A 72,089-nucleotide genomic window follows, 5' to 3' on the forward strand; every position below is an offset into this window, starting at 1 on the left:
TTATGTTCTTATGATTTGGGCACTCAGTGGAAGAATGGAGTCCTGATTTGTAATCCCTGCTAATAGGACTGCTTACACATTGTGGAAGAAATCAAACTTCGCTTTGTGGTGAATCAGAACTGACAGAGTCAGCTTTTCTTTATTTAGAGCTATACTGTGATCACAGGGAGAATTCCATACGGCAAGGGGAATCACCCTTGTCTGTTTCAAAGGATTTCTCAGACTCTCTAAGTTTACAAGTGTATTTATACTAAAGACAGAGAAAGAGATAAAAAAAACATCTTGGAGAAAGAAAAACAATAGTAAATTACACAGAAACTTAGAACATTTACTTAAACAACTATCTATGCATAGGGCTATCCCAAGGCATGCAGGAATACACAGGGCAAGATATCAAGATAACCCAAGGAATGCAGGAATGCGGATTCCTTATCTCAGAACATTTGAATTAAGCAGTATCAGCATGTCTGGTCTTTGTCTGTTTTTTCTAGTCAAGTAAGCCAATTACTTCTACAACATCTTGCATTAGTTTGGCATTTGCGGACAGGAAATAGACAATGTTCCACCTCACAGAGCAATAAAGTTGTCACTGGAAAATAGGAAAAACCAAAAAAGCATATCTTGGTAGCATGGCTCAGAACACAATTTTCTCCTCATCTAGGTGAATGCCTGTAACAGGGAGCCCTAGCCCTGTTACCAAAAAGCAGGTGGGTCCCTTTAAGACCAGAACTCTCTGGGCACATCCAGCTGGTAGGGTAGGGGTAGCTCAGCCCTGCCGGCCAGTCAGGTGACAGGAAGGGGGAAGGCCAGAACTATAAAAATCCTGGGCTGAGCTGGAAAAAGGGGCTGAATTTCTGATGACTCCCAGAGAAGCTACAGCAGCCTTACAAGAAGGAGCATAGCAGATGGTAGAAAGCAGAAGCATAGAGCCATGGAAAAAATGTGAGCTGGCATACTGCCTTTCTTAATTTGATTTTTGCGATTATAGCCCATGGACTTGCTGTTTGTGTTTGACAGGTAAACTGATGGTTTGTGGTCAAGGCTGTAGGGGAGGAGGCCTCATTAACTCCTTGGGGCACAGTCATAAAAGGCCAAAGGGCCCAGTGTACCAATGAGTGCAGCTGTATAGGGCCAGTAGCCCAGAGCTGGCTGCAGAACTTTGAAGCTGGGTCTCAGTGGGTGGATCTTGGCTAGTAGCCCCAGCTAGAAGGAAGGGCCAAGCCTGAAGAGGCAGAAGACCCAACAACTTGGCACCAAGGGGCACAGTGTGAAAGGGGACCAGAAGGCCTGGCACCATAGTGAGTGCAAAACGAGGGCCACAGGCCCAGAGAGTATTAAGGAGCTGGAGCCTCAGAGTCAAACCCTACCTGGTGGGTTTAGGCTGGTAGGCCTAGCTAGAGAAAGATGGGGTTCTCAGCCACCACAGGCTTTGCCCCCAACACAGAAGTACAGTAGGCAGTCTCCTGCTTGTAAGAACATCTAAACAATATTTACATCAAGATGTGACAGGCAAGTAAAGGCAGGATACAAGACAAGACAGAAGTGACTATTAAGGGACTTCAAGGGTGCCTTTCATAAGCCACTAGAATGCTGCTGTGGAGGGCAACCTGTTAGTCCCCCATCTCCCAATGAGTTTAACATTTCCAGTTTGAGCAACCACAGCAACTTCCTCCTCATTTTTTCCAAAACAGAAAATGAGGTTTGAGGTTCTTTTCTATGCCAATGCTCCTGCATCTCAAAACAAGAGAAGGATTCTGAAGATGCTCAGGTCAGAGCTGTCAAACCTGCAGAGGCCCCATGGTACAGTGTATATAAGCCGATGTGGCCCTGATCCAAATCCATGTCTAGTCATATTGCGTAAGCCAGGAAAAATACAGGACTACATTTGAACAGGCATAGTTGAAATTTACACTCAAATCCAATTTTGCAGACAAATATATGGCAGGCTTGCTGCTTTTCCCTGGCAAGCCAGGCTTGGAGAAGGATACTTTGGATTGGTGGAACATTTCCATCAATCATGTCTGTCAGAATTCAGGACAGGGCCTCTGCTGTAAATAAAAGCCCAGCATGTAGATGCAGCAAGGGATGGTGAGGAGAGCAGAACTCCAGAGAAGACCATCATCAGGACCCCCCATCTGCGCCCCGATGGTGTGTGGATTGGCGCATGGAGAGTTGGCCCTGTGAGCAGTTCGAGGTTGCTCGGGCCCCACATGTTGTGCAGGTCAGCACATAAAGAGTTGACTTTGAGAGCAGCCCAAGGCTACTCAAATTAGCCCCGGCTCTAGGCTGGGTAGCTGGAGCCTTGCAGTGTGGCTCAGCATTAAAGTAAAAGAGCCCTGGTGCCCAGAACAGGGCCCGGGAAGAGGAAAGACCCTTGGTGTGAGGCCGGGGAACCGGAGCCAGTAAGGGCTTGGCTCCTGTAGGATCTCCCTGGATGCCCAGTGTGGAGCACAGGGTCATTGGGGGAGCCCTGGTGGGAGGCTGGGTGGGTCTAGAGTGGGGCATCAGGCCATCAAGAGGAGCCAGAGTTACCGTCAGAGAGAGGCCCTTGGGGGACTGGCCCTTACTTCAGAGTGGGAGTGGGAGTTGCTGGGGAAGTGAGTCCCACAGGAGAGGCAGGCTTGGGAGAGGTGGATCTGCAGCCTCCACCGTCCTCCATTGGGGCAGGGGGACATGTCCACATCCTAGGCCCTAAAGTGGAGGGGTTCCAGGGAATACCACGTGGCGTACTGAGTACACCTAGTTTCGTAGTTTCATAGTATCACAGTAACTAGGGTCAGGAGAGACCTGAACAGATCATCTAGCCTGACCCCCTGCCACAGGCAGGAATGAATGCTGGGTTCACAAGACCCCAGACAGGTGATCATCCAACCTCTTCTTGAAGTTGCCCAAGGTAAGGGTGAGGACCACTTCTCGGGGAAGATGGTTCCAGATTTTGGCCACCCTAACTGTAAAATATTGCCTTCTGATCTCTAACCTAAATCTATTCTCCATCAGCTTATTACCATTGTTCGTTGTCACCCCAGGTGGTGCTGGGGAGAAAAGGGCTCTATCTGTTTGCTCTTGTTCTCCCCTGATGAGTTTGTAGGCAGCCACCACGTCCCCCCTCAGCTTCCTCTTGCTGAGGCTGAACAGGTTCAGGTCCCTCAGTCTCTCCTCGTAGGGCCTGTCCTGTTGCCCTCTTGCCAAGCACGTGGCCCTCCTCTGAACCCTCTCCAGGCTGGCCACATCCCTCTTGGAGTACTGTGTCCAGTACTGGGCGCTGCATTTCAACTGCGGCCTGACCAAAGTCGCATAGAGGGGGAGTATCACCTCTCTGGACTGGCTTCAGATGTACCTTTGGATGCATGACAAGGTATGGTTGGCCTTGCTGGCTGCAGTCTGGAATTGGCGGCTCATGGTCATCTCGGAGTCAGTAATGACTCCAAGATCCCATTCTGCCTCTGTGCTTTCAAGAGGGGAACTCCCCACCCTGTATGTATGCTGTGGATTCCTTTTCCCACGGTGCAGCACCCTGCGTTTGTCTACGTTGAACCCCATTCTATTCTCATCACCTTGTATTTTGTGATTGAGGTTTGCTTCATATTGTTGATGTTAATATAATTATGGGTAAGGGGGTTTATATTGGTTTACTTGTTTTCATTACCGATATACGTTTACTTTCTATTATCTTGTTTTCATTACTTATATATGTTTACTTTCTATTATCTGAGCTTTCCTGTATTGTTGCCTGTGTATATTTATTGCATTGCTATCTCAACTTACCTGGGTTTATCGGAGCTGATGCTTATATGAGTCTACTGTGTTGATGCCTTGACTTAACTGTTCCAGGGTGTTAATGTTCTGTGAAGTAGGATTAATTATTGCCTGCACTGTGGATCACCTGTACTGAGTTCCCGGTTACCTGTTCTATGTTTTGCAGTTCCTTGAAGTGGTGCAATGTGCTGATTGCAGGTTATCGTATATGGTGTCACATATCAATTCTACTGTAAATATTTAACATCTTTCATATTTATTTAAAATAAATAATTGCTTTGTCCCAGCCTGGATCAATAGAAAAAAGAAAAAACTACTGCCCGGTGGCAGACCCCTCTCATAGCACTCTTGCCTGACCACCCCATCCCTTCCACTTGTGGACAGGGGATACCCCTGGATGTACCTGGGCTACAAATGCAGAATGGCATGAGATCCCACGCTCATGTTGAATGTGTGAAGTCTAGCTTAGGTTACAAATTCTATGAAATAAACCTATTTATTTCTAAATTGTGGAAGATTTTAGGATCCATTTGGTATATGATAGCACCAGCGTCCATTTTATTCCACTCTGCAGGCCTAAAGCAGCTAAAGCTTTTCCTCATAACTTCCTTCTGTGAATCTCAGAGGGAGGGAACAAGTGAATTAATTCAGCTAAATGGAAATAAAATTACATCTTTCATGACACAGATACATTTTGAGACTTGTCACAGTTGGCTGTAGAAGGTAATGCAAAGATGAACACAATGAGCAGCTGCATGAGATACATTGTACATAAAAAATACCTACCTTTTTAGAATGCATCTTTAAAAGCATGCACCTTTTTTTTTTTTAAGTCTTCCCTATATGACTATGGAGTTTCTTTTAACTGGAACGGAGGCTTGGGGAGTTTTCTCTGAACCTTTATCTCTTGTGTTGTCTGCTGGACTGCATGATGTAACCTGCATGGCATGCTGTCTGGAGGATAATTGTGTGACTTGTACTGTCATAAAGGATCATAGTATGCAGTCAGATTGTTGATCCCACTTGAAAAGATAAGTGTAAAGTGTTCTTTGAAGTATCTTAGCTGGGTTTGTCCCAGTTAACATCACACACTAGACAAAAATTTCACAGAATAAGGCAAGTAAACCAAAATTTACTGACTTTGGCAAATGAATTTTAGTTCATGTGGAATGTGTTTGAAGTAGTCCCTAGATGGTGTCACTTTCCCTGAACTTTGCTTTCAACCTGTTTGCTTTCCAAAGTAATTTCCATCAGGATATTCGGATTACATAGCATAAATCTATAAATGCCATTTAACATTAAATTTTACCCTGGTAACATCATAATCAGGAAAGAAGACACTAGTTTGTCATTCTCAGGTTGTCTATAAGACAAATGATAGTGCTGACTATAACTTACCATTATCTAGTCACTAAGTAAACATTTCAATGATTTGAACAAGAGATACATTAAGGACATGAATGTCTTTTAAATCGATAATGAAAAAATAGGAAATTCTACCAATTAAGTACAATAACAACTAACTATGGAAAGATTTTTTTTAATTCTAGGTAAAGCATACAGTACCATATTTCTTTGACAGTTTTAGTAAATGAGTTAACAGTTTCAGCTTCATACAATTTTCATTGCTCACACTATTCACATTATATTCTAAAATTACATGAATGTTGAAACATGAGTCAGTGGTATCCCTGGTCTCACAACACATTTAAAATGGTTGGATACTTGTCATGGTTACAACCCATGACGGGTATGTAACAGCCCATGAAAGCCATTCTTTAGATCCCTTTGGCCACATTCAGGTGAGCAGGGGCATGCACTTGCAACAACACAAACAGTAGTGGCACAAATATGTGCCACTACTTTGTGCCACAGCACATGTCCCTGCACTGCACTTTGTTGTGGGACATGTCCCGCTGTTGGCCAACTACCAACAGCGTTGGCTCTGTTGCCAGGCTCCATGTGCTGTGGGGGCGGAGGCAGGCTGTCTGCTGCACCCTGTGCACCAGCCATCCAGGGAGCAGCACATAGAGAAATGGGAACAGGCAGCCCAGGTCTGCCTGCTTCCCCATCTCCACATGCTGCAGAGTCCCTGAGCTGAGACACACTGTGCCCCATCCAGCCAAGGAACAGCCAGCGCAGGGCTGCCTACTCTCCTGTCTCCACATTTGTCCTGGCACATACTATTTTTGCATTCTTTGCACTGCTTTTTTCCAAGGGGTGGGGGGAAGGGGAGGGGTTGCAACTCCCAGTAGCAAATTTTGGCCCCATACTGCAAATTAGCAGTACTGCGCGTAGTTTAATGTGCATTGTGTGTGATTTGAGGTGCCACAAGGAGATGCCTGCATGTGTGGACACAGCCTTTAAGTCCATTGTTGGAGGTTTCAACCTCCCTCCTTTTCTTGCTATATAATAGCTGTCTTAATACAACAGACTCAACCATGTTTGACACCTATATGTCCTTTTCCGTCAGACTGTGGCTAGTCGCTGATTGAAGTGCTTAAAAACTAAATAGAATTTTTTCATCTCAAGGTACATAGAAGTAAGAGATAAGGTTCAAATAACAGAGGCCCACAAACATATTTGCTGTTAACTTAATCTTAGTCTGTTCTTTGCTGTTAACTTAACCCAATTATTCTCATCACTGGCAGGAATAGACAGCCTGCTTGCTACAGCTTTTCCTGCTCCAAGTGTATTTCTGTCAGCATCCCTGTTCCAGCATCTCCTAACAACCCACTCTCTCCTTCCTTGCTTGACAGCATCTTTTTAACTGTTTCTGTTGGAACGAAGGCTTTTAGCCTTGGCCACAAAACTGTGGTTTTGCCAGGTGCCGGGAGTAGGCAGACCATTATCTTAACTTTTTTGAAGCCGTTTTATTTCGGTTATTGTTTTGCTTACTCATTCTTCCCCCAAGAGCCTGTTTTGATTTAGCTTCATGCAGATACCAAGCAGGTATATACATAAACCCACACAAAATAATACAGGAATTTCCTTCAACATCTTCCAATTAGCTACTTGTCCTAACTGCAAAAAGATATTATTGGGACAACTAACCTGATGTATTTAAGGCCTAATTCTGCCTATATTATATTGAAAAATACAGCCACTTGCAGTGTAGGGAACTAATCAGGGTAAGTGGCAAAATGTGGCATATGTGCTTTAATGTGAATTTTAACAACAGTATCCATATTTATACTAGTTAAGAAAGAAATGTAGAAAGGAACCAATCATGACTCTGCGGCTAAACATACCACTACCAAGTAAACCAATTTATATTTGATTATATCCTTATCCATTATGGTGCATATATATCTTTCTCTGAACCCTATAACAGTGTACCATTATTAGAAACAAGATAATGGACTGGATAAAACATTGGCTTCATCTGATATGACAATCCACTGCTGCAAAGACATGTGGGAAGTTTCTTTAAACTGCAGTGCATTAAACAACTGTTTCAAGTACTATTCCTGAATCTGAAAAAAAATTATGAAACATATTAGGATAGGAGTGACTGGCTCAGCTTAAATTTAGCAAGAATAGACTATTTAATTGTACCTGATTTGGATGAAACAGAAAATCATTTAATTGTTCTAATTTCTTTGTACACAACATACAGTTGCTTTCTTGTTCATAAAATAAATTTGAAGCCTCATTTTCCATTTGTTTATGTCACTGCTTAGCAAATTCTGTCTGTTTCACGGACCCATACTTTTTCAAATCTGTACAAGCACTTCTGTACAAACTCTTCTCTCAGCTTCGCAGAATTGGGATAGGAACAAGCAGTTTTGAGCAAAGTTATAAAGCAGGGCAACTATTTAGGAGTCTTGCTAATCTCAAACCTACAAGTGAAAACAGAAGAAACTACAACACTGTAGAAGGTTAGTTCTTACCTATAGGAAGTGGAGACTAGGTAACCACTTTCCCTGGAAATCAACATAGATCAACATGGATCCTGGCAGATCTGAAGGTTTAGGGAACAAGAATATTTATTTAGTTACTCTTCCTAAGCTTCTTCTCAGGCAGTCCCTCACAATTGAGGAGGATTGTCTTCCAGGATTGTTTTATCTGTGGGCCTGAAGATAGCTGAGGAGGCCAATCTGGGATTGACAGGCTCTGTTGCAATTTGGCCATGCATTTCCATGAGGGATGGGTGGCTTTGGATTCTTGATTTGATCCATGACACGCTGTTCCTGCTGCTCCTTCTTTTCCATCTCCTGTTGTCATAAAGTTTCAAAGCACTAAGATCCTGGCAGCAGACTCTTCCTGCATTTGGGGTGGTCCTGGGTGATAGGTTCCAATTAATTGATGTCTATATTGCACTTTTTCAAGTTGCTCTTGAGGATGTCCTTGAAACGCTTTCTATGTCCTCCTCTTGAATGTATGCCTTGACCGAGCTGGGAGAATAAAACATGCTTTGGGAGCCTGGAGTCAGACATCCAGATGACATGGCAAGTTCAGTGAAGTTGATGTCAAATCGTCATCACCTTGATGCTCATGGTGTTTGCTTGCAAGAGGATGCTAATATTGGTGCATCTATCTTCCCACTGGATTCAAAGGATCTTCTGCAGGTAGCAGTGATGGTACTTATCCAGTGACTTGAGGTGTCTCCTGTATGTTATCCATGTCTCAGCTCTGTACAATAAGGTAGAGATTGCAACTGCTTGATAAATCATGAGCTTGGTTTCAGTTTTGATGTGGCAATCTTTGAACACCCATTTTTTCAGTTGTCCAAAGGCTGCACTTGCACCTTTCAGGTGTTGTTGAATTTCTTCATTGACATCGGCCTTCTGTGGGAGATGGTTTCCAAGGTACGGGAAATACTCAACATTTCTCAGAGTCTCACTATGAAGCTGAATTACTGGAGCTGGGGACTGCTCATTAAGACTTTGTTGATAGAGGACCTTTGTCTTTTGAGTATTAAACATCAATCCCATTCTCTTGTATGCCTTAGTAAAGACATCAACGATTGACTGAAGGTCTGCTTCCAAGTGAGCACATACTACATCATCAGTGTACTAGAGCTCGATTATTGAGGTCAGGGTGGCATTGGTTTTGGCTCAGAGTCAGTTGAGAATAAACATTTTACCATCCATTTAGTAATTAACTCAACTGTGACTGGAAGCTTGTTGGTGGTCAGATGTAGCATCATGGTTATGAATATTGAGAAGAGTGTTGGAGCGATGACGTAGCCTTGCTTAACTACTATCTTAACCTCAAAAGGATCTGTGATAGATCTGTTATTGAGAACCACTGCTCACATATTATCATGGAGCAGGCAAAGAATTGTGATTAATTTTGGTGGGCACCCATACTTCAGAAGGATCCATCACAGCACATCTTGGTTGACAAAAGTTGAAGGCTTTTGTGAGGTCAAAGAAAGCCATGTAGAGAGGTTTATGTTGCTCCTGATAATTTTCCTGCAGCTGGCAAGCTGTGAAGATCGTGTCAGTTGTGCCTCTTGATACCCTAAGCACACGCTGAGATTCCAGGAGGACCTCTTCAGCAAGTGGGAGGATATGGTTCAGGAGGGTTCTTGGAGTGATCTTTCCTGTGGTGAACAGCAAGGCGATCCCTCTATAATTTCCACAGTAATATTTATCCTCTTTCTTGAAGACTGTCACAATCATGGCATTTCTGAGGTCATCTGGGATTTCCTTATCATTCCAGATCCTTACGATGAGAGGAGCTGTCATGAGCTCCTCTCTCCTTGCTTGAAAATTTTGCTGGGGATTCCATCAACTCCAGATGCCTTGTTGTTCTTCAACTCTTGGATCTTCCAGTTATTCTTATCAAATAAGTCTTGATGTTTCCCGGTAAATAATCTAAATATCTCTTTTCAGGCAGTGACAATGGTGGACTTGAAGGCACCCCAAGTGCTACTGACATTCTCCCATTGTTGTTGATTGCAATTTGCCAGTTTTTCTTAAGGCACTGATGTGAGAGGTCTCACTTGATTAAGTATTTAAGTCCTTTGATGTTGATCTTCCATCAGCATTGTTTCTGCTGCAACTGTTGTTTGGGAGCCAAATGAGTGAAGTAACTGAATGGATGAGTTGGGGCTGGTTCAGCAATTATCAGCTCCTAACATAATACTAGTGATGTGGACATCTTTGCAATCCCAGACACAAACAATGACATAATCAATCAGGTGCCAGTGCTCAGATTTCAGGTGTTACCATGATTTCTTGTACCTGTTTTTCTGGCAAAACAGGATGTTGGTGATGGTGAGTCCATGTTCCATGCATTTGGTCAAGAGGAGGATACTGCTGGAGTTGACCTTTTCTACTCCTTTCTTCCCAATGGTTCCGTTCCAGAGGTTTGAGTCCCTTCTGATTCTGGCATTCAAATTGCCAAGAAGAATAAAATTGTCTTCCTTCAGAATGTCTGAAAGGATTTGGCCAATGTTGGCATAGAAGCCTTTGTTGGTTTAACTGGCAGCATCAAGAGCTGGGGCATACATGCTGATGACAGTGGCATATTGGCTCTGTAGCCTAATAATACTGGACAGTAGTGTGTTAAATTAGCACTGCCCATGCTGTGATGCACTACTGCACAGCATATTATCAGGCTACTGCTTAGTAAGCATCCCATGTAGATGCACCCACTGAGTCTTACCCAGTGCAGTGACATCTATGTTGTGTCACTTGAGTTTTTGAGCCATGATTGCAGTACAGCATTCTGGGCATTCACTATTAGGATTGTCTATGAGGGTCCTGATGTTCCAGGTCCCACAACTGATTGATTGTGCATCTTCACTGGTTACAACCACAGTAAAGATGATCCTACTGGGTACAGTTATCCAGTCAGGAAAAAGGTAGGCAGACTATGGTTAGGGCACCTTTTCTAGCCCTCTCCCCATATGGGATGAACACAGCAGATTCTAGAGGATTGCTAAGTCACAGCTACAGCTTCCAAATCACACTCCTGCCTTGCCCAAGTACTAGACTACCTCTTGTAACTGTCACCTTCTTGTCAGCTCATGACTAGACCTTACACTTCTGCCCCCATCATCATTAACTGGCTCAAAGGGTTTGAAAAATGTGCTGGAAAAGCTATTTTCATGGAAGATAGCTGTACATAATTTCATAGTATCATAGTTGGTAGGGTCAGAAGGGACCTGAGCAGATCATCAAGTCCGACCCCCTGCCATGGACAGGAAAGAATGCTGGGGTCAAATGACTCTGGCTAGATGTCTATCTAGCCTCCTTTTGAAGACCCCCAGGGTAGGAGTGAGCACCACTTCCCTTGGAAGTTGGTTCCAGACCCCAGCCGCCCTGACTGTGAAGTAGTGCCTCCTGATATCTAGCCTGAATCTACACCCTGTCAACTTATGGTGGTTATTCCTTGTTACTCCTGGTAGTGTTCAGGGGAACAGGGACTCTCCCATTCCCTGCTGGTCTCCCTTGGCCAGTTTACAGATGGCCACCAGATCCCCTCTCAGCCTTCCCTTGTGGAGGCTAAACAGGTTCAGGTCCTGTAGCCTCCCCTCATAGGACCTGCCCTGCTGCCCCCTGATCAGGTGAGTGGCCCTCCTCTGGCCCCTCTCCATGTTGTCCACATCCCTTCTGAAGTGTGGCACCCAGAACTGAACACAGTACTCCAACTGTGGCCTGGCCAATGTCACATAGAGGGGGAGGATCACCTCCTTGGACCTACTTGTGATACATCTGTGGATGCATGACAAGGTACGGTTAGCCTTCCTGACCGCATCCTCACATTGTCAGCCCATGTTCATCTTGGAGTCAATAATGACTCCACAATCCTTTTCTGCTTCTGTGCTGATGAGAAGAGAGTTCCCCAGCCTGTAGGTATGTTGCTGGTTCTTCCTCTCCAGGTGCATAACTTTGTCAGTGTTGAAACTGATCCTGTTCTCATCCGCCCACCCCTGTAACCTGTCCAGATCTAATTGCAGCCTGTCCCTCTCTTCTAGTATGCCCATTTCTCCCCACATCTTAGTGTCATCCACTAATTTGAATAAGGTGCTTTTCACCCCCTCATCCAAGTTACTGATGAAGAAGTTGAACAGTGCGGGCCTGAGGACCAAGCCTTGGGGAACCCCACTGCCCACATCCCTTCAGGTCAAAAATGACCCGTCCGCCACCACTCTCTGGGTGTATCCCTCCAGCCAATTAGCAACCCATCTGACTGTATAGGCATTGAAACCACAGTTACCTAATTTTTTAATGAGAATGGGGTGAGAGAGTGTCGAAGGCCTTCCCAAAGTCCAGAAAGACTATGTCCACCGTGACATCTGCATCTAAGGATTTTGTGACCTGGTTGTAGAAGGCCACCAAATTGGTCTGACAGGACCTGCTCCTAATGAACCCATGTTGGTTCCCCCTATGCATAATCTTCCCTGCTGGTCCCTCACAGATGTGCACCTGGATAATTTTCTCAAACAGCTTCCCCAGGATCAAGGTGAGACTAACGGACCTATAGTTTCCTGGGTCCTCCTTCCTCCTTTTTTTGAAAATGGGGACCACATTGGCCCTTTTCCAGTCCTCTGGCACCTCGCCAGAACACCACGTGTGCTTGTAAAGCTGTGCCAGGGGTCCCACAGTGATTTCTGCTAGTTCCCTCAGCACTCTGGGGTGGAGATCATCAGGACCTGCTGCTTTGAACACATCTAGTCCCACCAGAAGTTCCCTGACTAGGTCCTCACTGACCCTGGGCCTGACTGTGTCTCCCCTGGGACCGTTAGGAATCCCAGGGGGGGGGATGACCTGGTCCCTGCTCAGAAAAATGGAGGCAAAGAAATTGTTAAAGAGAATAGCTCTGTCATCTGGTGCGACCACCAGATTTTCTAGCATGTCCTGCAGAGGCCCGACGTTACCTGGTACCTTCTTTTTACCTGCTATTATTCAAAAAAAGGACTGCTTGTTGCCCTTGATTTGGGTTGCTAGCTCCAGTTCCATCTCCACTTCAGCCTTCCTAACAGCCCCCCTACAATCTCAAGCCAAGGAGGTATAATCCTTCCTGGTGATGGCTCCTCCCTTCCATTGGATGTATACCTCCTTTTTAGCTTTGAGACATTCCTGGATGCTTTTGGTGAGCCATGGGGGCTTTTGAGCACCCTTGTCCCCTTTGATCCATCTTGGGATTGTCACCCTTTGGGCTTGGAGGATCGTTTCCTTAAAGAATGACCACTCTTCTTGGACTCCCAACTCCCCTTCCTTCCGGGAACTCGGAGCCCCCCCGACTAGTCTCCTTACCTCATTGAAATACACCTTCCTGAATTCCAGGGCTGCTACCTTGCTGCAGGCCTTTGACACCCTATGCTGGATGGTGAATTCCAGCAGGCGATGATCACTTTTGCCCTGGTAGTCAAGAACCCACAGTCCCTTCACCAGGTCATTGCCCATGGCCAGGATCAGGTCCAACAAGGTATTTCTCCTGGTGGGACTGTGCACCTCCTGGGTTAGATGGAGGTCCTGTAACTCGGCTACGAACTTACGTGAGTGGTCAGACCTGGCTGACTACTCTTTCCAGCAGAAGTCCAGCAGTTTAGGTCACCCATAATCACCACGTCCTTTGACTTAACTGCCTCCACAAGCTGACCTGAGAATTCCCAGTCTAGCTCTTCTCCCTGGTTTGGTGGCCTGTAGTAGACACCCACCATTAAGTCCCTTTCCCTTTGACCCCTTTGTATTCTAACCCAGAGCACTTCAGTCTGCCCCTCCTCTGACTCAGTGTTGTTTGTTGAGGGTGTGTATTGCATTTTGACGTAGAGCGCCATACCCCACCTTTTCTTCCTGTTCTAGCCCTCCTGTACAGTCTATACCCCTTGATGTTCACCGCCCAGTCATGCGTTGGATCCCACCAAGTTTCAGTGAGCCCACTATTTCTCTATTTCATCATAAAGAAACTTCTTCACATCATCCTCCACACGGTTCTTAATCCAATGGCAAGGTAGCTAAGACATCTGCTGCCCCCACGACAGCTGTCTGGGTGGTGCTCACAGTACTTGGTGTGCAACTGTTTGTTTGTCAGAATTATCCCTGCATATTCCACTGATAACCTTTTCTACAGCTCTGCCACCTCCTAGGCATTCAGCAAATAAATGATTGGGAAACTTGAAGTGTTGGATTTATCAAGCTTCCTCTTCTCATTTTAATTATATAGATGTATTAAAATTATACAATAACCCCTAGATTTGTCATTTTAAGGTAAGAGTATATAAATAACTGACTATGTTGTGTCTTAGCCTGATCAATTAGCCAAGATCTGAGGCCCTGTACAATTGTTTTCATTAGCAGAAAAGATTGATGATGAGTCATACATATTTTTTGATGTAATCTTATTTATTTACCCAAAACACTATCCCATTTGGGGTCCACACTCCAAAATACTACTTACACTGACTGTTCATTTCTAATTGCTTTTGCTTCTGATATAGATACCCAAAATCAATGTCCCAGCCCATGCACTTGCCATCACACTCAAGGAAAAGCTTTCATCCCATACAGCCTTGCCCAAACCCCTGCTTTGAATAGTAACCATTTCTTTCTCATTTATTCCTTCCCAAAGGGGCATTTATTTGCTCTCCCATTTAGCGTGAATGAGGGTGAAGGCCTATCAGCTCTAATGAGGTTTGTAATTACCTGTAGAACAAAGCCAGGATTGATGGCTGCCATTAAAAAATTCTGTCATAACAATTCATTAATTTCTGGGCTGGACACCACAAATTATCTGACTTCAAGGAATTTTGATCTAATCCAGATTTTTCAGTTTACCCATCTTCTGTGTTTTTGAGGCTGCTTCTCAATTTCCTATAACACAAATCTTACTGTATATTTTTCATACATTTTCTGTGCCTGTGAATACATGTAATAAAATATGATTAATTTAACTATTTACATTGTGAAGTAATGTGCTCTGTGCCTTTCAAAAGAACGATTTATATTAATTTCTTATGAATGCCTGCTTAGATATTGTCATATTATACAAGGAAAACCTCCTTAAACTCCCTTTTTATTTCTGGCATTTATTTCTGGAAATACTGATGTTTACACTTTGGTAAACAAGACACTCAAAAGGTTTGCAATTGATTTTGTGTTCTAATAAGCAACCTTTTTAAATGTCTTCTCCTGTCTAACTTCAGCAGTCATTAAAGTTAGGATTCAAACTTATCTATACATTTAAGTATTAAATGCTTTAATATTAGAGTCTTTATTCCTGAGGGCAATTCAGTTTAACTAGGTTAGGTGCCTATGTTTTCTGAACACACAATTGGAGGGAATCTGGAGGCATGTAAGAACTATTCAGGTTTAAGTGCCATAGAGAATGGAGAGTGACAGTTTTCAAAGAATGGTAACAAAGCACCTAGAGCAAGCCAATAGGAAATGTTATTGAACTCTGGCCCCTCTCAGGAACTTAGGCTCCTGAATCATATTGTCAACCAAGCGCCTCCATTTACTTGTGATTTACAATGATTCACAATACTTATTTCCCCTTCTGGAGATAGCCACATAATGGTTTCTAAAGAGGAGGTAAGGAATAGATAGATGCCTAGTTTGTGCATCCCAATACAGCTAAGGCTCCTAGCTGACCAGGAAGTAGGCAGTCATGGGTATGTTGAGAAGTATATAAATGTTTAGGGAACTTTATAACTTAAAATTTAGTCACCCCCAGAGTTAAGCAGAAGCTGAAAAGGGTTTTGGAGGACTTAGGCTGTCTATGTACATGCTTATAAGCGTTGGGGGGAACATAGGTGAATTAACAGATGGGCCAGCTCTGCCCAGGCCCAGGGGCCACTACCAATTTGGGCCTCTGGGATCCTCATCAGCAGAGAGGTGAAAGCCACCTAGCCAGGCTGTGCCAGGAGCACCATACCATGCTGTGTCTCTGTGCGGCAGCTGCCCCCCCCCACCAATTCATCTTAGCCCCAGCTGTAGCCATCCCTCCCAATGCTGCCACTCACCCACAGAGGTGCAATGTAGTGCTCCCAGCCCGACCTGGCCCTATGAATCTGAGCAGCCATGCGGGACACAACCAGGAAGCAGCTCCCTGCATGTAAGTCTAATAGGGGCCAGGAAGGAAGCTACACAGAGCCTCAGGCAGCTGGGCAGGGGGGGCTGCCTCAGAGTGATCAAGAGTGGGAGAAGTGGGAGATCCTATGAGGGGAAAGTGTGTGCCTGGGTGTGTGTGTGTGTCTGAGTAAGTATGTGTCTCTGTGTCTCTGTCTGTGCCTGTGTGTGTATACATGTCTGTGTGCATCTGTATGCCTGTGTATGTGTGTCTGTGCGTGTACCCCTATGTTCATGGCAGGGAGAGTATGTTTGTGTCTGTGTGTCCATGGTCAGAGAGTGAGAGTAGAGTGTGTGCCCATCTGTGCGTGAGTGCCTGTGCACACGTGCACATGCTTATACATTCAGCTATAGTGGGAGAGGCAGGGAGAAGAGGCAGGCATGTGACCCCCTCCCCCTCAACCTCCAGCCCAGCAGAGTTCCCCCAGCCTCCTCCTGCCAGCATCAGGAGGGGAATGGGCCCTTTTCACCACCTCAGGCCTAGCATTTCAAAATGACTGTGGAACACTTTATCTAAAGCTCTTTCAATTAGATTTACATAAAGTTCCCCATGGCCATTTTGAAATGCTTGGGGGCTTATTACATGTTACAGTGAGGCAACGCTGGAACATTCTGATTTGACTGCACAGCAGACTTGATTAATTGAGTCTCCTCTAACATGTTCTAATTAGAATGTGAATGAGCACATCTATAGGCCGCCCTTATTTTAGTTACCGACAATAGTCATTAGATGGAGATTTGGTGCTTAACTCCTTTTTCAATCAAACCCAGGGGTGCTGAACCCTTCAGCTCCACCTGTGGGCTGAATGGTGAGGGTTATCTACCAGCTAGGCCAAGGCCAGCTTGGAAATTTGGAAGCAGGGGAGTGATGCCAGTGTTAATTTTTGCTACTCTGCCACCACATTTCCAGATCGATGGGGAGCCCTGCAGGCCGAATGACGTGGGTCCATGGGCTGAACGTGGCTTGCAAGCCAGAGATTGAGCATCACTGATCTAGCCTTTTGTTCCTGACACTGTTAACACTCATCCTCACAAGTGGCCAATAGGAAAACCCAAGTGGATAAAGACATCTCTAGTGACACTGGGCTTTCAGGAGTATGACCTAGATTTATTTTGACCTAAGAGTATGACCTAACTTTCTATTATGTCTACAATTTAGGTTTAACTCTTTATTTGACACCCCAAAAATGGAACTGCAAAGGGATTAAGTGTGGTCTGGCTCAGTGGACTCCACCATCTCAATGGTGCTGGAAGGGCCCCTTTTGCAAAACACTCTGGCTGTTTGTAGACGTTGGGGGGAAAAAATGAAGCAGTATGAAGGGTAGGTGCTATATGGCCTAGGCCCTCTCCAGCATGATGTCTTACTGAAGAAGGACATCAGAATAAGGATTAATGTTATCACAGCTGCTCTCCAGTGTTATCTTTCTCATCTGACATGTCTTTGATATTTTTAAGGTTAAGAGCTGGTTATGCTAGCTGATTGGTCCAGGCCTGTCCCTTGGAGGAATTTATTTGTGGGACTCTGCCTGTCCTTACACCCCACCCATACCACATCCTAGATGTTATCTGATTTTTTTATTTTGGATCATGACCCCTTGTTACAAGTATGGTAGCCCTTCCTATGCCACCATGGTCCTGGTCAAGCCCTTCTAATCAGTTCAGTAGAAGTCTACCAGTGGCCCCACCCTATTCAGTTCACTGCTCAATCGGGGTTCATCCCCTTCTATTAATTGTCTAACAGCCTTCAAAACTAAATCAACTTAAATCAATTCCCCTGATTCCTTCACTGTCTCAGAAGGTGAACCTGAAGTCCCTTCATTCATTCAGGGTTTACCCCCCGTCCCTCCCAACCAATTCATTAGCAGTCCCAAACAGATGTCACCTTAAGTCCAAATATCCATTCAGGGTTTATCCCCTTCTATCAATTAAATAGTAGACCAAAACAGAAATCAGCTTAAGAGATGAATTCACACCCAGCTGCTCTACTACCCTGCTTACGGAAAGCTTGAGCTGCTGTGCCACACCTGGCCCATCTCTTCGGGTACCGACTTCAGCCCTGGGCTTCAATCCTCTTTCAGGAGAGCTGCTCTGGTGTTCTGTCTGTGATTCCAGTGTTTGTTGGTGGACCTCTGACCACTCATGCCTAATGCCATGTGCCCCTTCATAGCAGCTTGCTGCAGCCTGGAACAGACAGGAGAGTCCTCTGGCATCTTCTCTCCTTGGACACTGCAGTCTCTCCCCATCTGTCCCTTGCTGGAGCTGGAAGTACTGCTCCCTTACCACCAATCCAGAAGGAGCACTCACTTCAAAAATGTGGAAGGCTGTTTCTGGCTCCAGCTGTGCTTCTTCTCTCACTTGAGGTAAGTATGGGGTGATTGTGGTCTCCAGGATCTCCTTCATGCCTGGCACTTCTCTCTTCACAAGCAGAAAAACCAAAAAGTGCATGTGTACATGCATGCCTGTTTAAGTGTCTGCCAGTGTGCAGCCTTCTGAAGTCCATTAAAGCCCCACAAAATGAAAATTAAAAAAGTCTGCCACATAGAAACTGTGGCTAAAAAGGCTAAAGCAGTAGGGAAAAGGCAATCTTCTGAGGGCCAGCAAGAAAACCAAAATCTCCAGAAATAAAAGAAAGTTTCACTGCAGAAACAGTAACAGTTCCTGCCGGCTACAACTGCAACCAGGCAGAAACTAAAAAGTAAGCACTGGCCAGGTGTAAAAGTAAAAGTAAAAAGTTTTACAAGTTAGCTTGTTTTAAACATTTATTTTATGTTCCGTGTTCCCCGCTTATGTGACAATGTTCTTTTCCCTCCCAATTATTAAAGTTAGGTTTTTTAAATATCTAAATTTAGCTGTCCTTTAATTGGGGATTTCACCTCATGAAGTTTGCACTGCCACACCTTTGGCCAACTCAAGGTCCCATCAGAGTGTCCATCTGAGAAATGTGGGTTTGTCAGATGCCCTGAGACTCCTAGTCCACCAGGAATGTAGGAAGAGGGAACGAGATTCCAAACCTGCTTCCCCCTATAAACACTGCATCCTTTGCTCATGGACCATTTTTAAATATAATTTATTTAAAAATAGTGATATATTAATGCATTGTCTGATGTTTAATTAATCTTTTTTAAAAATTGGAAGTAAAACAAAACCAAAAACTACCAACTAGACAAGACAAAATGATCATTATTAGGGAAGATGAAGGTGAATCAACAGTGTGTTTGATCAGCCCCATCTGATGTAATACAGTGTATTACATGTATTTGATGACTCCTTCTGGGTTTTTTTTCTTTAAGCAAAGATTATTCTTTTAACCAAAACTGATTAAGAGTATGGAATAATACAGCAGGCATTTTTAAAGTTTTCAACACTAGTACTAGTTTGTAATCTCTCAGCACTCAAAGGCAAACAGAACCATATGAAGTATAGAAGATACTAAAGTGTACTTTGTTAGGTTAAAAACATGTCTTTTGAGATCCAGATTGCCTTAAAGAGAGCTATAATTACAACAGGAAAGAAAAAAGTTTTATATCAAAATTCTGTTCTCAGAGGAACTCTAATTAACCTCAGTTTTCCAGTATGTTGTGTGTTACCCAAGTCATCCACTTATATTTATAACTGCTTTCACACAGACTAGTGAGGGTGGCATGAAAACATTTTTGGGAAAACTAAACCAAATGAAATTTACTTGGACTGGGGTACCCACACACATACACGTAAATAGAATCAACTGGAATGCAAATCTTTCAACAAATTGAAGAGTAAAATATGCTATACTCTCTGGATCAAAGTGAGTCTTCAGAGGCCCTGTTCCTCTTGAACATTTTCACATTGATATATCCTAAGTTTTATAGAATCCCAAATGGTTTAAAAAGTTTCCCAAAATGTATGAACCAAAGGACCACTAACAACAACATTTCTCATAAAGAGCATAGCCTTTATCATCGAACTATTGAAAACACTCTATAGAAATGCCCAAAAAATTGAAGTCCTAGAATGTGGGCACATCTACATGAGCCACCCACTGCACAGTTGTTACTGCACAGTCATTTAGTACTTGCATAATTAAGTACTAAATGACTGCTCAGTAAGTGGTGTTACTGCACAGTAGTGTGCCGGCATGGTTGTCCAGTGATGCTTACTGTGTAGTAGCTCATTACTATTGCCCAGTAACATCACATTACAGTTTACGCCTGGTGATGCTACTGGGCAGTAGTAATGAGCTACTGCACACTAAGTGTCTCATGTAGATGTGCCCTGTGAGAGGGAGATTATACTTTCCTGAAGGCAGGTACAAGATTGACTTGCCTACATCCCTGTCACCACACTATCAGAGAGAGGCGGATTTCCTTAAATAACTTCTTTAGATACTCCATTTCATCCAGGAAGACACCTGGAAGACACTCTACTTCATCCCTTCCAAGTACCCCATGCAAACAAGGAGTTTTACCTTTCTGTTCAACCTTCACACCCACCCACCCACCTACCTGAAGTGACCATTCACACAAATACTTGAAAGAAGGAGCTTCTGTCTTCCCAAATATTTCCCCAAACCTCCCCCAAAAGCATGCATGACTCCAATCACATATGCTGCCCAGAAAAGAGGCCTGCCACCAGTAGTTCATGCACGTGCTGCCCAAGAAAAGATCCGTTTCCTCCGAACATACCAGGAGAATGACAAGTCAAGTTCCCAAGATTATGCCAGCCAGAAGTTTCTGCTCCCAAAACCACTAAGAGGAGAGGAGTGATTCACAAAGGGCATGCACTGGCCACCATGAAGGAAAAAGCATACATCCTGAAGTTTTAAATAGTTCTGTTACTAATGAAAAGACTCTTAAGGCAGGGGTAGGCAAAATGGCAGATTCAACTGGTGGACGGACTCCATTTCCCAGAAGCCCCTGCCCATATCACTGTGGCTGGTTTCCAGAAGACCCCAGCAGTGGTGGTGCTGTGACAGCACAGGGTCAGGGTTTCCACAGAGACCAGCCCCAGGAGTGGTCCCAGGGTGTATGGCTGGGAAGTAAGCTACTTCACAGCTGGAGCTGGGATCTTGCAGTGGTGACAGCATGGTCTGGAGCCAGGGCAGACCTGCAATCTGATGCCCACAGCCCCAGCCTGGGGCTCTCTGTTCCTTTAAGAGAGGAAGCAGCTCAGAAAGGGAACAGGGCAAGCCAAGCAGGGTGCAGCAGCTGTAGGTCATTGTGGCAATGGGGCAACGAGGCCCATTAGCAGGGACTTGCAGGCAGCCCAGAGTAGTCGGCTGACTGCGAGGAGGCAGGGCTCCAGGATGATATAAGCCTAAGGCTCAGGCTAACAAGCTAGTCTAGCCCTGCAAGCTGCAGGGGCAGGAGCTCCAGCCCAGGAGGGCTACCAGAGAAAGCTAGAGGGACAGCGGTGCTGCATGTGGACTGTGGTGAGGCTTGAGGAGCTCAGACCTTTTACCTCAAAGCTAGGTCCAATACAGTGGACCTAGGCTAAAAGGTCTGTCTGAGATGAAAGGAGTGATGGCTGAGGAGGCTGAAGCCTCAAAAGGGGAAGAGCATTACAGTATACCTGTGAGGCTTGGGGTGTGGTTTAGGGGACATATGCCACTATGAAGCAGTGAGGTGCCTAGTTCATGCCTAATCTCAGTGGGATCCATAAAACATATTTCCTTTTATCTCACCTGGAGGGTGGATGCAGTAGATGTTCTCAGGGCACAACAATCCCCACATCCTTTTTAGAAAAAGACAATTGCAAATTTCTAACGGGGTAAAAAAAAATTCCAGTTGCATAATAAGCAGGGTTTGTGCCCTGGGCGAAACGTGAAATAGAGCAAGGGCAGGGACAGGTTCCAAGAACGGGGGAAGGTAGAAGTCTTACCAAAAGCAGTCCCTAGCTGCTGTTGCAGTCCCCACGCACTCTGCCTGCCTCAGCTCTTGCTCTTAAAGCAGCAGCAAAGTGTCTGTATACCAGTTGCTGATGCAGGAGGAATGCTGTGGGGCTGCACTTGCTGCTGTGGTACAGACTATGTGGAGACGGGACAATTTTGGGGCCAAGGCTCGTACCCCCCATCCACCCCAAATTAAGCTGCTGAAAATTCCAACCCGTTAGCAGAAACCAAGCCTGAAAATTTACCTCTGTATTTGGAAAGTTATGAGCTGCTGAACATTTTCTTATTTTTAGCTTATTTTGAAAATTAATGAAGTTGAGTGTCTAGAAAAGCCTCTCTTGATTTGTTTTTTTCTAAAATGTCAACATGATTCTTGGATCATATGAGAATGCAAACAATAAGAGGGCAGCCCCATCTCTATAATTCTCTTAGTTCCAAAGACAAGGAGTCTGACAGATACTCCATCAAATTTTTAAATTACCAGGAGCAACAGTGAAGGAAGTGACTCCCAATGTAGCAGCAGCAGTCTGCCTTTCTGATGACATTGCCAAAGCACACTGTGAGCAATGTGACTATTTTTCTGGGGAGGGGGGGAAAAACTGTCTGAAAATAAAGTTTTCTAAGCATGTTCCACCCCTAAACATTTAGTACATTTGCTTTTTCTTTTTGCTTAGTGAAAACCTGGATAAATCCTTCTTAAGTTCTTAGTACAGAATCTTCCTGCTGGAAGATTGCAAGTAATATTCCCCATTGCCTGATTAGCACATATATTAGCACATAAATATGGAAACCAATTTTATTTTTAAACTTTTTCTCCATGTTATTTGGACATAGATGCTGCTTTAATTGGAATGAGAGGGTTTTCCAGATTTACTGTGAGTTTTCAGTCCATGATTATGGAGAGAATGTATCTTTGTTAGCAGGGTTGGAACTCTGTAGGACAGGGGTCAAGAACAACCTGTGTCCCACGGGCCAGATCCAGCATGTAAAAAGACTGGATCTGGCCCACAGCAACTTAGAGACTCAGCACTCCCGCTGCAGCAGCAGAACAGGGGCCCCCAGGGTCTTAATGCCAACTTATTCTATTTGTTTTTTCTGCAGCAGTAGAGGAGGAATCACCAGGGTCCTAGCACCTGTATTTTTCTATCTATTCCTGTCGGAGCATTTACTGATTGCCAGAGGGTGCAGACAGGGACATGGGTATGCGATTCACAGCAGGGCTAGTATGCAAGTAGTGGTTTGCTAGAGCAAAAGTTTGCCAGGGCACTGGAGCAAACCTGATGCTTTAAGGCAACAAGCAGCTGGAGAAGAGAGCTAATGAGAGATTCACCTGACTGGAAGAGGGCTCAGGCTTGAGCTATATAAGCCCAAAGACTACACCAGTCAGGGAGTCTTGCCTTGGCAGCTATGAAGGGAGGATCTCCTAACAGCAGAGCAGTAGGACTCCTGAACTGACAGTGGAGCTGAATGAGAAACTAGGTAGAGTAGGAAACAAAGAAAGGTACCTGGTGCACAGAGGGGCTTCTATCTATAGGCAGGTATAGGGTTACCATATTTCCAGTTTCAAAAAAGAGGGCACCTTTTGCGAAGGTGGGGCATAATGTGAATGTGGCGGGGTGCAATGAGATGCCCTGCTGCCGCCCCTCACTCCCAAGTCACACTTTTCATGTCCCTGTTGATACCCCTCACTCCCAACCTACTGCCCCCTGGCACTGCCTGTGCACCATGTTCCTGACCCACAGTCCCCAGCTGGTGCCCCTCACTCCTAAGCCAAAGGCCCCCAAGCTCTGCTGGTGCCCCTCACCCCAACCTGCAGCTCCGTGCTCCCCCTAGCCCTGCAGTATCTCTTGGCTTCCCCACCTCTGTGAGCATGGGCACAAGCCCTGGTGGCACCAGCCCAGCCACACAGCTTCCTGCTGCCCCTGAAAGGCCCCCCTCCCTCCTTCACCCACTGGAGGGCAGGTGCCTCCTCCAGCTCCCCACCCTGCTGCAGTCCCAGTGCCTGGAAAGCTTCTCTCTGTGCTGTCAGGCACCCATCCCCTCCAGCCACCACTGGCATGTGCATGCACATGCACACAGGTGCATGAACAGTCCCCAAGCCCTGGACCTCTAGCTCCCACCCTCATAGACTTACCTGTATGCAGTGCCTGGCTGCATGCCAGCCACATGTGTGTATGTACGTGGTGTCTCCTGCCTCCGGGCACCCTTCCCCTGCTCCACCAGCTCCTTGCTAAGGCAAACCAGGAAGTGCCGGGAGACATCAATCCCGAGTAAAGCAAAATCCCAGGTATTTTTTCCTATTTCAGAAAACAATGCCTGGATGGAGAATGGCAGTCCCAAAAAGAGGATACGTCTGAGAAAACCCGGACATATGGTCACCCTAGGCAGGTAGCCTTGGTTTTAGGCTAAGCCCAAAGAGGGCTTAGGTACCAGCTAAAGGATGCAAGTGCTTTGATTTAGTTGCATCAGGGTTCAGTCTGGAGCTCTGCTGGGGTAGGCTCAAGGCCCATTTAGAGGTCTGGACCGGAGGATCTATGAGCCTGGGGAGGGCTGAACCAGACCAGAGGGTCCACAGGCCCAGAGGAAGCTGAACTGGACTAGAGGGTCCCCAAGCCCAGAGGGGAGACTGGACTGAGAAGGCCGAGAGCTCAGAGATGGGGCTCTGTGTGGGACCTGGGGTCTGCAAGTAGGGACTGTGTCTGAGACCCAGAGTTTATTGTTCTTGGGAAGGTCCCAGGTGCACCATTTATATGTGGAACCAGACCACAGCACGTTGAGCCAGGTCACAGCAGCCCCAGCTGACAAGGAGCCAGGAACCTAGCCTGGGACTGCTCCAACCAAGCTCACTGTGCTGCAGAAGGGCTGGCTGGGGCATGTGAGTGCTTCAGTGCAGGGTTAGTCAGCAGACAGTCCCTGCACTGAAACACCCCCATGCCCCAGTCAGCTGGGTCAGTGCCTACACGTTCACTGTTGTGCATAAAAAGCTCCACAGCAGGGTGGTACAAGTAAATACAAGTACTACTCTGCTCCAGAGTTTATTGGCTTCCTGCACCCTAATAGAAGCATATGTGTAGATGCTGAGATGTTTACTGCAGAGCTAATTAGTCAGATACCCAGTAAACATTGCATAGATGCTTGCAGAGAGAGGAGACAAGCGTCTTTCTCCAGTATCTTGATACTCCTATGACAGAAGGACAGTAGGATCCCAGCAACAGTGGAAAGTGGCCTTATGTTTGTGATGAAGGAATAGGTTATCAGCAGTTCATTTTATGATGGATTGGCCCAAAAAATCCTTTCCCCCCACCTCCAGAAGCATTTTGGACTTTGGCTAGTTATGACCAGCTTGAATTAGATTGTTTTTTTTCTTACTGTAAAATAGGCAAAACCAATGCTTGTCATTATATGAATGCGAAGTGCCAGAACTCTTTCTGGGAAGTTTTTATTTGAATCTACACAGCAATAGAAAGAACAGATAGTTGATACTTGTGTAGGAAGATCTATTTCCCACAGATATATGAAAGATACCAGGAACAAGACTGGTGCCATGTCTGCACTGCCTCTGTGCCATGCCTAAGCTTGAGCCTTCTAAGCACAACCTGCTAGATTGCTCACCATGCACATACATTCAGAAATAAAGTTGTAGCCAGCTTAGAGTATCCCTGAACATGTCCCAAGAAGCATGCCCCAGAGAGAGAGTCTGAGACAGGCACTGGGACCCACAATTACAGCTGCACTGTAGATGGCTACACTGCCTGAATTCTGAGATTTGGCACACTGAGCAGTGACAAGTGGGCAAGGCATGCAGTGGTCCCAAGCTCAGCATGAAGGAAGTGAAGATAAGTGCTAAAACATAGAAGAAATATTTGAAAATCAGAAAAGAAGTGGAGAGAGAATTAATTGCTACAGTAGCACCCAAAGAAACCTAGCCAATAATAGGGTAGAATCCTATTTTACTTTGGGTAGCCACATGGTTATTACACAGCCATGAAACTAATTTTTTTGGCACTTACACCAGTAGTGTAAGTATGTGGCCAGGGTGTCAGCCTCAGGCACTGACTGCAAGGGGGTGCAAGGTCAGCAGTTGCTGTTGCTGCTGCTCTGGTCACCTAAGCTCTTGTTACACCTCTGCTGAGACTCAGATTTCAGAGCTTAGGCATGTACCTAGGTTAGCATGCAGAGCCGCATATGTGTCCAACCAGAGTGGATCTGTCCTAAGTATACTCAGCGGGCACTTGAATGCTTGCAGGATGAGAACTGGCATTGTGTGTTGCCACTGTGTTTGGCCACTTGAGGTACATGAGAGAGACAGCCAACAGGTACCAAGATGATCTTTCATATGATGTATAACAACAGTTCCCAAAATGCTCAGTTCTCATTCTGCAAGTGTTCAAACACGCACTGAGTATACTTAGGAGAGATCCACTCTGGTAGACAAGTATGCAGCTCTGAATGTTAACCCAGGTACATGCCTAAGCTCTGAAATTCCATCCAGTGAAAGCCTTTAACTAGTGGGTATCAGATACCAACGGAGCAGGGTGCCCTCCCATGTTCTCTTTCACTAGCTTAGGGGCACATGCCCAAGGAGCAGGAGACCAAGGTTCCAAGTCTCCCCAAGAGAGAGCTTGAACCTACATCTCTTACTTCATAGGCCTGTGCTCTAACCAGCAAACCACAGGTTATGAAAATGCCTGACTGAAGGCTATTGGCCTAAAGGCTGCAAGGGTCCTCCTCCGTTTTTCAACTGTGTGACAAGGCAATTCCATTCTGCTATAGGGCAGCATAGAATCTGAAACTCCGCATAAGTGTCAGGAATCGGGGTTACATTGTGGCAGAAGTGCTATTTAGGTTTGTAAACTAAATAGAATTTTGCTCTAAGTGTGCAGCTCCTTGCCATCATCACCTTACAGAACCAGGGCTTTAGATATCAAACAACTTGACGGCCTCACAGAATGGAAAATGTTACTGGTAGAAAATGTTTATAAAACAGACAATAGCGAGACAAATTCATGAGTGATTTAATATCGTTGTTTCCTCAATAACAGATTAATACCTTTCCAAAATTTATCAATGGTAAAACAATCTTAGAACATTTTTTAAATACCATCGATGCCAAAATTTTGTCTGCGAAGGCAACCATAAATGTAACTAATTATAAAAGTCACCTCCAGCTTTGGAAATCTCATGTTTGCTCTCTGAATCCGATTTCCATTGTTACACACTTGTTCAACCGAGACTCTGCTGATTCCAACAATGACATTATACCTAGCAGCTACATAGAAACAGATTCCATCACTTTAAATTAACTTCCAGAAAGTAATTATTTGATAACTGCAAACCAGAAGAAATTAAGTTTTTATCTTTTGTTACTTTGGATCTGAACACATTGTAAAAATCATAATCCTTGACTATTGTTCATTACTACTTCCATCCGTACTTAAAACTGGAATTTCAACTTTTTAGTGCTCTCTACTTGGGGCCTACAATGAAAATAATATGATACAGCTAAAAAAAATACAAACCTCCTATAACAATCCATGACTGAATACACCAGAGTTGCCTATTCATCTCATAGTATGTGCAGCATGGCAAAAATGACTGTCTTATATACATTTCAGCTAAAAAAGACTCTTCATTACACTAGACAGTAGGTTAGTATTTCTGGGTAAAATGTCTCGTTGACTTAAAATTAGCAGAACTGAACCAGACCTACTGATACCAGCAGATAATTTGGTCATATATTATCTCTCTTGTCCTGCCAATAAATGCCACCATAATTACAAACTATAAAGACTTGTGGAGTTTGTGTTCTGTACAGTAGCTGGCACTGGAGGTGCGTGTGTGTGTGTGTTTTTGTGTAAATAGGGACAGACTTCCATCTTCAGCTCCCTCTGTGCAAAAATGAAGTTTATTTCCTACCTATGGGGACTTTTTACCACCTTGTACCATCTACACTTTTCCCAGAGCCTGCCAAAGGAACTTTGATCCTAAAAGCTTGCAGAAAAGGACAATTTTCTTGCCATTTTCCAGTTGGTCTAATAAAAGGTATCATTTTGGAACTAAGAGTTCTAGTATGTCTTGTATGTAAATAGGATACTTGCACTACTGTTATTTCAGAGACAAGTATATCTTCAGTTATATGTAGGCTGAGTCAAGCATCAAGATTTCCTTGGTATGCATTCTCAGGCTATTGCACTGACTCTTGTTGTTCATTTTTTTCCAATGTAATAAATCAGCTCTAAAATATTTTTTATAAAAAATCTGCTTTGTTTCTCTAATATAGAAGTAATTTATTCATGCTACTTTTTTAGTAGTTTGTCTTTTGCTGTGTGATAACGTCACTGAATAATTTATAAACTAATTATCCCTCCATATGACTATTTTACCAAGGTTTTTTTTCCTTTCTTTTGTTGTTTTACACATATTTTTTACCATAGATTAGTAATTCCACATTCACTGTATATCTCATGGGTAAGCAGCCTTCAGCTGTTGATACTGCTGGTGGGGCTACTTATTGTCAGATGACTTAAAAAGCCATCCTTCTTAGCATGCATAATTCCTGTTTGGACCTTTCAGTATGTTTGGCTTTGTTTTTTGATTATTTTTCTTTCCAGGGATTGGAAAGTTTACAGTTGTATATATGGCACTTAAGCAAGGCATTTAAGCAGCTGCCTAATTTTAGATATGTAAAAATATTTTTGATTTCTGCAGTACTTCTCATATACTAAAATAGGTATTTTACTATCTAAGGGCTTTATGAAGACTCACAGAGAAATTTCATTTTTCTTGTGACTTTGATTGAGGTTTAAAAATTAAGTTGAAAAATATATACATTTTTTGTTTTAGTTGTGTTTGTTTGTTTTTTACAACTTCTCTTATACCTGTATAATGACATATACAGGTCAAACAATGACATTATACCTTATCTTTTACAACTTATCTTTCCATGGGATATCCAATCCTAAGGATTAGAGGTTAAGGAGGGCTGAGTACACAATAAAGACTTAGAAGAGGAGGTGAACATTAAAGCACGTAAGTTTCAGGCATCTGGCCCTTTAATGAAATTCACTGGGCTGTTATTGAGTGCCTGGATTTCAGGAAGCCTCTCCTAAAGGTAAATACCTTCACTATTTTCTTCAAAGAACAGTGAGGCTTATACTTTACTTTTACAGTACTGAATAAAGGAAGAACCCTATTTTATATAACAGATTTTACATAATTATGATTCTCAACCAGGGTGCCTTGGCACCCAGGGGTGCAGTGAGACCCTTTTCAGGTTGCCAGCGTGTATTCTGCAATATTAGCACTGGTAGGTATGCAAACACCTGCACACGAGTCACAAGATAAACTCAGAGATTTCAAATATGAATCTGTAATGTCAAAAACATTTTGACCTTTTTGTGGTCTTTCTGAGTTCTTTGCAATAGAATAATCATTCTATTCTTCTGTAGTTAAAAAAAAAATGTGAAAGTTAAGAGCTTGTATTTTCTAAGAGGTATCTTGGATCTAAAAAAGTTGATACCCACAGTTATGTAGTAACCTAGTGGTTAGAGCACTCTAGGGCATGTGTAGATGAAATGGGGGTCCTAAATTGAAGCAGTAGCTTTTTAAAAACACCACTTCAATTTAGGGCAAAGTAAAGCCCAGTGTCGAGTCCACCTGTGTCTTACCTGTCTCTCCAGCAGCAGGGAGAGAAGGGCCAGCTGCTGGCTGGTGGAATGGTCCCTAAGCTGTAGGGAGTGGGAGGGGAGCTGGTGCTTCCCTTGGCAGCACCCCCCCCCACACACACACACACCCCCAGGTGGTACCCAGATCAGATGGACCTGGGGGCGCACCACAGCCAAGGAGGAAAAGACTGGGTCCCTGTGAAGCTCATGCAGGCAGGCAGACTCCAGGGATAAACAAAAAAGAAAGAAAGATCAGACTCACTGCTACTTCCTTCAGTGGATCCTGCCTTCCCAGGCTGCTGCCAGGGTGCCTGCAGAGGCTGCCTGCACAGTCCCTGAGCCACATGGAGCCTGGTGTTTCACTCTGCAGCTGTAGGGTAGCAAACTAAAAGTCCTTAGAGGTATTTTAGTTCGCTGCACCCCAAAGTCATTTAAGGTTTATTAAGCTGCCAAATGTGCTAAAATGGCTGGAATTAATGTGCAATATGCCACCGATGCGTGAAAACACCAGCACCATTAAAGCAGTGCAAAAGCATTTAACCGGCTTTAAAGTCTCGTGCACTCATGACCCTCGTTTCATCTGCACACACCCCTAGTTGTGGGAAGCTGGATTTGGTTGGGGCTCAGTACAGAATAACTGGAATTATAGAAAGAAGTAGAGAAACTGCAAAGGATCCAGACATGAGTAACAAAGGATGATTAAAGGGTTGGAAAGCAAGGCATATGAGGAGGGTTGAAGGAACCAGTTATGTTTAATTTGGAGAAAAACAAAGATCAAGTGTAGCTATGATAACAGCTTCCAAATATTTGAGAGGCTGCTATAAAAAAGGAGAACTGGCAGTGGAAAAACACATAGCAGTGGGCTTAAAGTGGAGAAAAACAAATTTGTATCACATCTTAGGGGAAAAAAATCTTCACTCCTAAAAAGACACAAAGCAAAAATATGGTTTCTTAAATCTATGCATTTTCCTTTAAAAGCTTATGACATGTAAGAAGCCAATACAGACTTCACCTATGATTTCTCTCATGGCACGGCTTCCTATTCAGTCCATCTCACAGAGGGAACAAAATCCTGGTTTCCTGTGGAAAAGAAATGTTATTGTGGCATTAGAATTGAAGTACTTCAAGCTACATATTTCAATTAGTAGAACTTCCCAGTTGGTATTTAGGTAGAAATGGGGAAGAAAGTGTTGGGAGGGAAATAAAACATTTTTCTGCAATAGAAGAAAATACAACCTTCACTTGGCTTATCCTCCCTTTCTTGCTTAACTAATCCTGAAAGCCTTGCTGTTGCTGAACATTGGTCTCCATAGGTGGGTCTATGATTTTGAAAAGAGGTAAAGAATTTCTAGGGCTGTGAAATATGAAAAAAAGAAACCAGCTGCAGATAGGAGACAGCAAAATTGCCCTAAAAGGGAGTAGTTTGATTAGCAGAACATCAAAAGCATTAAAAAAAGAGAGACAATTGTTTAACACCTGTGGAATAAATAATAGTGACTCATTAAATCAGCTGAATTATTAATCTGCCTGAATAGTAATATTATAGCTGCTGCACTGTGGAGCAGGAATGGAAACAGTATGCTTCTGTCCCAGGCAGAAAATTAGCTTCCCTGCTTAATACAAACGTCCCAGTTTTGGAAGCTGATTTTTGGGAGGACATGTATGTTTCATGCAAGAAAATATACTATATCTGCTCAAACCCATAGTTTCTTTTGACACCTCTACTGATCAAGAGTGTCTGGAAAATGAAAGGCAATCTTCTTTATAAAGAGCAAAAGATAAACTAATTTTCCGATGTAGTTAAAGCTAAAATTTCCAAGCTTACTGAAAGAAGTTATTTTCCTTTGTTTACTGATCTGCTCTCCTTCGACTTTCTCACATTTGTTTTACTTCTTGTAAAATTGCAACTCTGCAGGAAAACACAAAGAGTTTATACTGTCTCATGTTGAGAATACAGAGGCCTTCATGGCCCCTTAGATTCACGGACTACAGCAACTAAGATGCATCTTTGGTAGTGACTTATTTTCTATTGTAGTGCAATATTTCTAGTGTAATGCATCTTTGGTAGTGACTTAGCCTAACCTTTGAAATGTTACCTTCACCCAGGTTTTGGAAGCATTATTAAAGACTTAATAATTTATAACAATTTGACTTCAAACGTCAATAACCAGTTTGTGTTTGACAACAAATATTGCCTAAGATCTATAGATGACTTCTTCCCTATTCCTGCTGCCCCATTTGAGGATGGGGGAGGCAGTGGAGAACAAAAATGTCAAGACTTTCTAATGTAATTGCTGGCATTTCTTTACTATGTTTGCCATTCTTATGGTTTGTAATATGAATAATCCATTATAAACCTATGCTGTTAGTGTATTGGGATGTAGTCCACCCACCAATGGCTCAGTTCCCCTCAGGACACCCAAATGGTCCACCCGTTCAAAATCCTTTGACTTTGTCTTCCTTACTCAATAGCATTAAGAATGATCAGCACAAGCACCGATCAGTCACCACATCATCTCTGACCCTACAGTCAGTCAACCAGAATTTAACTGGCCGTGCCATTACTGCGCACTTCTCAACCCTTTTTTGACTGGGCAGGGTCATTGTGCCTCAGACCTATACTAATGGGGCCTTTGCAGTGACAACAAATGCCCTTGTGGACAAGTTCAAACCATGTCCCACATTGTTGACATACATCCATTTACAATGCTACCTGGTGGTCTTCAAGCTCTTCACACTGGTAATGACATCACTTTAAGATGGCTGAAACAATATGTCAAAACCGTATATGGTAAATAAATCAATAAAAACAAACTTGAACATATTAGCACCAGCAGAGATGCTGAAAGAAATAACTTTAAACTGGACTCTGGGCTTCAGTTATACAGCTGGCAGGAAGCTGCTAAGGTGGCTTTAAGCTACCTTTGTAACCTCCCAGTCCCAGGGCTCAAATAATCCCCAACATCGGGTGACCATATATTCCAGAGTGGCCAGAACAGTTCCAGATTTCTAAGGCAGTCAGCATCCTGGCCATTGGATAAAATTAGAGCAAAAGTCCCGGATTGGTAGAAGCCTGCCTGAACACGCCCAGCTTGAGTCAGGAGCTGGGCATGTGCAAGTGGTTTGCCACCAATCCTGGACTTCAGTTTCACTTTTCCCCAGGGAGACCAGCCAATGGGCTGCTTCCTTGGTTTAGTCATGAATGGAGTCACTTGCCCAGAAGACTGGGGGGGCGGGAGGGGGGGGAGCCTCAGGGATGTTGCCCAGCCCTGCTCCTGGGAGCCGTGTCTGTGTCTGTCTTTGGGTCTGTGTCCTATCTGACCTTGCTCTTAGGAGCTGCAGGGTTGGGGGGCGGGGGGAGGAGAGCAGGGAGAGGAAGAGAGGGTGTGCCCTGCCTAGGCCCACTCCTGGGAGCTGCAGGATCAGAGCTTTGTGTGGGCATATGCCCTGACCAAACTCTGCTCCCGGGAGCCATGGAGTCAGGGCTGTGCGTGCGCACGCACGTGTGTGTGTGTATCTCTTACCAGCCCTGCTCTGGGGAACTTTGGGATCAGAGGTGGGTATGTGGGTATGTGTGTCTCTTGCCCCAACCCACTCGTGGGAGCCACAGGATGTGTGTAGTAGGGGCAGTGTGTGCGTGTGTGTGTGTGTGTGTGTATGTGTGTATCCTCGAATGCATACTGCACTGACCTGTCCAGCCCTGCCCACTGGTGCCCCATCCTTTCTGGATTTTTCTCAGATTATTGTCACCCTGCTCCAATGTAGACAATTCAGGTGTATCTACATGTGCATTTAATGTGGGAATAGTTTATTTGTGAGTAAACTACTGGTGAGTAAACACTTCTGGGCAGGCATCTACATGTACAGAGAAGCGGGAACAGATTTGCTGCTAATGACTGTTCCTGCTCCACACACACACACACACGCATGCACAGCCCTGACTCCATGGCTCCCAGGAGCAGAGTTTGGTCAGGGCATGGAGCAATCTCCCACCCCCTGGTGGCTGGCTGACCAAGAGCAGATTTGCTCCTAGTCAGGCATCTACATGAACACTACTGCACAGTTAGTAAACTTGCTACTTGCATTTGGAGGTAGCAAATTTACTCACAATTAGTGAGGTTTAGTGCACAGTAAGCATGCACACGTGCAGATGCACACACTAAGTAGTGAACTACGCTACTGCCCAATAAGGCATCTCATGTAGATGCACCATCAGAACAGCTTCTGGCTAATAGCGCTGTCCATAACCTCTGTTACACTTAGCATGACTCTTTCCTCCCTAGTTCCTCCAGCAAATCATAACAGGATTTCTAAAGGCATCCTGGGAACAGCTGTAGTTTCTGCACCGAATAAGTTATCTTTTAACCTGGTCTGTGGCCTTTAAGTCTCCTTTAAGCCTCTTCATCCTTTTTCTCTGGCATAAATAGGCAGCAGCGGGAGGGGAAAGATGAACATTTCTTCTTCTATTTTTACAGTAAGAAGAGAGAACAAATGAAGGAAAGCTGATGAAAGGAAGAAAAATATCTGTTTTCTCCTTAAACATTTTTATCTTTTGGAAGTGAAAAGGAAAGTTTTCTAGCTCTGTCATGCTTCCAAGTTTTATTCTGAATGTGCCAATAGTAAGTTTTCACACTTAAAGTTCCCGGATGCAATTCAGAGTGGCTTATCTAGGAACACCATTTGTGCACAAAGTCATATTACAACAGAGATTGTGAGCTCAGATACTGCACATGACTGATTTACACCAATTAAAAAGGGCCCTATTGATCTGTGATAACAGCTAATAGAAGTTGTTGTAGTTCTGGAACTAGAATTTCTAAACCATACTAGAAAATTTAACACTGAAAAGAAAGACTATGGACACCAAAGGCTGAAGACTCCAAGTGAAATTCACCTTTGTCTCTTTCTTTCTGTTTTGATAGACATTTAGCTATATCATAGTAATTTTTATAGTATATTTAAACAGCAGTGTAACTTCATTGCGTATGTACATTTGTATTGGGCACTAGATTGTTTGGTTTCACCAAAGATGGGGTTTATTTGTTTTTTTAAATGAAATACATCTCAGTATTAAAATTATAGGACATTTGGCAATATGTGATATAATTGATATTATATAAATTTTGCTTGTTGAAAGCTCACTATGATAAGAAACATAATAGTGAGGTAAAATAGTAATACAAGCAATGCATTCATCTGAGATTTAAAATGAGCTGGAGAGTCCATGGATGAAGAGATTGGGAGAATTGGTTCTAGAGTGCAGAAACTACATAAAAGGCCTTCTATTAACAATGATAAGACTGTGTAAAACTGATGAAGGTCTTAGAAGAACAGACCAATCAAAAGAGAGAAATAAAGCCTACCAACTGGATTTCTCTAACAAAAAGAGGTTACATTATAGCACTAGAATATTTAACAATACAAAACTTCTTACAATAGTTGTTTGTCTTTGGTATGCAGTTAATATTCTCTTTTGCTCATGGAAATATCAGAAATTAAAATTTTAAAAAGAAGTTTTATAGGGGCAGCAAAGTTTGATGTTGCCCAGAGTATGTTTCTTGCTCGATACTGTTGCCTCTACAGCAGCAGTTTCTGGACCACTGATCTAGAAAGATTTAAAGAGCATCATAGAGTAGTCATCACCATAGCAATTATGTTGTCTGCATACATTAAACACATTTTGGGTATGTCTATTCTTCAGTCCCAATAGACCAAGGAGTGGACAGGCAACACACCAGTAGGTAAGACAAGAAACAATAAAATAGAGCAGCAAATCAGGCAAGGGGTTCAGGGCAGGGGGCAGAGCAGCAGATTGGACAGAAGAAGGGGATGAGAGTAGCCCTTACAGAGGTTGTGGGGCTAATTTGTGGTATGCTTCCCAAAATGGTTGGCCTCCACTGAGCTAAGGGGTCATGTGGCTCAGCGAGATGGCTGCTGTTCTGAAAAAGAACAGGTGGGACAGAAGTGTCATCCAATGCATGCTCAGCTCCAAAAGGAGTCCTGTAAACAGGGAAGTGGATAGTGCCTAAACTTCCCACCCATCTGTGCCAGAATTCTGTGCACCTGCCCAGCCAGAGTGCTGTCTGCTGTGCAAACTCTGGAGGAAGAGGATTGTAAACTGTGCAAAAGTGGCCAACAACAAGATGTCAGTTATGTGTTTGGGTACATATCAGTTGGGTATACTGTATAAAGTGAAATAGGATGCTGCTCTTAGTTTCTGTATCATAAGTAAACTTTCCCATGAGATAAATACTGAATTGCACAAACTGGAGAAATGAGTGCAAGGAGAACTTTAAAAATCAAGAAGTAATTTGTCTATAGTCTTTAAGAGTTTCCAGGGTGAGGAGGCAATTGTAGTGGAGGGGAGCTGTTGGTTCACAGTTTTGGACTAGAAAACTAAATTCCACATAATACCGTTAGGTGCCTAAACTCTTTGCTTGCTGTCTAAAAAAGAGCGTGTAGTACAAAGAAGCTGTCTGAAGAAAACTTCAATCATATATAACAATATACAATTTTTTTATTTGGGCTTTGCTTAGTGAATGTTTATATAGTTCTGGATTCTATAGATTTCAACTATAGGTGTTATTTACCTAATATAACTGGTATATCTAGAGATTTAATTTTGCAAAATTCATAGGATCATTCTCATCCCTAGCAAAAATTTAACTGGCTTTAATGGTCTCATACCAAGGATAAACTGGTTTTTAATAATAGCTTAATTAATCTGTGGTGAGATTGCTATTTCTTTGTTTTAGCATGTGATGGTAAATAATGTTGATGCTAGTCTTTATTCCAGTATTTTAGCTGTCAAAACATTGTGTTCTTTACCAATAAAATGCAAAATACATTATTCCATTTCAGGTACCTGCTGCCTAAATTACTTCATTTTTAAAAAGTAAATCATTCTGATAATAGCTCTGTCAAAAGTATTTGAAACAATCCAGAATAATATTATTCTTCAACTGCAGCAGCAGCTGAACAGGTTTTTTGTTTATTTGTTTGTTTAAAAAAATAACCCATCTGAAAATGTTTATACTAATTTTTAGCTGTGAAGTATAACAAATGATCTAATGTATCTCCTTAAGACACTTAATAAAGAAAGTATCTATTTCATTTTTAATACAGTGATAAGTTATAAAGTTATAAGTACCCATCGTGACCATCTAGTTCAATCCGCTGCATAAAACAGACCATAGGACTACACTGAATTAATAATACCCATATGAACTGGAGTAGATTCTTCAGCAAAAATACCAGATCTTGATTTTAAAATATGTGGATGATGGAAATTCACTACAACACTTAGTAAGTTATACTTATGGTTAAATTACTCCTACATTTGCACCTTATTTCAAATCTGAATTTTGTCTTGCTACAGATTCCTGCCACTGGATCTTATTCTATCTTTTTCTGCTAGACTTGTGATCCCTTTATAATCAACCTTCTGTATCCTATATAGATGCATAGCAAACATTATCAAGTCAACCCTTACTTTTTTCTTCAATAAACTAAATAGATTCAGGTCCTTGCATCTTGCACTGTAAGACTAGCTTACTAGTGTTTAATTATTCTTATGGCTCTTGCTTGCCTGAATACTCTCCATTTTTTTCAGCATTGTTCTTGAATTGTTGATATTAGAATTTGACAAAGTAAGCCATTAGTGGTTGAATCAGTGTCAGATACAGAAGTAATGTTACCTGCCTATTCCTATTCCATTATTCCTTCTCTATACATCGAAGGATCACCTTTTTTGTTTGCTTTGACTCAGCATCATCCTGAGAGCTTATAATCAACTGTGTATCCTATATGAGGATTAAACCTTTACTACTTCCCAGGAAATGGATCCCAGTCCTCTAATATAGCTTGTGTTCCTCATTTCTAGATGAATTGCTCAATGTTTGACTATATTTAAAAGATTAATATGAGCCCAATTTATCAGATAATGAGTTTTAATATAAGTTTGGCAACTAACTTGCTTAGATGGTTTTGAAAATAGATGGTTGCATTTTGTAGGGTAACTAACATATATAGACTTGTACTATATAAAAGGTTTTCTAAGTGGCTTGGTTGATCTACAATATTTTATCAAATATATATGTATCTATATATCTATACAGATCTATATAGATATCTATATAGATAATTATATAGATAACATCAAGAATGGTTGTCTCTCAGGTCAGATGAGCTAATTCATAAGAATTTTATATGCAAATTCAAATTACATTTCCTGGAACTTAGAATGAGAACCCATTTATCCTTTTTTTTTTTTTATTGCTATTTAGATGTACTCATGTGTTTCTCTAGCTACAGGTTACTAGGATTTTGTTGAGATGTTACAATCTGATAGAGATGGACAAACTCATTCAGTACTAAAAGATGTTATTTCAAACAGTGTCCATTAGAATCAATCATTCATAAAAAATTAACAATTATAAAAAACAAAATAGCTATCCAAAAAAAGTTTTTTAATCATTAAGATAAAGGAACAGCAAATTATGCATGAGTTACTGATTGTATAAACTTTTAAGTGCATCTGATGGCATTGTAAAATATTGATAATACTATAGATTTAGGTTGTATATTTGAGAAGTCTTACAGGAACAGAACCATTTAAAATTCACTGTTTCTTTTGTGGTGGCTCAGCTAATGGACTGGAAGAAACGAGGTTTGCATTTTTAAACTTGTTTCAGGATAGGTAAGCATGTATTGCAGGGAGCATATATTTCATGAGTTTATTCCAATCTTCTCTACTAAAGTTTGAACTCTTGGAGCATTCAAGTACTCTGCAATGGAATCCCCAAATATAGCACGTTATTATGTTTCATTTTGGAAGCAACCAAGCCACAAGTGGGCTATTCTTGAGAGATCTGTATCAGCAACCTACAAGCTTACCTACAGATTGAAAAATAAAAATGAAAAAAGCCACTGCTATTCTTTCAGAGTCCAGAAACCATTAGGCTTCCAAAAGTATGCCCAACAGAAGAAAGGTATGGCAATACCTTCTCATCTGTGCAATATCACTGAAAATAAAGTCATCTAAGAGTTATTGTACTTTATCACTAATATTATTGAATTCTTATGTCTACAGTAGTAGCATTCATGAAGAAAAGCCATAGAGATGATACAGGTATGATACAGGTACATATTTGTTTTTTCAATTAAAGCATATATATATATAGGGAGGCGGGAGGGGGAGACAAAACACTTGGAGCTATTTTAATTATTTCTTCATTTTTTTGAAAAGATACAAGTAGAAAAATTAGTCTTAGAACCTTAACAGAAAAACAGTTCTTCTATAAAAATACTTTCATGCTATTTCATTTGTGAAATATGTTTACTTAGGTTTGAATTCTATAAAAGAAATTAAGACATGGCTGGATCCCTGCTGGCAAGGGATACCCAGGGGGACCAAGCAGGGAGCAGATGAGAAAAAGAAGGTCCTGCCTGCCATAGCCACTATCCACAGCTGAGCATGGAAACCCTCTTAGCCACAGTGACAGCAGCAGCAAGTCCTACTTCCTTTGCCAGAGGCAACTCCTGCTGGAAAGGGGGAGCCACAGAGCACTAGAGCGGGGAAAGCATCCCAAACAGTGTGGAGGAGTAAGGGGATGGACAGTTGCACTTGTTTCAGGGATTCAAAAAAGTTTCCAATAAGCTGGTGAGAGCTGCTTATAGAGGGGTGTGGGAGCAGGGTGGCTGCAACCACTCCTGAATCACAGATGCACCTTCTGTACCCCTGTTTTCAAAACCCTAGATCTGCCCAAAAACAACACCAAGGTATGTCTTGTTTCTGTGAATTGTTTCAAAAGACTCCATGGCTAGGGACAGACATTACACATAAACCAGTTTAAGTGATCAGAATCTGGTTTAAACCTATAACAGAACAGATGTTCAGTGCACATAAGCCAGTTTGAAAATGGCTACAACCAGTTTGAGATAAACCTGGTTGAATGTACTGTCAGACTTAAATGATTTGGCTCAAACCAGTTTATACAATGTCTGTCCAAGACCCCTTGCTAATTTAAGATAAACCAGACTCCCCCAGCATCCTGGTATGCTCTCTTGGCAGGGCAGGTCTCTCTGTGCCACAGCAGGGCTGGTCTCTCCCCTCTGCTTCCTGGCCAAAGCTTCAGCAGAGACTCCAGGTATAGCAGGGTCTTCTTGGCTTCCCCCCTGCCCTAATCCCCCTCTCACTGCTTGCTGGACAAGCAGGGACCACCCCCCATCTCCCACTTCATGGACTGTAGCCCCACAGACCCTAGGCATGTGCTGTCCTAGCTAATGCTGAGAGGTGTCTCTATGTGCATGTGTCTCCAATTTCACTGGGACAGGCAGACAGAACAGTGATATGGAGCTAATCAACAGGTCAGCCAGTAAGCTGTATAAGAAGAGTTTGAATTAATGGAGAGAGGCTTTTTGAATGTCTATCCCTAGCCCATAAGGAGATCTTTGGTCTCTCAAGGCCTCACAGCCCAGCTGCATGTGGTAAAGAGCTTATAGTCTGCCTGGCTAGGAAACTGAGAATCAGCAGAAAGTAATGCTGGTTAATGAAGACTGCTTAATACTCCAGGAGTAGCACACAAAGGGAGTGGGGAAAAGAAGAGACTAGGCTGAGCTGGGCTGGACTCTTGGCAGAAGGCTCAAGAGTGTGGGTTGCTCCTCTTAACATGTGAATGAATATAACAAGTATTTTGGTTTTGTGGGCTTGCTTGATTTCTTCTGTTTCGCTGTGGGGACAAAGTTGTGCCTGTGTAAGATAAACTGGTTTGAAACCGTGGAGTCAGAACTGACTCCTCCATATCTGGATCTGAATGATCCACTTACTACCTCATTTTATATCCCAGTGTAGAAAAGGAAAATTCAAAAGTAAGGAAATCACAAAAGTATTCATGGGATGGGAAAAAAACTCCTTTCCTTTCCCCTCTCAGATCTAAACCTTGTTTGAGATGGAAAGAAATTTCTCAGAAATATATCCTCTATCTCAGGGAATTCAATGTACCAACCAGTAAGGGACTGGATTTATATGTTTTCCCCTCAAATTCCACTATTTTAGTTGTAATGTCAAGTTTACTCAGACTTACTCAGAACTCTGTCAGATGGGACAAAGCCAAATAAAATAAATTATCATGTTGTTAATGCATGTTCAATATAGACCTATTGAATGAACATCTAGTCTTCGTTCAAATGCTGTGCAAACCACACCGCCTTTGATTTTGTGTAATATAACATTTAATAGTGTTTATTAAATAAAAGTTAGGGGTCAGATTGTCAAAAGACATTGGCAATTAAGAGCTTGGCAACATAGGTGAAAGGATTTACAGAGAGGTTCAGTTGCCATTTAGACCCACAAATGAATTTGGTTTTCATAAGTATTCAGCACTTGAAGATCCCATACAGAATAATTGTAGCTGCCGAATGCTGAACACTCTTGATAATTAGGGCACTTTATTAAGGTACCTAAATGTGATTTTAGTTGGGTTGACAATGGGGTCTTATAAGAAAAACCAGAAGTCAGAAAACTGCCCAAATATAAAAGACTATTTCTAGTATAGACGTTCCCCTGTTAACTGAACAGTAGTGGTAGCTATTTGTAACTTGTTGTATGGATGCAGGTCCCATAAATATTTGGTGTGGTATATAAAATAAGGAATCAAATATTCCCAGAAAATGGCATTTCTTTTTAACTTTACAGTTCATCAGCTGAATATATGAAAACTCTTCCAGCAAAGATGGAAATACTGGTGGCAAGAAAAATGTATTTTTATGTTGTAGGTTACATCTTTTTAGGTTACTGAATCAATCTAATTGTTTTGAAACCTGTATTTGCATTCCTAACCTTATTCCTAAAGACAATAAGGCTGGAAGAACCAATATGAATATCTGAACTCCAGTATAATCTCAGATGGAAGAATTTTACCAAGATTCTTGCATTTAATACCATGCATTTTATGTACTTCACCATGTATAAGATGGCAAAGGATCATAGGACCTGTACAGAAAGCTTAGTTAGCCTTAGACTGTATTTGGCTTTTAAAATAGGTTGTTGTATTCCCATATAGATGATAAGGAAACTACAAGTATGGGATCTAAAGGAAGTTATATAGAAAGCTCCTTGTTTGATAGGCAGTGGTAGCAAAAGAAAAGGTCAGGAGTATGTTCTTAACAGCAGCCAAGAAAATCATTGTTAAGATTCTTGTCAAACTGGGAAAGTCTCTATCGCATCTAAGTCATTGAGACCCTTTAGTCTCTTCTGTTACTTAATTAAACCAGGAATCTAGAATTTAACTTAAATGTCTAGACTTAATTTATATTGCCTTCACTAACAAATCTGCCCAACCAACTTGCAAAGTGTAATAAATGCCGTACATATCTATTTGAGTTCTTACACTGTACCTATCAGCACCTGTCAGCATTGCTACTACGACACTTACAGCTAGCTAGATTTATCCCTGGAGTGAGTAAGAAGATAGACAAGGAAGAAATACTGTTATGATAGTTGTAGTTTGTTCTGGACACTTTTAACAGAGTTCAGAGAGAAACTTCCCAAGAAGTACTCTATTTACCCAGAACATCTCCTACTTAGCTTCCTCAAGCATAAATCTCTTTGGGTCCAATTTTCTGTTTTTAAATCACAGTGAGTTACTCAAACCTCTCTAAGAAATTAAACATGAACCACAGTGACCAAAACATCATTATGAAAGTTAAGGTTACTCATATACATTTTTAGAAAAGCATAAAAAAAGAATGAGACTGATGGGCAATATTTCCAGCTGTGTGGTATCCAGCAAAATCCCACACAGTATGGAATTTGCTTGACAGTTATTATCTCTGTCTTCCTGGGCTTGTATCATTAAACAGAAAAATAGCAGAGGAAATGCACACCTCAGATTGTGTTTTAATGGGTATAACAGAGTATGGAATTTGGTCCATGGTATTTGATTTTAATTAGTTTTTTACCTGCACTTTAACCTACAGTGTTATGAATCCCAATACATTGAAATAAACATGGTCCATGAGATAAAATTTAAGAATCCACAAGATTTTAAAATATTATATATTTGTTTTCTTTTCATTTGCTTTCCCTTCTTATTTTTTTTTTTTAGATTTCCATTGGGATAATTTTTAAAATATTGTTTAGAAACAGCAGGGCCAGACATTTACTTTTGTTTGGAAAAAAAACAAACAAGATTCTTACAAGAGCCATTTATTTCCAGGACCTATGCCTTCAGATAAAACACTAAATATCAAGACAGCCATAATAAATGCATAGAACTATTTGCAGCAGACAGGATTCCTAAAGTCATTCTCATTAATTGGTTTTGGAAACCACCACTTACCTATTTCATCTGCTGGCTGACTGCTAAGAGCCTTTTCACTCACTCACTTTTGGCTACTTGCATTCTTGCTACTTACAGCTGGTCCCTTTTTTTAAAATTCATCCATAAGAAGAATAATCACATAGAAGAGCACCAACGGTCCCAATAGCTTTGAGGCATCTTATCTGTTTAGTTGGAAGCCTCACTAGCAAGTCTCTGGATTAGCACTCCAAGCAGTACAGGTGGTCTCTCAAAGGACAAATCTCTGGTTTTACCTCTCTATCCAGCAGCACCTCAATGCCTCCTTGGTCAATCTGCCTACTTTAGTTTAGCTTTAAAAGGTACTTTTGGTCAGCGGTTCCTTGGCCCCTCCTCCACTCCTCCTGGCCTTACATGGTCAGCTTTTCTAGACAAATATAGTGAGGGTGCCCAAATGTCAAAATATCTAATGTCATTTGGCTACTGTGGGGAGGAAAAAAGTTAAAGGATGTTTTTTGTCTTTTTTAAGAACTCTGAATTTTAAAATTCTTATTTTTACTGATCCAGTGGCTGACTATTGCACAATTCTTTGGCTTTTTCTGTGCAAGCAACCACATCAGCAAATGGGAACTCTTGCTCTCTCCAAGGGAAAAGAAATAATTTTAAGAAGTTTCTCTTAAAAATATAAGAACAAGGAAAAAACAAAACAAAACAGGAAATAAATCCTTTTTTTGCCTTTTTTGGGGGGGTTCTTCCTAGCTGGTGAAGTGGGCATAATTTTGCAAGAAGTTGCTTCAGCTTCACACCTCTAAACTGTCCATGTAACAAATGATAAACAATGCAAATCATGAACAAAAGTCAGCTCAAGAGCTGTAAGTAAACTCTTTTTATTGTTTAACATTCTAGTGCTCTTTGGAAGAGATGAAGAAAAATACTCTCTCTTAGAGCCAATTACAAATATAATATGTATATAGCATGGAATAATAATTAATACAAATGATTATCCATTAAAGGGCATGATATAAAACTCCTTGAAGTAAATGAGATTTTTCCACTGACTGCAATGGATTATGTATCAGATTCATGTAGTAATTTTCACAAGGATCTCAAATGGATAAACTTGTCAGTGAAGTACCAAATAAATTAGATTAGACATGTGGAAGAAATCAAACTTTGCGTTGTGGTTGAATCAGAACTGACAGAGCCAGCTTTTCTCTATTTAGGGCTATACTGTGATCACAGGGAGAATTCCAGACAGCAAGGGGAATCACCCTTGTCTGTTTCAAAGGATTTCTCGGACTCTCTAAGTTTACAAGCGTATTTATACTAAAGACAGAGAAAGAGATAAAAAAAACACCTTGGAGAAAGAAAAACAATAGTAAATGACACAGAAACTTAGAACATTTACTTAAACAACTATCTATGCATAGGGCTATCCCAAGGCATGTAGGAATACACAGGGCAAGATATCAAGATAACCCAAGGAACGGAGGAATGTGGATTCCTTATCTCAGAACATTTGAATTAAGCAGTATCAGCACGTCTGGTCTTTGTCTGTTTTTTCTAGTCAAGTAAGCCAATTACATCTACATTCTCTAATTTTTATTTATTTATTTATTTATTTATTTATTTATTTTTTTACAAGTTAGATATTTATAGCCATTAGCCTTTCAACTTCTAGTTTCTCTCTCTCTTTACTTTCTGCTATTTCAACATACAAATTATATACCTCATTTCTGGTTGATGGTCTATTCTTCATTAGCTTATTAGCATGGTTTATGCAACATTGTATTATCATAAACACTAGGTATACTCCAATAAAAACAACAAACAATATCAACAAAGTAGGAATGACAGTAGAGCCTAAGGAACTAAAAATAGAGCTAAACCAAGAATTCAAATTCCAGTTATCTGACTCATGCAATTTAGCTGCTTCTTTTCGAATATGTCTACTTAAATCCTGGATTTCTTTTGAATTATTGGGAATATAAGTACAGCATTCTTTACCTATTAAAGCACACACTCCTCCTTTGCTGGCTAGTATATAATCTAATGCAAGTCGGTTTTGCAATGTCATTTGCCTTATTTCCTTCATTTCTGTATTTATTTTATCAAAACTATCAGCAGTAGCATTAGCAATCTTTTCCAGAGATGCTGCAACTTTCTTTATCTCAGACATAGCTAAGCCTGCACCATAGCTGGGGAACATTATACCCCAAAATCTTTGATTTTCTGTAATTTCACAAACATTGTGAATTTTCCCTTTAGGTAAACGAGATCTCATAGTAAAAGCAGGATACGCTGTGGAGACATAGCACGTTCCTCTCCAACCAGAGGGAAGATTTTTATAGGCCTTATCTCCACATACAAAATAGTGACCAGCTAATGCAGTATATCCACCTGTATTACAGCGTGGGGACATCATCCATTGCGAATAATAGCCTGAAAATTGACCTGCAGAGGAGTAGTTAGATAGATATCCAGGAATTATTAGAAAACCAAGCACCATTTATTTTAAGTTCTACCTTGCACTTACTGACTCCTACTGCAACACGAGATCCATTACAGGTCCAACAGAACTTTCCAGGGGTGGCATAAGCTAATCGTACATCTTCAGACCAGTTGCAACTTACATTCTGCCAGGTTTCGTTCCCATGAAAATTTGAATAGTAAGGGGATAACATTTGAGTTGCATTCAAGGGTACCGGTATCATGGGTATTCCTCCAGTAGAATAGATAGGGACATGACTACATATCCAACAACAAGAGACATTTAAATCTATTCCAATTTGATTATCTAAAGACAAGAACACATTTTTATGAGGTGATCTTATTTGTCAGCGCAGAAGTGTAGTTTGGTTTACAGAGTGTCTTATAACTGATGAGTCAAGTTCATATAAGCTGGCCCCCCCAAAAAATACTGAGAACTATCCAAATCACGACTAACCAACTCCACCTTGGGAACCAGGAACTAGGTAGAGGCCTTTTTCCTGTCCTGAAGGGCATAGTGGTGTCGTGGGGGAACATCCTCTTCGCTCTGTAGTGGCAAATCCTCTTCGCCAGTAGGCGCTTAGCTCACTACTGGTCTTGAGCTCTCCTGCTGGCAAGCACTAGACTCACTGCCAGTCTGTGGAGGCTGATTATAAGATTGATATGGAGGAGACTCTAGGTCTAATGGGGCTGATGTTTTCTCACTGTGTGAAGCATGGATCCATGTCTGGAGTCCTTGACACTTTATTGCAGTGTTGGTGGTCAGGAGTACCCGGAATGGGCCTTTCCAGCGAAGTTCCAGCGATGACTTTCGTTGATGGACTTTTAAATGGACCCAATCTCCAGGCAGGATGGAATGGCACAGCTCACCTGGTTCTTTGGGGAGAGCTGCCTGTACCTGCGAATGAAAAGCCTTAACACACTTCATTAGTGCTTTACAATAATCTAGAATGGTATCAACAAGTGAATGTATATCGCAAAAGTGGGAAGCAACAGGTGGCAAGGCAGGGAGCCTCATGGGTCTTCCCATTAGAATTTCATGTGGGCTAAGCTCAGTTTTTCAGTTGGCAGTAGATCTCATACTCATAAGGGTTATGGGAAGTGCATCTGGCCATTTTAGGAGAGTCTCAGCACAAATTTTGGCCAATTTATTTTTCAGAATGCCATTTTGGCGTTCTACTTGACCTGAGGCCCGTGGATGGTATGGGCAATGAAAGTTCTGTTGGATCTGCAGGACTTTGTAGACTCCTTTCATTATCTGTCCAGTAAAATGAGTTCCTCTATCAGAGTTTAGGGATAAAGGAATACCAAACCTTGGAATAAAGTCTCTGAGAAACTTTTTGCTTACAGTTATGGTGTCAGCTTTTGCACATGGGTAGGCTTCTAAACATACATACAATAACAAGAACATATTCATAAGAACAACATTTCTGCATTGGAATAAAATCTAATTGTAAATTTACAAACGTGGGGGATGTGCTGCCTTCTTTGTTTTTACAGGCTTTAAGGAGGTAGATGCCAAGAGCAAATCATCAACATATTGCACAAGCACAGAATTTTCTTTAAATATTATGTCATCTATATCTTTTTCAGAATTTGAGAAAAAAGAGAAGGGGATTCAGTATAGCCCTGGGGCAATCATGTCTAGGTATACTGAAGTCCTTGAAAGGTAAATGCAAAGAGAAAGTGGCTATCAGGGTATATAGGGATAGAGAAAAATGTAGAACACAAGTTAACAAGCATTAGGAAGATAGTAGCTGGATTTGGTGCAACAGGAAAAGTAGGTAAAACTGCAGAATTTACTGCACGGAGGTCTTATACAAAGTGATAGGTATTCTTTCCAGGTTTTTACAGGAAGAATAGGCATATTATAAGGGCTCTTAGTTTGAGACAATGATACCTTGCTTTAAAAGGGCAGTTATAACAGGGTGTATCCCTTCTTCAGCTTCTGGACGTAAAAGGTATTGAGCAACTTTGGGTAAAGGCTTAGCTGGGTTTAATCTAATTTTTACAGGCTGGGCAGTATGGATTTGTCCTACTTCATTAGCATGCTGGGACCAGAGAAACGGAGGGACAGCTTTCATGATTTCTTCTTGCAACACAGGAAGATCAGGGAACTCAGATTCAGGAGGTGAGCTAGCTAAAGCAGCAGGTACTGCTATCTTGTTATCACAAGGGACATCTAAATAAACACCATTAGGAGAACAATAGATAGTACAGCTAAGTTTACAAAGCAAATCTCTACCTAACAAATTAACAGGAGAACAAGGACTAAGGAGAAAGGCATGTTGATCAGAAGCAGGACCAAGAGAAACATGTAATGGTTGGGAAACAGGATGAGCAACTATTTGATTTGAAATTCCCACAGCATTTACAACAGCAGAGGAGAAGGGAGTTGTGGAAAATTCTTCAGCTCGAAGAGTAGAGTGGCTTGCATCGGTGTCTACTAAACATTTTGTAGAGATGCCATTTATCACGCAGGAAACAAAGGGATCATCTTGATTAAGTGGGAGAAGCAGGGCTGTGATGATGTTACTATTCCTCAGTCTGGCCTAACAGGAGGCTCCCTGATTCGGGACAGAAAATTGAGTGAGAGGAGGTGGTGGCGGGTTAAACATCATCCCCAGCTCGCCAGGCCAGTGAGGACATTGAGCCTTCCAGTGTCCTGGTTGGCCACAATAATGACAACTGTCATTATTTTGGAACTGAAATCCTCCTTGTCCCATCCCACAACCATGTCCCCTGCCTCTGAACTGTCCTTGATGGAAACCTCGGCTTCTTCCCCGTCTAAAGTCTGTAATTGCAATGACATTAGCTTAGTTTCCGTGGATTCCTTTTTCTTTTCCTGGCAGGTTGTACAATGATTTGCAGTGGTGACTAGTTCTGCAAGTGGCTTAGTCTGCCAACCTACAGCAGTTGTGCACAACTGTTCCTAGACTTTAGAAAGAAGTCCGTGAACAAAAGCAGAAGCAACTGCTTCTGGGACAGTTTCAGCTGCATTTTCAATACCAGAATGTCTTTCGAATACTAGTTTCAAGCGGTCCACGTAGTCTGCTGGGAATTCTCCTTTATTTTGTTTACAGTAATGTATTTTTGGCCCAGTCAGTTTTCCTGGGGCAAATTTTAAGCACAGTCTCAAGGAGGTGTCTTCGGGCATCTGCTAAGTGATCTCCAATTCTGGGGTCTTGAGTAGGCCAAGTAGCCTGTGCGATGAGGCGGTTGCGGACCTCAGAGGGCAGAAGACTTCTCATTAATTGGTTCAAATCTGCCCATGTTGGATCATAACAATGGATTACAGTTTCCAATTCATCTTTAAATTTCTGGGGCTCCTCTCTGATGTTGGGAAATTATTTAACAAGGTTTAGGAGATCTCCTGGGGTCCAGGGGACAGGGATTGTGATTGTAGTTTCCCCATTTGGACCTTGCCCTGGAAGTTGGCATAAAGGCATAAGCTGAGCCTTCTTAGATTTTAAAGAAGGGGCTGGACCATAGTGGGTACCAGACTTTAAACAAGAGAAGGGAGTTGAGATTTCAGGAGACAGATGCCATGTCTTCGGTGGGCGTGGGCATGCCCCGGGGGCAGGTGATGGTTGTTGAGTGATAGTTTCCTGGTGAGGTGGGCTAATCCTGCCAGAAGAGTCTATTTGGTTACTTTGGACTTCTTCAGGTTCAGATTGTGCCTGGAACTGATATGGGGGTGGCACATTAAGAAAATCAGTTATATCTTCTGTAGATTCATTCTCAGTTATTTGTAGATAAAGTTGTTTTGGTGCTGATGGTACTATTGATGGGGGTCCCCCTTTTGGTGCACCTTTCTGTTTAATTCCTTTATCTGAGATTTCAGTTTCTCTTGGGAGTCTTTAAGACTCTGAACTTGAGATTTTTTTTTCCTATTTTATTTATTTATTTTTATTTTGGAAGCTTCTTTATATTAATCAAAATATGTGTTCCACTGAGTCTGTGGTATATTACTACCTCTTAACTCAAGGTCTCTGTGGGGATGAACAATTTTACTTAAATCAAAATGTTCCCTCCAGGGGAAACTGCTGGCTAAAATCATCTCTGGTATACCAATTCCATTTGTCTAGAAACTTACAACTTACAACTTTTATGGCCATAGTGTGTGTACATGTACAATGCTGGAGTCCCTTTTGGCAGAGCCGGTATGTCTTTTAGACTCTCTGCTCCCCATATCTTTAAACTCAATTCACACAGGTTTTTCATACAGGAATGGCTTATTCAGGGTGTCCAGTCAGGTTGTGAGATTTGTTAGTGGCACAGAGATGCTGTGGCTAATGTCCAAAGACAAGACTCCACTGCAATAACAGCACACAATGCAGTTACTCACGGTTAGACACAGCTCATTTATGAGGGTGGGGAAAAGGTAAACTTGTCCACTGGGTCACGAGGTTCCAGTTGAGCCCCCTTGCATTCAAAACTGCCCTTCTGAACAGCCTTGGGGCGGCTGAACCCAACCTTAGTCTCAGACCTGGTCAGTGGCTCATATTTCTCAATTCATACTCTCAATTCACACAAGGGAATTTCTGCGTTGAGGCACGAGGTTCAAAAGCATTTCTTTAGTCTCAGCCTTGGTCAATGCTTATCGTGGAAAAACATTCACACACTAAGAGTTTCCACCTTGCACCCTTGCTTTCGAAGAGCACACATAACAAATCTGGTGTCTTTGGGGCGGCTGCACAAGGTTTCTACTTCTGGCCTCAGAAAGACCTCACAGTTCTTTACAGAACTGAACTCAATTCATACAGGGAAATACTTTCACTGACAACAGCAACACAGAGTCTTAACTCTTAACCTTAACTCTTTCTACTCACAGTTAATACTTACACAGTAGGTCTGACAGTTCTGGCAGCAAAAGTTCAGATAGAGTGAGCCTCAAGTAGTGAATCAGGAAGACACAGAGACAGCCTCTCACTGAAAAGCCCCAATAGAGATTTCAAAAGGTCTCTTACCTTGGTTTGGCGCCAGGGCTTCAGTGAAGAGATGTCCGTGACCCAACTGATCACTCTAGGCATCTCTATCTGAGTCACAGCACCAAGTTGTGGAAGAAATCAAACTTCGCGTTGTGGTCGAATCAGAACTGACAGAGCCAGCTTTTCTTTATTTAGGGCTATACTGTGATCACAGGGAGAATTCCATGCAGCAAAGGGAATCACCCTTGTCTGTTTCAAAGGATTTCTCAGACTCTCTAAGTTTACAAGCGTATTTATACTAAAGACAGAGAAAGAGATAAAAAAACCACCCTGGAGAAACAAAACAATAGTAAATTACACAGAAACTTAGAACGTTTACTTAAACAACTATCTATGCATAGGGCTATCCCAAGGCATGCAGGAATGCAGATTCCTTTTCTCAGAACATTTGCAGTATCAGCACTTCTGGTCTTTGTCTGTTTTTTTCTAGTCAAGTAAGCCAATTACTTCTACAGACATCAGGAAGAACTTCTTTACCAGAATCTGGGATGGGCTTCCCAGGGAGGTGGTGCTCTCCCATACCTTGGGGGTCTTTAAGGGGAGACTGGACAGGCACCTAGCTGGGGTCACCTGACCTCAGTGCTCTTCCCTGCCCAGGGCAAGGGGTTGAACTCAACTAAGGTTCCATCTGACCCTAAACAGCTATGAAATGCAAGTAACCCATGGATGAGTTGTTCTCCCTAGAAACCTTCTCAGTGATATGTTCCAGAATCCTAATTTCTCAACTAGTTGTTGGCCTCTGGATTTTCAGCTCTCAGTATTTCCTCAGGTTCTCAGAGCTTTCTCTCCAGCCTCTTGAGGGTTTTTAGACTAGAACCAGTTTTTTCACATATGGTAACACTTCAGCTTTGCATGCTGAGCTGTCACATGTATAAAGTGACCTCAATTTTCCTAATTAATGGCTTTACGTTTTAGAATTTTTGAGCTTGTGTATGACTATTCAGCAGTTTTAATGGCAAAAAATGTATTCATTCATGTGTAAGCTACATTTGAATATACATCAGAGAACAAGTCAATACAATAAGAGAAAAAGTCAAACTTTTGACAGATTATGCAGTTTGCAGTCTCCTCATTAGTGCAAATGTGATGGGACAACTAAGTTTCCAGAGCTTATAGTGCCCATCTATTCCACCTGAAAATGGGGCAATATATCTTCCTTAAAGCAGCCTTGGATGTGCACTGAGAGTTGATTGTCTGTTCTTAGTCTTAGGTGTATTTATTGATTCCCCTGGGTGTGCCTACATGAGATGCTTTACTGTGAAGTAGTGTAGTTAACTGGGCAGTAAGGCTTATGTTGCTGCCAGGGCGGGCTCCTCCACTGGAGCCCAGGCAGGAACTATGTCCTCCGGCCTTGGCTGCAGGGAGCTCCAAGCCCCTTACTCCAAGATTGTGATCAGGGAGTGGGGGCTGGGAAAGAACTGCAGGAGTGCAGGATCAGAATCAGAGAGTGGGGACTTGGAAGGAGCTGTAGGGGAGGGGCAGGTCCCTGCCCCCTGCCCCATCCACCAGTGGGGGCAGCTAGTAGAGAGCCCCTGGCTCGACAGGCAATTCTTTCCCAGCCAGGAGCTCGCTGCAAGTTACCCCACCAGCAGATTAGGGCAGAAGGATAGGATCTACCCCTCCCCTGCAGCTCTTTCCAAGTCCTCTGCCCCAATAAGGGAGCTGGGGCTGGGAACTCCCTGCTTCCAGGGCAGGGACACTTTGTTCCTGCCCTAGCAGCAGGCAGCTCCCCCCCACCCCCCACTCCCCTGGGCAGGAAGCAATGTCCCAGTGTTAGCCAACTATCACCAGGCCCTGGCCCCAGTTGTGGCAGCAGGGGCTCATAGCAGAGCCCCAGGAAGTGGGAGCAGCTGGATCCCACTTCCCAGATTTGTAGACACCTGCCTGGGAGTGTTTACTGTTGAGTAGCTTATTCACAAGTAAACTGTTCCTGGATCTAATGCACGTGAAGACACCTGGGTTCAGCATAAACATGACATAGATAAACCCTTAGACCAGAATTAAGAACATAAGAAGTGCCCTACTGGGTCAACCCATCTCCGACAGTGTTAAAAGTGGATGTTATAGAGAGAGGGAAGGCACTGAAACATATCTCTAGTGATCTATCTCTTATTAATACTCTTCCTGGCATCCACCATTATAGATTTTGAGATGCTAGAGGAAACATCTCCAACTTTTCTGTTCAATAGCTATTAATAGATTTATCATCCAAGAAAATATATTTTGAACCTGACTGCTATCTGCTTCTACCACCTCCTGTGGCAATGAATTCCACAAATTATGCATTATATAAAAAGTACTTTCTCTTGTTAGTTTTAAACCTTTCACCTACTAATTTCAGTGAGTATACCCTAGTTCAAGTATTCTGGGATTTTGTGAATAAGTTCCCTATTCACTCAGTCTGTGATTTTATAGACCTTTTCCACCTTCTCCTTTCCATAGTGAAGAGTCTTATTGTTTTAGTCTCTCCTGGTATGGCAACTGCTTCATGTCCTTGATCATTTTGGTTGGCCTTCTCCATACCTTTTCTAATTCTGCTACAATATCTTTGAGATATGGGGAAAAGAACTGCATGCAGTATTCAAGATGTGGGCCCACCATGGATTTTTATAATGGAATGATGAAGTTCCTCATTTTGTTTTCAGCATTTTATTGGCTTTTTTGGTCACCACCTCTCATTGAGCTGATCTTTTTAGAGAATTATCTATAATGTCTCCACGGTTTCTTTCCTGAGTTGTAATAGCAAGTTCAGAATCCAACATTGTGTACTTATAATTGAGGTTTTTTCCTCATGTGCATAACCTTGCAATTGTTGAAACTGAAGTTGATCTGTCATTTTTTTGCCCACTCACTCAGCTGGGTGAGAACTTTCTGTAGCTCCTCTCCATCAGCTTAGGACTTGACTACCCGGAATAATTTGGTATCATCTGCAAACCTGATATAGTCTGCAAAAAATACTTTTGAAAGTCCAAATATATAAATTGGATCCACCTTGCCCACATGCTTCTTAACACCCTCAAAGTACTCCAGCATATATATATATGAAGTAGGATTTCCCTTTAAAAAACCCATGTTAACTCTTCCACAGAAGATCATGTATCTGTGACTCATGATTTTATTTTTTATGATGTATTCTACTAACTTGCCAGGGATGGAAATGAGATTTCATCTGTGAAGCATTTTTGAAGATGGGCATGTTGGCAACTACAGCTGTGTGAAGCTTCAGTCCCCGATTCAATTCAGTGGAGATTTGGTCCAATTTGGTGGCTGAATTTCTGAATCTGAACTGAATCAGGAGACCCTTCAATCTCTCTGAATCGAATCAGAACCCTCCAAATAGATTTGGAGAGATTTGAAAAGATTTGGCGATTTGGGTATAGATCCAGCTTTAAACATTTTTTCTACATACCTCAAGGTACCAGGCAGTTCTTGAATTCTGTAATGCTGGGGCAGTTGAAGCATCCCACGAGAATGCAAGGGGGTCCCCAGTGAGCTTGGCGATAGACTCGGAAGTGGACAAGAAGCACTTCTGGTCCACTTTCAGGTCTGCTGGGGAATGTTCAGGTGGCCCCCCCCCATTGCCCCGGCTTTGTGACTGGTGTCTCCTGGGTCTCCCTGTGGCCAATCACCAAACCAGAGCCAAGGGGGCATGGGGGGCCCAGCACGCTCAGTGGTGGACCTGGAAGTGGACCGGAAGTATTTCAGGTCTACTTCCAGGTTTGCCACCAAGCACAAGAAGGCCCCCCCCCACATGCTCCATCCACCCCAGCACTGCAGGATTAATGAGTCACCTGGTACTTTAAGGTATGTAGAAAAAGCATTTAAAGCTATGTCTATGGCCAAATCACTGATTCTCTGAAGCAGCATCATATCTTCAGATTTGGATTCAGCCAAATTGAATTGGGGACAGTGATCTGAACCAATGAATCTATGCCCACCTGGTCTCGAGGAGGTGCTCACCACCTAGTAAGTTTGTCCTGGCTTCAGTGCTTTTTCTTCAGGGACAGGCTGTCCCTGCCCCGGATCTTGCCATAGGAGGGGCCTTTTGTCCCCTTGGTAACTGGCCCCCTGGGACATAGCTCCTCCCCTCAAGATGCCTCGGGGTGTTTCAATCTTCTGTTCTGGCGTCCTACCTCACGTTCTGTGCATCTTCACAGTCTGGTGTCCTGTGCCCCTGGATTTGGTCCCGCTCTTGCACCTGGATAAAAAATCCACTAGGATGTTATTTTTCCCCAGTCAATGTAGTATGTGAAATTTAAATGACTACAGGACCAGGGCCCACCTGGTTATTTGGGCATTATCAGTTTTGGCTCTGCTTAACCACTTTAGAGATGTATGATCTTTCACAAGTTTGAACTCCCTCCCCATCAGGTAGTACTGGAAGTGCTCTACTGCCCATAGGATCACAGACATTCCCGTTCTATCATAGCATACTGTCTCTCTCCAGGTAGCAGTTTTCAACTCGTATATGCAACGGGTCTCTCCAGTCCGTCATCCTCTTGGGTCAGGACTACTTTGATGGCTGTTTCTGAAGCATCAGTCTGCAAAATAAAAGGTTTGTGGAAATCAAGTGTGTGTGTGTGTGTGTGTGTGTGTGTGTGTGTGTGTGTGTGTATCATGATCTCTTCTCATATGGCCTTCTTTAGGAGCTTGAAACTGGTGTCATCTCTGTAGTCCATTTTATGGCCCCCATCTGTTGTCCTTTCAAGGCTTCCATGAGGGGCACCGCCAGGTCTGAGAAACAGGGTACAAATTGCCAGTAGTAGTTGGTTAACTACAAGAAGGACTGAAGTTGCTTGCTATTTTGAGATGTTGCAAAATTATGGATAACCTCCACTTTGTCGGCTAGCAGCTGGATGGTCCCCTGCCCTACTAGGAAGCCCAGGTACTTGGTCTGTCTCTGGGCTAAAGCACACTTTCATGGGCTTGCTGTCATCCCTGCTCCCCATAGCTCTGATAATACTGCCCGGAGGGCTGTCTTGTGCTGGGCCCACAGAAATATGACAATGTCATCTATGTATGCAGTGGCATACCCGGCACGTGAAGCCAGGATCTGGTCCATCAGATGTTGAAATGTTGTTGCTGCTCCGTGGAGCCCAAACAGCATCCATATGAACTCATAGAGGTCCCACAGTGTCCCAAAGATTATCTTAGGTGTAGGCTAGCTTCCATATCACTTGGCAGAATTGGGCAGGGACTACTAACTGTGTTTCCTCCTTCTCTGCCATACTCCCCTTCTGTACCCGATATAGAAGCTGATTTCTTCCCTTGTAGCGTAGGGTCCCAACTGGTGCCTTTGTCTGGCTGTTTCTGGTGTTGAGAGCCTGTGTCTTAATTGCCTGAAGTTCCTGGTCTTCTTCCTGAGCTTCCCTGAACTGAGGCCTGCTGGCTGCATCACGTGAGTGAACCTTGTCAGCACTGACCCCTCGTCCTCTCTGAGCCACCCATCACGGTCCCTAATTCTATGGCGTTCCATTTCGGTGTCCCGGACCCATTTCAAGGTATCATAGATCAGTGTCCAGTCCTGCCTGAGTAACATGTCACAAGCTAGTCTGGGCATCACTCCACCAGTAACTCCCCGTGGTGTTCCATCATCTGGAGCCAGATCCATTGGCACTCAATCTGTTCAGCTTCTCCATGGAGACAGGCCATTCTCACGGGACCCACTTTGCGGTCCTTCTGGGTTGTGATAAGGTTGGCCGTAATTAATGAGTGGGTACACCCAGAGTACAGTGTGGCATTGATGGGGCGGTTTCCTACCCAGGCCTCCACAACCAGGCATCCTTAGACAACATTGTCTCCCCCTGATGCATAGCTGCAGTCCTTTGGCTCACTTGCATACAGCTCCTTCCATATTTCAGCCTGCCCCCTAGAGGGATTATCAGGTCACCACTGTTCATTAGAGCTACTCAGACATTCTCGCCAGAAGTGCCCAGCCCTTCCCCATTGGAAACAGACTGTGTCCCTTAAGCTGCCCCTGTTAGGGGGTCACCTCCTTTCTGCCTCCTGAGGGGATGGAGTCATTCAGGCTAGGGATCCACTTCTCCTGGCTGTACCCTGCCTCCAAAGCCACAAAGGCCTCAGCTAGATTCAAGGGATCTTCACAAGTGCGCCATGAGTGCCGGCAGACCCAGCATTGTGTTTGTTCCTCCAGATCATTCTGAAATTGTTCCAGCAGTATCTGGTCTGCCATGGCATCCCGGTCACAAACTGTAGGGTTCACCCATGTGTTCAAGAGGCCCTGTAGCAGTTGCAGCAGGATCCTGGGCTGCCTCTTGTCTGGGCCTTTCTTAGCCTGGAACAGCTTCTGGTCATGCTTCAGGTTAACCTTAAGTCTATACAAGATGGCTGCCTTGACTCATTCATAATCCTGGGCTTTGTCTTGGGGAAGAGCCCAATATGCTGCTTGAGCTTTGCCCACAATGAGTGCGCCCAGTTGTCTGGCCCAATACCTTCAGTCCACTCCGGTCATGATCACGTGATGCTCAAGGACTTTGATATATGCCTCCGGGTCATCCTCCTTGGTCATCTTAGGTGTCTTGAAGGTGACCAGACTATGGCATAGCCAATCTTGCTGTTGATTCATTATCTGCTGCTGAGTGTCCAGGATTTGTATGAGGGCTTGCAGGTTCTGAATCAGTACGTCCGAAGGGGCCATTGCCGCCGGCTGCATTGTAATTTTTTCTGCCTCTACCAGGTCCCTTGGATAGTTCCTGGCCAATGAACCACTTATGCTCACCTGGTCTTGAGGAGGCACTCATGCGCCACCTTAGTACATGCCCCCAGTGCTGACTGCTGTTTAAGCTCCAGCCATCTCAGAGAGAGCCCATGATCACCTTGAGGGAAGCCCAGAGACTCTCCTGCCACAACTTTGATCTTTCTTTCAGTGGTGGATTCCCCTCCTGTGGTTCCCCTCAGATCAGCTGCACCCCATGGTGGGTATCCATGGGGCTCCACCTCCCCTACACTCCATCTATGCACCAGCCTCCAGGATGGCCACTCAATGTTGGTGCAGCTTGCCCTCTGGTGTTGACTCTCCCCACTCTCCTTGTCGCCTGGGCTACAGATAACTCCTCCCAATTACTGCCTCCCTGGGACATTTAAGCTCTCTCTTCTCTTCTTCTGGGTCTCTGGCTATGGCTGGCTGCCTGCCGAGGTCTCCCAGCTGCTCCTACCCTTGGAGTGCCACCCATGGTCCTGACCCTCACCTTGGGGTCTCTTCAGGCAGTCTCCAGCAGTAAAGAAAGAAAGAAAGAAAAAGCAAAGAAGGAAGAAATTAACAGAGAAACAGGGGTAGAGCTGTGGCCCAACCGCACTCACTGGCTTGGCACTGGTGGTCCCATCAGTCCCCTGGCGCTGTCCTGGCTGCCTCTCTCAGCTATGGACCACTCCAGTGGGTCCGACTCTGGGTCCCCTGCTGGCACTGCCTGTGCCTGGTGTGGGAAGCACCTTCGCTGTGCCCTCCCCACAGTGCTTCCCCCACGTACCTCCCGGTAACGACTTTTATCCCAGCTGGGCAGCGTCTTGGGATTATGTAAACCACCTGTGCTGGCTCCAACCGGAAATAGACTCAGCTTATGAACAGCATGGGTGCTTCATGCCAGCACAGTTCATCCATTTCTCCCCAATCAGAAACTGGTAAGTTTGTCCTGGCTTCAGGGCTTTTCCTGCAGGGACAGACAGATCCTGCTGTGGGAGGGGTCTTTCGTCCCTCAGTAACTGACCCCCTGGGACAGAATCAGATCACCATCACCAATTTGGGCTGAATCCAAATCCAAACCAAATCTGGCCCATTTTGCATACCCCTATTGGCATCCCACCTGTCCTCTGGCACAGAGGCCTTTTGTAACAATAGGTTGCATACTTTTGCAGGCAGTTCAGAAATTTCACATTAGCGTTTCTTCAGAACTCTAGTGTCATTGCCATTAACTCCTGGTCATTTATTAGTATTTAATTTAGCACTCTGTTATAAAACTTCCTCTCATCACTTTGTTGTGATCCAAGGACTTATCTAACATGGGAATTTCCCCAGTATCTTCTGTGGTAAACACCAGTACAAAGACTTTATTTAGCTTCTCTACTACAGCCTTATCAACCCTAAATGCACCTTGGTCATCTATTGAGGGAGAGGAGGATCCACGCGGTGAACCAAAGACTGCGGCACTGGTGTTATCGGGAAGGCTTTGGCTTCCATGACCACAGCCCGCTCTTTGGAGAGAGAGGCAGCGAGCTGCTGGGAAAAGATGGCCTCCACCTCTCTCCCCTGGGGAGGAGGCTCTTCTCAGCCAGGCTGGCTGACCTGCTTCACCAGGCTTTAAACTAAGCCCACTGGGGGATGGGGGGACTACTGCCCCTGCTGGCCCGCTGAACGGCCCTTGCAAAGCCAGCGGACCAAGGCACTTAAGGGGGCACTTAAGGGAGCTCACCCCTGCCCCAGCCCTGGCACAATCTGTGGGCAAGGCAAGAGCCCCCAAGGGCACACTTGCCTGCCTGTACACTAATGCCAGGAGCCTGGGCAACAAGCAGGACGAGCTCGTCCTCCTGTTCAGTGCAAAGAAATATGATGTCATTGGGATAACGGAGACCTGGTGGGACTCCACCCATGACTGGACCATGGGTATAGAGGGCTATACCCTATACAGGAGGGATCGTGTTGACAAAACGGGCAGGGGTGTAGCTCTCTATGTGAAGGAAAGCTACATGTCCCTGCAAGCTGATGTTGATGACCGGCATGGACAGCTAGAGACCCTCTGGGTAAAAATTCTTGGGGAATTTGGCACAGGGGACACAACGGTGGGAGTCTACTACAGACCTCCCACTCAAAGTCCTGAGCTTGACCAGGAGTTCGCCCGGGAACTGACTGAGGCTGCTTGCTCCAGGACCTTGGTTGTCATGGGTGACTTCAATTACCCGGACATCTCGTGGGAAGATCACTCAGCTAAATCTGAGCGGGCGCAAAGCTTTCTCTCGTGCGTGAATGACCTCTACCTGACCCAAGAAGTCTATGGGCCAATGAGAGGCAAAGCGCTGCTTGACCTGGTACTGGCTACGGGGGATGACCTAATCGGCGACCTAGTGATTGATGGGAAGTTGGGTGACAGCGACCACGAGCTGATCACCTTCACCATCCGCCGTAAAGCTGGCAAGTCAGTCAGCAACACAGAAGTCCTTGACTTCAGAAAAGCCGACTTTGACAAGCTCAAGAGGCTTGTCAGTCAGGCCCTCAGGGACCGTGACCCCAGGGAGATGGGAGTTCAAGAAGAGTGGTTGCTTCTCAAGGAAGCGATCCTCAGTGCACAAGCTAAATCTATTCCAACACGGAGGAAAGGCAGCAAGAAGGCACAGCAGCCCCCCTGGCTCTCCAGAGACCTAGCGGACCTACTGTGGCTAAAAAGGAAAGCCTACAAAGGATGGAGGACGGGATTCACCTCCAAGGAGGATTACTCCGCGCTGTTCCGGTCCTGCAGGGACCAAACCAGGAAAGCCAAGGCTGCAACTGAACTCCAACTAGCTTCAGGGATCAAGGACAACAAAAAGTCCTTTTTCAGATATGTGGGGAGCCGGAGGGAAAGCAAGGGCAATGTTGGACCCCTGCTTAAACCAGATGGGGCAACTGACAACTGACGCCCAGGAAAAAGCCAACCTAGGTACTTTGCGTCAGTCTTTCATCAGTCACACGGAATGCCCATGCCTGCTATGGGACAGGGAAATCTGGGTGAGGGGAATCCCCTACCCTCCATCAATGCTGACCTCGTGAAGGAACACCTTGAGAAGCTGGATACCTTCAAGTCAGCTGGCCCTGACATCTGCACCCCAGGGTACTCAAGGAGCTGGCAAGCGTCATAGCCCAGCCCCTGGCATGGATCTTTGAAAACTCCTGGTGCTCTGGTGTAGTGCCCGAAGACTGGAAGAAGGCCAATGTGATGCTGATATTTAAGAAAGGGAGGAGAGTGGATCCGGCTAACTACAGGCCCATTAGCCTGACTTCTATCCTGGGGAAGATCTTAGAAAAGTTTATTAAGGAGGCCATCCTTGAGGGACTGGCCCAGGCTAACATTCTAAGGAACAGCCAGCATGGGTTTGTTGTGGGTAGGTCTTGTTTGACCAATCTCATTTCCTTCTATGACCAGGTGACCTATCACCTGGACAAGGGAGAAGAGATTGATGTCATATATCTTGACTTCAAAAAAGCTTTTGATCTGGTATCCCATGATCACCTCTTGGCCAAACTGCCCAGTTGTGGCCTTGGCTCCATCACTATCAGATGGCTGGGAAATTGGCTTTGTGGTCGGACCCAGAGGGTTGTGATTGATGGCAGTCACTCATTGTGGTGCCCTGTGACCAGTGGGGTCCCTCAAGGCTCTGTCCTGGGACCCATACTGTTCAACATCTTCATTAACAATGTGGACATTGGAGTTAGGAGTGGACTGGCAAAGTTCACCAATGACACCAAACTTTGGGGCAAAGCATCCACACCAGAAGATAGGCGGGTGATCCAGGCTGACCTGGACAAGCTCAGCAAATGGGCAGATGAGAACCTGATGGTGTTTAACACTGAAAAATGCAAGGTTCTCCACCTTGGGAGGAAAAACCTGCAGCACCCTTATAGGCTCGGCAGTGCTACGTTGGTTAGCACTACAAAAGAAAAAGACTTGGGAGTCATCATTGACCACAAGATGAACATGAGCCTCCAATGCGATGCTGCGGCTAGTAAAGCGACCAAAATGCTGGCATGCATCCATAGATGCTTCTCGAGCAAATCCCGGGACGTCATTCTCCCCTTGTACTCGGCCTTGGTGAGGCCGCAGCCGCATCCAGTTTTGGGCTCCACAATTCAAAAAGGATGTGGAGAAGCTTGAGAGAGTCCAGAGGAGAGCCACGCGCATGATCAGAGGTCAGGAAAACAGATCTTACGATGACAGGCTGAGAGCCATGGGACTCTTTAGCCTGGAAAAGCGTAGGCTCAGCGGTGATCTGATGGCCACCTATAAGTTTATCAGGGGTGACCACCAGGATCTGGGGGAACGTTTGTTCACCAGAGTGCCCCAAGGGATGACGAGGTCGAACAGTCGCAAACTCCTGCAAGACCGCGTCAGGCTGGACATAAGGAAGAATTTCTTTACTGTCCGAGCCCCCAAGGTCTGGAACAGTCTGCCAGCGGAGGTGGTTCAAGCGCCTACATTGAACACCTTCAAGAGTAAATTGGATGCTTATCTTGCTGGGATCCTATGACCCCGGCTGACTTCCTGCCCTTTGGGCAGGGGGCTGGACTCGATGATCTCCCGGGGTCCCTTCCAGCCCTAACGTCTATGAAATCTATGAAATTGTCCCACTGATTTGCTAGCTGGCCTCGCACTTCTGATGTAGTTAAAAACACTCCTCAAATTCTTCATTTGGTTTGCTTTATATTTTGCTTTTACACTTGACTTGCCAGAATTTATGGGCTTTGCTGTGGGCATACCCTCCATTTTTTGAAGGATGCCTTTTTGCTTTGAATTGCCTCTTTAACTCTGCTATTAAACCATTAAAGGATTTTATTGGTCTGCTTAGTACCCTTTTTGATATGTGGTATACACTTTTCTTGAGTCTCCAATATGATATTTTTTAAGCAGCTTACAAGCTACCTGTAGGCTTTTTACATTTTTTACTTGTCTCTTAAATTTCTTTTTAAATAACTTCCTCATTTTGTAAGGTAATTTCATATCCTAAAGTTCTATATCAGCATGGTAGACTTTTTTGGCTTATTCTGTCCTACTATGATATTGAGCGTGATTATATTATGGTCACTAGTACTGACTGGCTCACTAGCAGATGCCTGTTGAACCAGTCCCGTATGTTACTCAGAGTTCAGTCTAGAATTGCTTGTCCTTTTGTGGGTTCCAAGACATATTGTTCCAGAAACAGTCATTTATTACATCTAGAATTTTTCTTTCCACATTTCACCCTGATGAGGTGTTTACCCAGTCTATGTGAAAATAATTGAAGTCTCCCATTATTATTGCTTGTCCTGTAACACTAATATGTGTGTGTGCACGCGCGTATATATGGGTGTGTGTGTGTGTGTGTGTGTGTGTGTGTGTATATAATTAAAGGGTGGAATTTCTACCCACAGGGACTTTATGATCATTTTCCTTTTAGATAAGATTTTTATTCAACCTTTTGGCCTTGCGGGCCAGGTGAGACATGCAGGGCCCACCTATGGGCAAGATCAGGCCCTAGGGACTTGGTACCACTCCCTCTTGCTCCCTGCATGCCAGGGTTGGGTCCCAGAAGCCCATCACCACTCCCTCCTATCCCTTGTGTGGAGACAGATTGGGTCCCAGGAGGGTGCCAGTGCTCCTCACCCCAGCATGCATCAGACTTGGGTCCTGGGAGACCAACACTACCCCTCTTCTGCCTCCTACGTGCTTAGCTTGGACTCAGGGGCCCAGTGCCACCCCTGCAAGCCGCTCTGTTCTAGGATCAGTTGCTGGACCCAGAATGCAGGGACAGGGCTCCCCATGGGTCTGGAGACTTAGTAGCAGGAAAGCAATGTCATGGGCAATATCTGGCCTATGGGCTGGAGTTTGACCATCCCTATTTTATGCAGTTACTATTTATATTATCCTTAACATACTGCATCTCTCTCTACCTGTATGTCCTACTTTGTCATTCCTATATAGTTTGTAACCTTTTACAACAGTATCCCATTTACTGTCATCCTTCCACCAAGTCTCTGCGATGCCTATTATGTCAAAGTCACCATTAAATACCAAGCATTCCAGTTAACCCATCTTATATCTTAGGCTTCTGGCATTTGTGTAGAATCACTTATAAAATGTGTCCTTGTTCAACTGCCTGTTACTGCTCACACTATTTGCTTGGAATTCTAGATGTTCTGACTTACCCTCACTATTATCTACAGTTACCCTTCTTATTCCCCTACTATACTCTTCAAGACATTATAGAATCTGAGTGACATTCCTCTTTGGGGTTGTGTCAACTTGACCTGTGTGCTCTTCCACGCATGTTGACTTTCCCCCACTTTTTGGTTTAAAACCTGCTCTACACCCTTTTTCACTTCTTAGTGCCAGCACTCTGGTTCCATCCTGGCTAAGGTAGAGCCCATCTTTTCTGTTCTGAAAAGGCACATAACATCCATGTCATTCTAAGGCTTCTCAGCCACCTAACAACATTCTACTTTACCGTGTGTAACAGCCCAAATCATACTAAGTTACACAGATTCTTTGTGCATCTCCGTTTTTGTTCTATATAACCAAGCTTGCTTTCTCTTTATGCCCAGAAGTGAGCAAATACTGCCACAGAAGTGTCTAAATCCATTTATACTCTGTTGCAATTCAGCTGTGCTGTGGACACACAAAGATGTTGCACAACTCCCTGTGGCTACACAGACACAAGACACAAATAGCATCATGGGACTATCATGATGTGAATACCTTTTGTCAATAGCTGAGTGGGTAAGGCACCTGCCCAGGGCAATAGAAAAACTAAGGCATAGGCTTACTTCCTTTGACCTCCCCCATGACAGAAAAACAACCTAATTGCTAGGTCACTGACCTAGAAGGACTGAAATCACCTTGTAAAAGGTGAATATGACAATTAACTACTTACGCCAATCCTCCCATTAATAAAATGAAAGAATTTATGATGAGCAGCCTTCTCTCGTCAAGTTATTGACTTGCAGCCTAGCTCTAACCTGATGCTATGGCTAATTAACTAGACTACACAACATATGAGAGGTATTAATTAAATGTATTCAACAAAAAATAACAATATCAGCTATAACAACAATGCAAAACAATACTGTTCACGACAATACAATCTCAATAACAGTATACCAATAATGTAAATACAACAAAAGTTCCATCAATGAGGGCACCAGAGAGCAATGTTCAGCTCTTTCCCACAGCTGTCAGACACTGCTGCTGCACCTTTCACACTGGCTCTCAAGTGCACTTTTGCTGCTTCTCCAGCCACTACAGGGATATCAGATAATCTGAACTCTCAACCTATGTGCACAGAATCAACACACACTAACACACACACACAGAAGAGTTCAGATACTGTGAGCTCTTACTCTGTATTTGCATTAACACGCATAGAGGTAAGCACAGGAGATATTGGCTTTCCAGGCCCTCACTCACTCTACTGCTCTCTGCAGGATTGGCACTTACACTCACATAGACTACCTCCTCAGAGTCATTCACATGATTCAAACTTACTCACACCTTTTGAGCCTTATTCAAACACCTCTACACCCAGCAACATCTCTTAAATATCCTCAACTAGCCATCGTTCAGGATTAATGTCAGTCATTTCCTGAACCAATCAGGACTGAGACTGCCCTGTCCCTCATGGCTTTTGACACAAACTTCCCCAAAGCAGTGGTCACCAACCAGTAGATCTCAACTGACTGATTGATCATGGAGCCTCTGACAGTCGATCCCAGTCTGTCAGAGGCTCCATGATCAGGAGTGGCAGGGTGCACTGGCTGGGCTGAGCCATGCCCTCTGCCACCTGGGCTGGGCTGGGCTGGGCTGAGTGAGTGGGGTCAGAGCTTGGACGGCTTGTCCAGGAGGTGGGTGAGGCGGGGCAGCAGGGGGGCAGGGGTGGTAGATCCTGGGGTGCCCATTACTTACAAAAAGTGATCTTCACTATAAAAAGGTTGGAGACTGCTGTTCTAAAGCCTGGGCCAGTTGTTACCTAGCTCCAGCATTCCCTCTAAGCCATGCGGTGTGTGCGCCTGGCAGCACGGCACGAGTGTGTCTGCACATGCCACACAACTTAAAGGGAACATTGCCTGGCTTACTTCAGAGCATATTTGTCCCACCTCTGGTACCAGAGAATACTGTTGCTAGGCCTCTCCAGTACATGCTCATGTCTAGAAAATAGGTCATTACATCATTGAAGATAAAAAAGTTCATCTATTCCAGAACCTCCCAGTCCCTTCATCCAAAGAGCATGTGAAACATTACTCCCATTACTTAACTGTTGCACAAACTATTAACAGGCCAAGGGATGTACCACCTTGTGGTCTACACCTTGAGAGTAGGCTACTGGGTGGTCAAAGAGGGAAACATTAATGAGGCCAAAAGGACAGCAAGCAAGAGGCTGTGTGGTTTAGGGAAGTGGGCATTGCCCTAGCAAGGGTACAGTAGTCAATGTTGTTCGTGCATTTTGCATTACCAAATGCATTAAACAGCACTGGGTGCAGAAAACAGATTTCTATACAAGGTGTTGCACCTGCTGGAAACTCCTGCCCAGTGGGGCAGGATTCTATGCCCATATTTGCCTGTTTTGAAAGTCTTCTAGTGGTAATTTTCATCCAGGAAAGGCCTGTTGGAGGACATTACTTAGAAACCTTCGTAAGAATAAGTGTCTGTTTATGTCTGAAAAAAGCAAAACAAAGCATGGTAGATAAGTGATTGCAAACCTCAAGGTCTCTGGATTTCAAAAAATAAACCTCGGATTTATACAATATTAAACATTCTCCAGCTTTCTGTCACTAGCCTATCTTGCATTGTGAGAAGTCAGCTGACTCCACTGCCAAATATCCCCTGAAATCACACTTTTCCTGTGACACCTCTGATCACACATTCAGCTTACTAAGAAAGGCAGAGAGGATCAATTTGTTTTCAGATCACTCTGTTCACCTTTCTGCTTCCTCCCACCAGCTCCCGTGATGCAACTTCAGTGGGATGGAACTGCTTCCTGTTACTAAAATATAAATCAGACTACTGCCATTAGTTACAGTGGCATGACTCCAAACATATATCAGTATACACAATGCATTTGGCATTAAATAGTAATTTGGATAAAAGGCATAAGCAGCCTTGAGAAGCAGGGACCAGAATCCATGCCTTCATCCCTACCAAAGCAACACCCACCACCTTGCGCCAAAGACTTTGACTTCCCTTTTCTGGCCCCATGACTTGTTCTACCTTGGCTGCCAGGAGCCATCTTTAAGAGGAGGGCGATAGAAAGCAGTAATTGCTATATCTTTCCTATAGTTCTGGATTTAGGATTATCTGTTGGGAGAGAGGAGGTGTGAGTTCAAACCTCTTGTAAGTATTTTAACACTAGATTATTTATGATGGAGAATCTTTTTCAATTTGGTAGGTACCTGCAGTTGTCCATCTAGGGTTCTATTTACTCAGGTTAAAAGCCTGTGAAAACAGTGTGCTTTCCCCAGCCAGGGCTAACCTGACATATATTTTAGCAGAGGTTAAAATTCCCTATTGGAATGAGTGGAGAGTCCTAAGCCTTCTGTTTAAGTGAGGATCCATCTCTGGAGACCTCAGGGGGAGCCCTTCCCATTGTAATGAGCAAAGCCCCTGAGTGGTTCTGTGGGGTAAAGCTGAACGCACTTCTTGCAGATTACTAGCTGTATACCAGCTCCCCACCGAAAACATAAAGCTATTTGTCTACGATTGCAATATAAAATGCTATCTTGGTTATGCTAGCAGCTATGTTAGGCATCTGGTGAAAACAAAAGAAGTTTTCATTTAGTATTCATCCTTTAATTTGAGTGAAATTAAACCCTGCACCAAAGGCTGATATAATATCTATGTGCAGCACTTAAGTCCCACTAATGTGCACTATACAGGGAATTTTTGCAGATAGATCTTCAATTGACTTTCACCATAGGGGTTAATGTCCTCCAAAGGGAACTATAAACATTCTGTGAATTTAGCGTTGTTTGCAACCTCTCCAGTAACAAGTGTGTCACAAGGTTTTTTTAAAGTGATACATACGCTTGGTGTATCAGGGTTTTTTTTATTAAATTGTTCAGTTCCTTACATACATGTAAACTGTTGCCTAGCCGCCAAAACAGCATCCACATAATATAATGGCTTTCTTTACTCACTTCCCACTTTAATTTGCCACCACACTGTTACTCACCCTTCATATTGTATTCCAGGTTACTTCTTGCCATTAACATGTCAACTTTACCCTTTTTAACTGCAACCAATAAAAGTGATGAGGCTGCTTTATTATAGCTATGTACAAAGTCACCTGTACCCATGACCCTGGTATTTTTACTTTAATTTACTCAGGAGAAAAATTAAAGAAAAGAATGTGTTCCCAAATTTTAAAAAAAAGGCCCCAAGAAAAATCAGTCTCCTGTAATAATCTCATTGAAGGAACACGTTTTCTGATAGAATTTTAATATTTGCTCATTAAACTTCAGAGTTTTTGGCAACAGCAACTAGTCCCTCAGCTTGTAAGTGACCATACTGATGCTCTCTCAGCCAACTTGGTTTTTTTCTGCTGATTCAAATGACCTCATTATGACCTCCCTTCTCTCTTTCCCCTTGGTGCCAATTACTTTCAGAATTTTTGGAATAGGCTCTGCTGGAAAACATATGCCAACGAGGAAAACAATAAGCCTTCCAACACCTCTCCCTGCATGCTTCTAATACAACCACATATTTGTTCTATTCTAGTTCATGGGTTGATCTGTGCTTGGCACTCTTAGCATTGTCATTAGACCTGTATGACCACATGAGACTTTCAGCTAGGTATTGCCTGAAAGAAGCTGATTTTTTTTTTTTTTTATTGAAAACACATATTTCCTTTTCAGTATTACTGGCAAATCAATCACAGAATCATTTTCTAACCTGGGGCACCAATTCTGATCCCATTCCAGTCAGTGAGAAAGAGCATTGCCATTTCAGCAGAAGATACACCAGATCCAGAATGCCGTAAAAATAACCCATTTTAAAAGGTAAATAATGGACTTTTACAGTTGCCTGCAATATGCAGCACACTTTTTATCCTAATTACTTACAAGTTTTACTCTGCTAAAGGGCTTTCTAGGAATCTGTCCAGTTCTCCTGCAGAGTTCCCATTCCCATTCTCTTCTCCTATTTCATGTTTACTGGAACTTGTAAGGGATCATGCATGAGCCAATAGAATTTATTCTTTTCAGTTTGATATCCAAAATCTTTTCAGTCTCTTTCTCACACTTGAAAGCACATACAAAAAGCTGTTATACTTGTCAGTGTGTGACTGAATCTTTTCAGGAACACAGTACTTGCTTAGTGTATATTTTATTAAAACATGAGGGATAGAACCACATGCATTAGCCAGGTCAAGCCAAGTTACAGCTAAATTGCTTCTGTCTGCTTTTTGCTTCATGAATGAATTCATCTCTCACACTAATGTGTTCCCAAGAATCCTTAGATTCCAGGCACTCATCCTTTTAGCACAGGGCTACCTAACTATTTATCTGGTAAGATACATTCTGAGAACCTTGGTGATAGCCTTGAAAAATATATTTGCCCTCTCAGTTTAGCTGAGAAATTGATCTTCTCTGCTTGATATCTGTCAACTCTTCTGCTTCTAGTTTAAAGCATCCTTCCAATTTATGCTACATTTGCAGCATATTTCCTGACCTGCTGATCAGTTTCAGTAATCACTTCAAAACTGATAACATTTGTGAATGATTTGTCTGAACTTCTAAGACACCTAACACTTCCTTTGTAATGGCACTATTTCCGTCTTTATTATATCCTCATATATTGCTTTCATGTGGTTTACTGCTGAAACAAAATATAGCACTTCAAGATTTGAGTAGAAAGCTGAATCTGGGCTGGTATAACTTGCAAACCAAAGGACTGTACTCGAGCAGCACATTAGAAAAATCTCCAAAACCAGTATTAGAGGATCAATTATGAAAGAAAACATCTTCTTCAACTTATACTTTTCTTGAGCTCTTTTGTATATGCAACAGCCTCATATCAAAATCTTTACACCTAGGGTGACATTCTTTCTTGGTCATTTAAGTAACAATTTTTTTGGCTGTATAAGGATATTTTTGGTACTTATGCATCCGGGCTGGAAAGATACCCATTGATGACTATGTGTGACTGTAGCTGTGCAGTCTGAGTATGTGCAATAGCTGTCATGGTGTATATGTCATGGTGTGCCTTCCTTGTGGATATATAGTGGCCTTAGACACTTGAAAATTGAGTCTGCTAAACCCTGAGACTGGTGATCTGTCAGAAGTGGCAAGACAAGTTTGTCTGGGCAGGCTTTCAGCAGGTGGCATTAAGTTTCAGGTAATTTAGGGGATACCATTGTATTGCTTTATTATTTTATGTTTTTATTGTAAGCCACACTTAGTATTTTTCTTTTCTTTTTTTGTCGAGGGAGCAGCATGAAAGTCAGATAAATAAAACCCTACTCTGGGAAAGCAGGTCTAGAACCCAGGGCCTCTAGCTTCCCAAGTGAGAATTCTAGCCACTTGGTTATGGACCATATTTGTAACAATGTTTCTATTCATGTCAAAATTACCCTCAAAACAGACAAAAATGACACTTAGATAACCAGGAGAGAACAGACCATCACCCCTACTTATCAACATGTAAATTATGCTGCCTTATCTATCTCCTTTGTCTTCTGAATTTCTCTCATACATAGATATGGCTAAAAATTGCACACTAGAATGGTTCCATATAAAACTGTTGCATATGATACTTATAAGTAGGTATAAAAGAGTTCACTCCTCCCTAAAACTGGGTTCAGCAAAATCTAGCTTCATTAGTCTTGCCACAATATCTAGCAATCTGTGCACTTACATTTTCTAAGAAAATATTTCTATCTGTTCAGCCATGTTATTACTCTCATTCACAGAACAAGGCTTATGAGCACAGAAATGTAGAGGTCACTTAGTAGTTATGCCAGCTGGATCTTTGGAATTGTTTTACCAGGTATATGGAAGATCAATTTGTATAACCTACATTCTGAATATTTGTCAGAACAATTTTCTTTTCTGAATAGACTTCAAGTGCCCCCTGGAAACAACATTTCTGTTACTGCTACCCACAAGAGTGTGTTCTTTGGAATGTTTGGATCGTAATACTGATCACAGTTGTAATTGTGACTAAGAATGATATGCAGAATGCAGCATGCAGAAAGACAAGATAAAAAGATTTCTGTGTGTGTTGCTGCTATGTAAATGATATGTAGCAGAAAAAAAAATCTCTTATTGGAATCTCAGTATATAACTGATTAAAGAAAATCAAAATAAATATCTGAATTAATTGTTAAAGCCTTCATCTAGGTTTTTAAATACTCATTTATTACAAATTTAGTCTTGCTGGTGACTATTTCAATAGCTGTGTCTTTGATAGTGGATATTGAATCATGACCCATTTTACTCAGCAGTTACACCTCTAGATGAAGGATCACCTTTAGAGACTTGTCCAATTCATTTTAATTAGCTAGGAGCAAAGTGAATTATTAAAAAAAGAAAAAGAAAGGTGAGAGATGAGTTTTAGATGATCTTACATTAATTTGCTACAAACCCATCAATGTATCAATTAACTCACTGATCATGGTGCAGGTACTTAAAACTGGAGGAGCAGTTCAAGAAAACAAGAGAAAACTCTGACAAACCTTTTCTACTGAATCTTATCTTTCAAATAGAATTGACTCACAGATAGGATATTGTTCACTGAATAATCTTATTGGTCCATAGAAGTCCAGTGTCAATGTGAGCAGTGCCTTCTGGTGGTATCCCTCAGGGAGAAGGCAAGAGAGCTACAGAACAGGTAGCAATGCTCCAAAGCATCCTCTGAAAGGGGACTTCATTGATCCCAGGCTGGAGGAGACCTCCAAGACTATGGAGGAAGGACTGCTGGAGGTGATGCTAGAAAAGAAAGAGGGCATGGATTTCCAGGAAGGTGGAAGCTAGAATTCTGTATCTTCTGGCAGCAAGAAGAAGTCGTTACTCTCATGTGCAGTGGTTTGCCTAGAGAACAGATACGGAAAAATAGTGACAGAGGAGGAGGAGTGCATTCCAAAAGGTGGAAGAAGCCAGGACAAGAAAATCACCAGGATAGGGAGGATCTAGACCATTGCTACAAAGAGGAAACAATGGTTGGTGATAGTTGAGACTCACTTCTGCAGGGGATGGAGGGATCCATCTATCAGCCTGACCTGTTGTTCTGGGAGTTCTGCTGCTTGCCTACAGCCCAGATATGATACATCACAGAAGGATTATCGAGACTCATGTGACCTTCTTACTACCCCATGCTGCTCATCCATGTGAGCACCAGTGATACTGCCAGGAGAGACCCTGAGCAGATCAAGAATGAATACAGGGCTTTGGGTGCAAGGGTAAAAGGGGACAAGGGCACAGGTCATGTTTTCCTCAATCCTCCCAGTCAAGGGGAAGGTCCCTGGCAGGAGCAGAAACATCCCTCAGATAAATGCATAGCTGTGAAGTCAGTGTCACCAGCAGGGATTCAGCTTCTTCAACCATGGGAAGTTGCTCCAAAAAGGATTGCTGGGAAGTGACAGGATACACCAGATGAAGACACGGAAGAGCATCTTTGCAGAAAGGCTTGTTAACCTAGTGAGGGGGGATTTAAAGAAGGTTCAAAGGGGGATGGAGAACAAAGCCCTGAGGTAAGTGGGGAAGTGGGGGACCGAGAGAAAGCAAAAGCAGGAAGGGGCAACAGTGGAGGCCTCATTTTTCTTGAAAAAGTAGGGCAATTGTCTAATCACCTAAGGTGTCTGTATACAAATACACAGAGCCTAGGAAACAAGCAGGAAGAATTGGAAGTCCTTGCACAGTCAGAGAATTAAGCATGATTGGAATAACAGAGACTTAGTGGGATAGCTCTCAGGACTGGAGCACTGTCATAGATGGGTACAAACTCTTCAGGAAGTACAGCCAGGGGAAAAGTGGCAGAAAAGTTTCACTGTACATAGGACAGCTGTATACTTACTCAGAGCTCCAGTATGAAACTGGAGCTAGGCCTGTTAAAAGTGTCTGGGTTAAGGTTAGAGGGGAGAGCAACAAGAGTAATATTGTGTGGTGGAAGTGTGCTACAGGCAACCAGACTAGGAACATGACTTAGATGAGGCTTTCTTCAGACAATAGAAGTTTCCAGATCACATACAACAAGATTCCACATTTCCTGTAGGACTTCTATCACCCCAACATCTGCTGGAAGGGCAATATAGCAGTGCACAAGTGATCC

This window comes from Crocodylus siamensis, chromosome 1 (assembly GCF_052110815.1).
Source record: "Crocodylus siamensis isolate JL-2025a chromosome 1, ASM5211081v1, whole genome shotgun sequence".
In the NCBI taxonomy this organism is placed as follows: Eukaryota; Metazoa; Chordata; order Crocodylia; family Crocodylidae; genus Crocodylus; species Crocodylus siamensis.